The sequence below is a fragment of the Sturnus vulgaris genome, chromosome 24, assembly GCF_052056855.1.
Source record: "Sturnus vulgaris isolate bStuVul1 chromosome 24, bStuVul1.hap1, whole genome shotgun sequence".
Taxonomy (NCBI): Eukaryota; Metazoa; Chordata; class Aves; order Passeriformes; family Sturnidae; genus Sturnus; species Sturnus vulgaris.
In genome coordinates this window covers 1,941,644-2,013,148 of record NC_142266.1, presented here as the reverse complement: position 1 = coordinate 2,013,148, position 71,505 = coordinate 1,941,644, and the positions used below count along the sequence as shown (strand labels likewise).

The following is a 71,505-nucleotide window of genomic DNA, read 5'->3' as shown; positions in this document are numbered from 1 at the left end:
TATGAGAAAGACACCCAGAAAAGAAAAATTTTAAAAGGAACATTTTTTAATAAAAAAATCACATTAAAAGCGAATTTATGAATATGGACGAAAAACCTTTACTCTGAATTGGAAGTTTTCAGGGAATTGAGTTATTTTTTACTTTTACTGTTCTCTAGGAAATTTTCTGACCAAACTCATGGGATTTTATTGCTGCTCCCCTTTTCCATCCTGCTCCACCACCATCCTATTTTGTTGTTTTGTTTTTTGGGTTTTTTTTTTTTCTTTTTTACCCATTCTGGCTCTTTGTTCCAGGTTTATTTTATGGGAGGAACTTTCCTGGGAGCTGTTTTCCATGAAATCTTTGGAGCCAGGCTGGCAGCAGGAGCTGGAAGGGAGGAGGGATGGATCCTCCTGGGGCATGGATTGGTTTTTCCACCAGATATTTCCACAGGTACCACTCAGGTTTCTTGCTCTAAAAGTGATAAAATCTCGGAGGGACTTCAGAGCTTGGCAGGCCGAAGGAAAGCAATTCCCTCCCAAGGATCACTCACCTCCGAGGTTCTGAACAACAAATTCATTTATCCGGGGATTAAAACTCGGGAGCCCAGAACTCATTAACAGCTGCTCTGGGAATAACCCGAGGGAGGGATCCAACACCCGGCCTGGGAATCTGAACATGAAACTGCAAATTTCCCCTCCGTTTTCTGACTTCCCTTGCAAGTTCAAATGGTTAAAATCCTAAAATTCGGTTTCCTCGGAATGTCAGGGATCTGTGTCTGTGCCAGGAGAGGTTGGGAGGAGATGTTGCCATGGATGGAGATCCCAGCCCTGCTCCAGGTCAGCCCTTCCCAAGAACTGCCACATTTTCCCATCCATCCATGGATGTCCATCCATCCCCAGCATTGTGGACAGCAGGAAAAAGAGAATTCTGTCCCTCTGCCCAGTTCAGGTGATTCCTCCTCTGCAGAGCTTGGGCACCAACACCTGCAGCACCTGGAGCTGCTGGAGAGAATCCAGAGGAATCCATGGAGCTGCTGCAGGGCTGGAGCCCCTCTGGAGCCAGGCTGGGAGAGCTGGGGGTGCTCCCCTGGAGAGGAGAAGGCTCCAGGGAGAGCTCAGAGCCCCTGGCAGGGCCTGAAGGGGCTCCAGGAGAGCTGGAGAGGGACTGGGGACAAGGCATGGAGGGACAGCACACAGGGAATGGCTTCCAGTGCCAGAGGGCAGGGCTGGATGGGATCTGGGGAAGGAATTGTTCCCTGGCAGGGTGGGCAGGGGCTGCCATGGAATTGCCAGAGCAGCTGTGGCTGCCCCTGGATCCCTGGCAGTGCCCAAGGCCAGGCTGGACATTGGGGCTGGGAGCACCTGGGACAGTGGGAGGTGTCCAAAGGCAAGGAAGGAATGGGATGAGCTTTAAAGTCTCTTCAATCCCAAACCTTTTTATAATTCCGTGATTTTCACCTCCTGTTCACCTGGGTCTGTCCCAACACAGGAACAGAGCAGAGACCTTCAGCTTAATTCTGGATTTTAAGCACCACCTCAAATCCCTCCTGCTCCAGCATCAATTCCCATTTCCAGGGTGCTCCCAATACACAGAAATCCCATAGCACCAAAACCAGGAGTGGGACTGGAGGAAAATCCCAGCCCAGGCTGGTTCTGTGTGCCAGGAGCTGCAGTTTGGGTGAGAGGGAGCAGGAATTCCCAGGGTATAAATCCCATCCCAGAATCCAAATCCCATCCCAGAGTCCAAATCCCATCCCAGAATCCAAATCCCATCCCAGAATCCAGCAGGAATTCCCAGGATACAAGTCTCATCCTAAATTCCAGCAGCAGGGAAGTGCCTGAGCTCCTTTTCCCAGCTGAGGAATTCCAAGTGGAAATTTTTTCCTGATGGTTTTTCCTTTCAGCTTTGGGGGGATTTTATGTCCTGGAGAAAATATTCCAAGGGCTGCTGCTCCATCAGCTCCCAGAAAATGCCTCTGTGGGAACAACTCAGCCCTCCAAGGGAGTGAAACTCCTGATTTAATTTAGGAATAAAGCAAACTCTTCAAATCTCTGAGCTGAATTAATCCTGATTTTCCATCTCCAGTGAATGGAAGGATCAGATCCCACATGGACACTGGGAGAATGTGGAGTGAGGAGTGGGCAGAAATCCCCTCAGAGTCTGGACTCCTTTCCCCATTTATTCCCATTTTTAATGAGGTTTAATTAAGCCTCCACATTGAAGGTGGGATTTTCAAAGCTCTAAGAGTGATTTAGGAGAATCCAGACTGCACAGGGCAGCCCAGGCACTGAAAATCTTCACCTGGTGGAACAAAACCCAACTTTCCCTGCAAATCAGCTCTGGATTTATCCCAAATAACACAAAGTCTTCAGGAATTACAGATGATCCCGAGCTGAGCATGAGGGCAGGGTTAAGGTCACAAATTCGGATTTTCCTGCCATGTTTACAGTCAAACATCCAAAATGTAAACAAAAAATCCCAAAATTCCCGGATTTTCTGTCTCCCAGCCAGGAGTGGTTGGGCAGAGTCACCCAGTGGTGACACCAAAATCACCCAAATCAAATAATCAACCAAATCTGGCCAAATTCTCCCCTAAAGCTGCAGATCTGTTTAAGGTATTTAAGATAATCTAAGTCTTTCTATTGGCACAAGCTGTTTAAAATGATCTCAGGCTTTAGCTGGGTTTAAGCTGCTTATGCAGCTTTAAGGGTTTTAAAAGGGTTTAGCCTTGGAAAAACCCATTTCCCAAAAAGCAGAGTGGGGTTGTTGGGTGGGAGCTTGGCTCTGCCATTTCGTGGGATTTGGAATGGGGAAAAACATCCAGGAGTCAAATATGTGACTACAAGTCAGAGTTAGTCAGGATCAAGGTACAAATACTGAGTTTAGGGAAGGTTTGGGATGGCCTAAGTGGGAGAGGAGTGGCAGCACAAAGGTAAAACACCAAGAAAGGAATCCCATAAAAACAAAAGACTCAAAAACTTAATCCAACCATTCCACCTTGTTAAGAAAAAGAAGGCAAAATTGCAGTACATAAACCCAAGAAATTCCAAACAAATCCCATCCCAGAGCACAGCAGGAATCCCTTGGGGATAAATCCCATCCCAGAATCCAGCAGGAATTCCCCTGGGGTACAAATCCCAAAGAAATTCTGCTTTCCTCTCCTCCTCCCCAGTTTTTTTATCCCCAAAACAAAGCATCACTTCTCGTCCATTTATTAAGGATTCCAGCCCAAAGTGGGGATCTGAAACCCAAGGTGCTGCTGGAAAAGCTCAAACCAGACCCCGCTAAAAACACAGGCACTGCTTGGAACCAAACTTCCCTGTTCCAGGGGTTCCTGGAACAGAAGAGGTCCAGGAAGGCTCTTCCAGGATGGATTTTTTGCCAGGACCATGCACAAACTCCCTGCAGCATTCAGAGATCCAAGAGAATTTTGATTTTTTTTTTTTTTTTTTGAGCCTTTCCTGGCAGTTCCAAACACCCTCCAAGACACCAGGGCACGTTTTCCCAGGATTTCTGTGCTCTGGGTCCTGCTCCAGCCCTGTGAGACACAGAGAGAGGGATCAGACCCTGGAATGTTGGAGTGACACTGGAATGTTGGATGTGACACTGGAATGTTGGATGTGACACTGGAATGTTGGATGTGACACTGGAAGGGAGTTTGGAGTCCCCATCCCTGGAGGTGTCCAAGGAACACCAGTTTGTGGCTCTGGGCTGGTGACAAGGTGGGCACTGATGGTCCTGGGGGGGCTTTTCCAACCTCCATGATCCCAAAATTCCTTCCTAGGGAGCTGCCGGTGCAAAACCTGCTCCAGAGCTTGGGCTCAGCCCAAAGCTGTGATCCCAGCCCTCGTGTGGGACGGGACAAAGCTGGGCCTGCAGTCCCAAAGCAGGGGCAGAGTCACCTGAATTCCACCCCAAAACACCGGGAAATCAGGAAAACGTTCCTGGCTGTAGCTGCACCTTTTATGAACAGTGACAACACCACTTTTAATTCATTTTAGCTCCACAGAACACTAAAATTTCCAGCTGCCCTGGGGAGGGGATGGTCCCATCCCTCCCTCCCTGAGTTTCCTTCCCAAAACTCTGCAAAATCAGGGAAACGCTCCTGGCTGATGGTTCACTTCTTATCAATACATTTAATTCCTTTTAACTCTTAGAGCACCACAATTCTCAGTTTCCCTGTGAAGGGACGGCCCCATCTCTCCCTCCCTGAATTTCCTTCCCAAAACCCTGGAAAATCAGAGAAACGCTCATGGCTGATTGCTCACCTTTTACCAACACATTTAATTTCTTTTAGCCCTTAGAGCACCAAAATTCCCAGCTTCCCTGTGAAGGGAAGATCCCATCCCATCTCTCCCTCCCTGAATTTCTATCCCTCCCTCCGTCCCTGAATTTCCTTCCCAAAACCCGGGAAAATCAGAGAAACGCTCCTGGCTGATTGTTCACCTTTTACCAACACGTTTAATTCCCTTTAGCCCTTAGAGAATTGACATTTCCAGCTTCCCTGGGGAAGTGACAGTTCCATCCCATCCCATCCCATCCCATCCCATCCCTGAATTTCCTTCCCAAAACACTGCAAAAACAGAGAAACGCTCCTGGCTGATGGTTCACCTTTTATAAACACATTTAATTCCCTTGAGCCCTTAGAGCACTGACATTTCCAGCTTCCCTGGGGAAGGGATGGTCCCAATCCCTCCCTCCCTCCCACCCTGCAGCAAACGGATGCAAACTGGGACAAAGAACCTTTTTTCCCCCTTTTTTTTTTTTGGGGGCACTGAGCGCAGGCTCCGCTCTCATTTACACAAAGATAAAGGCAGCGCATCTGGCCGTGTGGCAGAAGTCTTTAATTACACGCCGGAGCTTATCTTAAATATCTATTTATTGCCACGAGATTGCAGCTTCGCCGATCAACAGCCCGCAGACAAAGGGAGGTTGTGATTGCACATTCAACCTCCAGCTCTTATTCCCACTCTGGAATGCTCCACTTTGCAACTTTCTGGGATATTCGCATCCTCTGCCCCCTCCTCCACCTTTGCTCCCCATTACCGAGTTCATTTTAGGGTTTTTCAGCCAGGACACTTGGTCCGTAATGAAGGTTTTTAATTTTTTTTAATGCTAAAATGTGGTTTTGAGCTGAGGCTGGGCTCCTGCAGGCAGCACCAGGTCCCGAGCAGTTTTCCAGTGGCAAAATCCAAACGGATTGGGAAAAAAAAATGGATAAACACGGACAGAAATAACAACAGCAGCAACAGGAACCTGTTACGGGCAGGGAGAAAATCACCCTTGGAATTCTCAATTTCGTTCAGAACAGGTGGCTCAGGGATGGGTTCAGGCCTTAAAATGCTCTCAGATCCCAAAAGAAAGCTCGGGATAACGCTGGATATGGGCCAGCTCTTCTTCCCACTCTGGAATGCTTCACTTCAAAACTTCCTGGGATATTCGCATCCCCCCACCCCCTCCACCTTTGCTCCCGACTACCGAGTTCATTTTAGGGTTTTTCAGCCAGGAAAGTTGGTCCATAATGAAGATTTTTAGCCTAAAATGCAGATTTGACCCAGGACTGGGCTCCTGCAGACAGCACCAGGCTCTGAGCAGCTTCTCCAAATGGATTGGGGGGAAAAAAAAATGGATAAACACGAACAGAAATAACAACAGGAACCTGTTATGGGCAGGGAGCTGGGGAAATCACCCTCGGAATTCTCAATTTTGTTCAGAACAGGCGGCTCAGGGATGGGTTCAGGCCTTAAAATGCTCTCAGGTCCCAAAAGAAAGCTCGGGATAACGCTGGGTACAGGATGATTGCAGCTTCCTCACATTCCTCCCGATCAAAATATTACCCTAAAATTTAGAAACCCTTCCCAAGGATCACATCCCACCAGGAGCCAGCGCTGGGAAATGCTCAGCCCTGGAGCTGATGGACTCAGGAGGGGACCAGGCATCCCAAAATTCCAAAAAGGAAAATCAGCCCTGCCAGGTGCAGGCCTCCCATCCCCAGAGCTTTTGGGCAGCTTTATCCCAACTGCTGAGCTGCAGCTGCATTCCCTATTCTGGGAATTCTGGTGCTCCCCAGGTGAGTTCTCCAGGAATCCTTTGGGCTCTGGGGTTATTCCCATGATCCTCAAGGGTTGTTATTCCTACCCTCCATCCTTGGGATGTTGGAATTTGAGTATGGAATTACAAGAGGAGGGAAAGGAGCTGTTCCTGCAGCCCCCATGAGCACAAACCCCCCAAAAGTGGCATTTCCTACCCTGGTCCCACATAAATCCCACACAAATGGCATTTCCTGCTCTAGACCCACACAAATCCCACAAAAGTAGCATTTTCAGCTCTGGGGTCACACAAACCCCACAGAAGTTGCATTGGAACCCTGGTGCCATACAAACCCCACAGAAACCCCATAGAAATGGCATTTGCAGCCCTGGTCCCACACAGACCCCACAGAAACCCCCCAAAAGTGGCATTTCCTACCCTGGTCCCACATAAATCCCACACAAATGGCATTTCCTGTTATAGACCCACACAAACCCCACAGAACTGGCATTTTCAGCTCTGGGGTCACACAAACCCCACAGGAACCCCACACAATCGGCATTTCCTGCTCTAGACCCACACAAATCCCATACAAACTCCATAAAAATGGTATTTCCTACCCTGGTCCCACACAAACCCCACAAGAGTGGCATTTGCAGCCTTGGGAGTCACACAAACCCCAAACAAATGAAATTTCTAGTTCTAGTCCCACACAAACCCCAAACAAGTGACATTTGCAGCTCTGGTCCCACAGAAACCCCACATAAACCCCACAAAAATGGAATTTTCAGCTCTGGAGTCACAGAAACTTCACACAAATGACATTTTCTGCTCTAGACCCACACAAATCCCACACAAATGACATTTCCAGTTCTAGTCCTACACAAACCCCACAGAAACCCCACACAAATAATATTTCCAGTTTTGGAGTTACACAGACCCCACACAAACCCCACAGTAACGACATTTCCAGTTCTGGAGTCACACAAACCCCACAGGAACCCTACACAGACCCCACAGAAATGGCATTTCCTACCCTGGTCCCACAAAAGTGGCATTTACAGCCTTGGGGGGGGGTCACACAAACCCCACACAAATGGCATTTTTAGTTCTGGATTCACAGAAACCCCACAGGAACCCCACAGGAACCCCACAGAAATAATATTTCCAGTTCTGGATTCACACAGACCCCACACAAACCCCACACAAATGACATTTCCAGTTCTGGATTCACACAAACCCCACAGAAACCCCACAGAAACCCCACAGGACAGCCCTGGCTGAGGTCCCAGGCAGGAACATCCAAGGGATGTTTTTGCCCCAAGGGCAGGACAGAACCCAACCCCCTTTGTTTGGGGTTTCCAAAATCTCCCCTGTCCTCACGTGCCAGTGAGCACAGAGCCCTCGGCAGCATCCCCTGGGAATTGTGGCCCTGGATTCCCTTCAGGGATGGGGGAACAAAAATAATTCTTCTTCTGCAATTTAGGAACAAAACTTCCCAGAGGATTTTTTGCTTCCAGGTCCTCCTGACTCCCCAAAGCCCAATTAAATCCCACTGATGGATCCAGCATAATTAGGAGTGAAATAATGTCATTTTTCAGCCCCAGCTGAGAAGCACCTTTTGCTCTCACCATCAACCAAAACAGGTTCAACACCCCAAAAATCCCAATTGATTTGGCTACAACAGCAATATCTTTATAAATACTGAATTTGTTTAAATCTGCAGTTCTTGCTCTCCTGACCCCACCATGCCCCTCAGAGCCCATTTGATCTGACCTCTAAATATTTCCCTTCCCCCCTCCTTCACTTGCCAGGTACCAGATTTTTGTTTTTTCCCTGCACATAATTCCTCTCCAATTAATTAATCCGAGTTATAATCAATCAAATATTACCACGTGGATTTAGGGACATTCCTGCTCCACAGGAGAATCCCTTTTTTTGCCCCAAATTCCCTGCAGCAAGTTTTTGGTTTGTTGTTTTTTTTTTTTTCAGGAAAAATCTGACCAAACTGCTTTGGAACAGCCCTTGAAAACAAAACAAGTTGTTTGTCTCGGCAATTTGCACTCTCCCATGAAATTCCCTCTGATGCCAGAAGCACAGGAAACAAAAAGAAAATTCAAAATATGAGCCCAAACTCCCAAAACTGGGGTAAAACGAATATCCCTGCAAATGCTGGGACTCTGAAAAGCAACAGAGAGGCAGGTAAAGGACAGGAGAAATGAGGGATGAGGATAAATTTATTTTCATGGATAAAAACACAAAGGGGAATACCTTTGGAAGCTGGGAGGATGGATGGGGGTTAGGGTTAAGGTTTGGTGCAGCTGAACCTTTCCCAAGAATCTGGTTTTTTTGCACATAAAATTCCATCTAAAATCCAATTTTGGTTATTCCAAACATCCTGGACCTTTTGTTTTCCAATCCATCCACCAGGAACAAATCAATGCAGGAGCACCCAGAGGGATTATAAAATCTGCTTTAGCTCTCCAGGCAGCCAAAAAAGCAGGAGAGAAGTTTTATTTGGACCTGAGGTTCTTCTCCAAGGCCCCTGAGCTCATCCCTGACATCACCACGAGCTTTTCCCATCCCTCCTTTACTCACTGATCAATTCTGGGCTCGCTGATCCCAGAGCAGCCCTGGTTACATCAGGGTTTGCTCACTGCTGGTTCCCAAATCCATCCCTGAGTCAGCAGCAGCCCCGGAGCCTTCCCCAGGGAGGCAGGAGATGATCCAGCCATCCACGGGCATCTCCCCCTGGATTTTATTGTCCCAGCTCCTTCAAAGTCCCACAGGAGCTGCCAGAATGGCAGAGGAGAAGCCAGGGAGAGAAGATTTTACAGCACTGAAATCTGGGCTGCTCCAGGGGTGGGAAATCCATTGGGAGGGCTGGAATCCCATGGGATCCTCCTGTGGGATCCTCCTGTGGCAGGAGATGATCCAGCCATCCACGGGCATCCCCCTCCCCTGGATTTTACTGTCCCAGCTCTGTCCCAAGATGCCAGAATGGCAGAGGAGAAGCCAGGGAGAGACAAGATTTTACAGCACTGACATCTGGGCTGCTCCAGGGGTGGGAATTCCACCGGGAGGGCTGGAATCCCATGGGATCCCCCTGTGGGATCCTCCTGTCCCAGCTGCAGGGAGTGGGGTCAGGCCCTGACCCAGCAGCACATCCAGGCTGGGAGCAGCTCCTGGGGACCATCCCAGCTGCAATTCCCAGGGCTCCCTGGGGATGCCAGCAGCAATTCCCAGAGCTCCCCAAGAGCCCAAAGTGTCCCAGCCTGGTTAAATGATGCCATTATTCAATTCCAGGTGTGACATTCCCCCTGGAACAGCCCCAACCCACCTGAGCACCCCCAGCCCTGGGGCTTCTCAAACCTCACCTGGCTCGTCAGCAAAATGTGCATTTTCCAGAGCCTGCCCAGCAAATAATGATCTAAACCAGAAAAACAACCCCAAAACCCCAGCGAGTGCTGCTGTCTGCAGTTGGGGCTTAGAGTCAGAACTTATTATTTGTATTTTCAATCTGGCAGGGACTCCCACTGAGAGCTCGGCCAGGAGGCTCCCCCTCCCTCCCTCCTGCCCGTTTCCCACACAGGAGGAAAAGTAAAGACGCAGAAAGGTTAAAAAGGAACAAAAAAGGAACAAAAAAGGCCACGTTGGTCCCCCCCTACAGCACCGAGAGCAAATCCCTGACTTAGGGAGCTGCAACGTTTCCATTCTTGGCATGAAAAAGTTTCAGAGCTTTTTAAAGAACTAAAAGGAGAGATGTGGACTGTGGATCTGGACAGCCTTCCCTGACAGGAAGGGCAGGAATGTGGTGAAAATGGGTGAATATGGGTCAGGAATATGGGGAAATATAGGTCAGGAATATGAGTAAAAGGGGGTAAATGGGGGTTAGGAATAGGGGTAAAAATGGGGACATATGCAAGAATGTGGGCAAATGTGGGTGAAGAATATGGGGAAAAATGGGTCTAAAATATGGGCCAGGAGTATGGGTCCAAAATATGGCTAAATATGGGTCCAAAATATGGGTAGCAAGCACCAGCCCTCTAAGATATTTTGGAAGATCCTCTTCAGGTATCACCACACACCTTTAAACAGGAAAGTAAACCAGGGAGCAGGGCTCACCATTCATTCCTGTGCTGTCCCACATTATTCCTGTGTTATTCCACATTATTCCCATACTATCCCACATTATCCATCTGCACAAACTGAGCCAGCCATGGAGAAAAGAGACCCCAAACCCCAAACTAATCCAGAGTTGTTCGTGCTCCCACCAGCACCAGGCAGATCCCCCCACTGCTGGCCCTGTTAAAAATGAGGGGTTTAGGTCAATGGGGAGCTCCTGCCCTCCTGGCATCCATCCCTTCCTCAACAGCTCTACATCCTGAGCAGAGAGAAAATTCTGGGAATTTTATCCAGGTAGAAATCCAGAAGTAAAGTGCACCTGAGGAGGAGGATAAGGGGGAAGAGGCCTTTCAGCTCTGACCCTGGCTCCTCCAGGGCTCCATAAAACTCCCTGGCCCATCAGCAGCTCTCTGAATTCCCAGCAACCTCCCCATTCCCATGGAACTGCCCCAGCCCTTCCCAGGAACAGCCAAGATGCTGGAGAGCCGTTTGGAGGCCCCAGCCTTGTGTGTTGTGTGTGTTTACAGGAGTTTTATGACTGTTTCAAGGAAAATAATGACCAGAATGCTTTCCAGTGCCAGATGAGCTGGGCTGCAGTGCCTGGGACAAAAACAGTTTTATTTCTCTTTCTCAAGGGAGGTGAAATGATAAAAATCACATGGATCCAGGGCCACAAATTCCCACTGGTCCCCAAGGTTCTGCAGAGGCCTCAGAGAAGCTGCAGGCAGGGCCCAGGTGCCACCACCTGTGCTGAGAACAGCCCTGGGACAAAACCAGTTTCATTTCCCTTTCTCAGGAGGGGTGAAATTATAAAAACCATAAAGATGCAGGGCCAGCAATTCTCACTGATCCTCAAGGTTTTACAGAGGCTTCAGAGCAGGTCCTGGCAGGGCTCAGGTGCCACCACCTGCACTGAGAAGAGCCCTGGGACAAAGGCCACTGTCCTGCCCACGTGGCTGGCTCAGGGTTTGGGTTGTGCAGTAAGATGTTTGTGGGCCCAGAGGGAGCACAGAAACCAAAACTCGATATAGGAGATGCTTTAATAGGAAAGACACCACCTTCTATAAAGAAAGCACCAACTTCCATAGGGGAACCACCAACTTCCATAGGGGAAATATCTCCATAGGGAAAACACCACCTTCTATAGGGGAATATCTCCATAGGGAAAACACCACCTTCTATAAGAGCAATGCCACCTTCCACAGGGGAAACATCTCCATAGGAGAAACACCACCCTCCATAGGAAAAACACTTTCCCATCCTCTGCCCCCTCTCTCAGCACTCTCTGGGGCTCTCTTGGCAGGTTTCTCATCCCAAACCCTGCCCTGAGCAGTGCTGGCCGTGGGGAGGAGCAGCACATGGCACTGCCGGGACAGATCCGAGCGCTCCGGCAGAGCCACGGGGGGGCGGGAATAAAGCCAGACCCCCCCCCCACCATGCTCTGTTACAGCTCAGAGGATTTGCAATCTCCAAAAGAAAAAAAAAATTTAAAAGTAGCACTGTTATTGGCACGGCGAGAAATGAATCCTGCAGGAGCAGCAGCTGCCTCGGCACATGGAACACGAGGGTTTGGGAAAAATCCACGTTCTTACATCCCAAAGCCCGAGGCTGGGGCTTTCCAGCAGCCACCAGCACCTGGATTTGTTTTTTAGAGCAGCAGGGTAGGGGACACGAGGTGCTGCCAGCCCTCACCCAGTGCAAACCAGGAGCAGAGGAATATTCCCATCCTGCTGCCTTCAGAACGCATTTTAATCCTATTTTCCTCCACACACCCCCCATATCAAATTCTTAATTAAAAATCATCTGCTTTTGGAATGAGGGAGGGATGGACAGACCAGGCTGCACACTGAGTTTTGGGTACTTTTCCTCTGCCAGGTCAGACATTCCCAAGTCCTCTCTGGAGGAAGCCTCCAGGGGCTGTTTATATAAAATAAATATTTTGTTTCACGTGCTGCCCACCCTCAGCTCGCACAACTCATCGGGGGAAACTTTTCTTGCAGATCCTTTCCTGAACGCTCAGGCAAAACCCCTCCAAATACCCTGCGTGCACAGCCAGAACAGAAATATGTAACACTTAAACACGCCGAAATATAAACACAAACTTCCAGACAAAGGGCTAATCCCTGCCCCCGGAGGCTCCCACAGCCAGAGGAGCTGGATCATCCCAAGGAGGGCTGGATTTGGCCCTTGGAGAGGCCACTGCAGTCCCTGCTGCAAGCCCGGGCTTGGGAACACGGCGCAAAACGCGGCCAGAGCCGCGGGCAGGTACCGCAAGGGGCTGCGGATGCCTCCACCTGCCTCCAACACCGGGAAAAACTCGGGCTTCCCAAAGGACAAACCTCGCAGGCTGATCCCCGAACGCCACAGCCAAATAAAACCAACCAGGAGGAGGGAAAAAAAAAAAAAAAAATAAAACACAAATACCCAACCCCAGCGCTTTGTGCGGGGATCCAGCCACCAGCAGGCACCTCGCTGCTGAAACCAGCCTGGCAATCTTATTTTATTATTTGAATTGGAGTGTTTCTCTCCGCGCTGTAGCATCAGGGAGCAGCCGCGGGCAGCAGGGAAGGGAAGGGATGGGATGGAAGAGGCGCAGGCCCCGGGCTCGGCTCGCTGGCCCCCGGGCTCGGCTCGCTGGCCCCCGGCAGCCCCGCTCCCAGCCCGGGTCCCTCCGCACGCCCCTGGCCGGCTGGCACGTCCCTGTCACACCCCGCGATCGCCTCCCACCGCCCCCAGCGCTGCCTCCCACCAGCCAGCGCCAATTCATCGCCTCCTCCTCCTCCTCCTCCTCCCCGCACGGTGGGAGAAAATGAAGTTGCTGTCAAGCGACGATAAATTCATGCGACAGCCAGGGCTAATTAAGCGGCAAAGTAGCTGCGAGCGTGGCGGGGCCGCGGCTCCGGGCTGGGCTCGGTGACAGCGCCGGGCTCGCCGCGGGCTCGGGGCGCTCGCCCAGCGCGGTGGCCGCGGCCACCCCCGGTGGGGACGCGGGGACACGGGCTGGGGACCCCAAGCTGGCACCTTTGGGGAGAAAAAAATGGGATCTGGTCGGGGCGGCTGGGCACCCGCAGCGAGCCAGGGGAGGGAGAGAAGGAAGGAAGGGCGAGAAAAAATCCCAAAGATCCACGCAGAGAACAACAGCAAAAAAAAAAAATATATATATATATATATAGCGACAAAAGCCCCCGTGCCTACCTTTGCCGGGGGCCAGCGGGCAGATCCCGGAGCGGTTCGGGTCGGTGGCTGTTCCCTTCTTTATGAAATGTTCGGCTCAGCCGGTGCTATTTGCATTCTTTCATTAGCACCTGTTTCAAGTAAGGAAGGAGAAAGCTCATTGCGAGATCAGCTTCCTCTCCGAATAAATTATTAAAAAATTAAAAAAAATAGAGAGAGATGCACGCTGTCAAATAATAATAACGCTAATAAAAATCAAAAAAATACCACATGGATATTAAAGCCCAAAGTAGGCAGTTTAATAATGGGAGGTCTTGCAGGTTGTGAGCATGCTCCAGCCGGAACAAATCCTTCCTCTGTTATTCCTCTGAATAAAAATAAACCACGATCAAGAAACCCAAACGGAAGCTTCCTCCTAGAATCCCTGCTGCTGAAAAATATGTAATAAATTCAGCCCGAAGACGCAGACTCTAATCAGCAGCTGTTTTCTGGATCCAAAGCCAGCCAAAGCCTCTCTTGTCTTTTCCCACTATGAGTCGAGGCCTTTTTGAAAAGGGTTTTAACCTTTTAAAGACACAGCGCACCAATTATCACTTCTGGAGGACTGTCACTCACGGCGCAGGGAAATTAATAAAGCGGCAGCGGTGGCACAGTCGGAGCACGGGGAGGTGTGGTTTGCCCTCCCAGGGTTGCCTCGGGAATATTATTGTATGATTATTATTTTTAATCGGACCCCCTCCCCTTCGGGGAAATAATAATAATAATAAAGTGCGAACTCGCCAGCCGGCTCTGGGATAAATGCAAAGTCATTATAAAACGGAGCAGCTGCTGGATGCCATTCCCGGAGTTCTGCCGTGGCTCCTTAGTGGGGTTAAATTTGTTGCGAGTGAATTTTTCGGGATTAACAGTTTCCAGCCCGGCCGGAGCTGGGAGAGGGTTAACGCCAGGCACAGAGCAGCTCTGTCAAGTGCTTCCCATCAAACTGAGGACCGGGCTGCGAAGTTTGAACCGAGCAGCTCTGGCACAGCAGCACCGCGTCCTTCCAGGGCTGACATTCCGGGTTTTTACCAAACCCGACCAAACCCCCCCCAGAGCAGCTCAGCCCTCCGCTAAGCAGCGCCGGTGGCCCCGCGTGTGGCACAGCTCGCCGGGGACAGCGCCGAGCCACCAGCAATGGGAGGGGACAGCACCGATCCCCCCCAAAGCTGCGCGTCCCCAGGCCCCAGGGCAGCGTTCCCCGGCCGTGGTGCCACCGTGCCCGGCCCACCTGGGTGGCGGTGCCATCCTCCCGCTCAGTGCTCGGGGCCATCCCGGGGTGCTGCGGCTCCTCCGGCCGCGCTCGCCTCCGGCCAGGCTGTGCGCAGCCCCCGGCATGCGAGCCGGCGGCTCTCCCGCCCTCTCCCCCTCCTCCTCCTCCTCCTCCTCCTCCTCCTCCTCCTCCTGCTGCTGCTGCTGAAAATCATCATATTTCATGTGTGCCTGCTCCAGCCCCGCCAATTGGCTGGGCACTCGCAGGCGGAAATGTCAGCAGCAGCCCAGCATCGCTGCGCGCCCGGGGCCGCCCCGTGCCCCCGGGACCACCGGGACCACCGGGACCATCGGGACCACCGGGACCACCGGGACCAGCGGCTCCCCGCGGCTGCCAGCCCCGCCGGGGACACGGGGCGCGGGGCCGGCCCTGAGAGTGCGGGGAGAAGGGATTTGGGTGCTCGCTGAGGGTTCTGTGCCCCTCCGGCTCGGCTCCGGGGGGATGGAGCTGGCAGCAGCCTGACCTTGAGCCGCGCGGGTGCGGTGGTTCCCGGCGAGGAGCGCTTCTCTCCGGCCGGGGGAGATCCGGAGCATCTGCTCGGCTCCGGGAGCCGCGGTACCGGCGCTGCTCGCAGGGATGAGCCCTGAGAAATGGAGCGTTCCTGGCCTTTCCACCCATTTTCAAGGCATTCGTTTGCAGCTTGCCCCTGACTTCCAGACCTTTCTAACAAGATCAGTATCAGTGTTTTCTTTATCTTTTTAATAGCTGGGGTTTGGAAATAGGGGCTTGGCTGAAGCTCCCCTGGAGGTGCTCAAGGCCAGGTTGGTCGGGGCTTGGAGCAGCAGCGTGGGACAGTGGAAGGTGTCCCTGCCCGAGGGATGGAACAGGATGGGGCTCTAAGGTCCCTCCCAACCCAAACCAGTGTGGGATTCTGTGATTCCATCCCCAGCTCAAGTGGGAAGACAGCCCAAGACTTCTCCTCATCTGATCATTTTCCTTCTCCAAGCAGGTGAGGAACAAAAAAGAATTCCAAAAATCCTTTGGAAGCGAAGCAATGGAATGGCAGAATGGAATAATCCTGAGGAAAACCTCCCCTGCAAACACCTGCAAATGGAAGGTGAACACATGCAGGGACAATGGAAAATGTTCTCCTAAGGAACAACGGAGCCACCTCTGCCTGCTGGGTTCTCCAGTAATGCAAGGAACAGGGGAAGCATGACAGCCAAAAGCCAACTTTTATTTCCTGGCTTCTTACACAAGAATTAAAAAAAAAAAAAAAAAAAAAAAAAAAAAAGGCATTGTCACAGAAACGAAAGAGGATTTGAGTGCAGCATTTGTGGCACAAATCAGCTTAGAGAACCTGCAGTTCCCTGCTGATTGGGAGAAAACTCCGTGGGAAGTGGGCAACAGATTGGATGGAAGAGTGAAAACTCCAAAGCTTCCTTATCCGGCCATGTGAGGAGCAGCCTGGAGCCCAACCCTCATCAGCAGGTGGATCCTGCTGCAAGGGGAGCCTGGGGGTCACCACTGCCACCATCTCCAGTGTCCCCCAGTGCTGTGGCACAGCAGAGCCCATCACCACTGTGTGTCACTGTAGGCATTGAAACCAGAGAGGAGAAATGAGAGAATCGGGCTGCTGAGCAAAAAACAACCCCACCAAGAAAAAAAAACAAAAAACCCACTGAGCAAAAAAAAAAACCCTCACAGAGCAAAAGAAAACCCCACTGAGCAAAAAAAACCCCACAGAGCTCTTCATGCTGCTCTTCCTCTCCCAGATTCCAAGAGGAATTCCAAAACCAGCCATTCCATCATCTACCCCAGCCTGGGCTTCACTGGTGATCCAAGGCACCATCCAGGAGAGCCCAGGGGACCTGGTGGAGATGTTGGGGTGGCTTCACCACATTGGCATTGGGCTCCCACCAGTGCCACCCATGGGAGCCCAGACCCCCAGGTGCCACCAGGCTGTGCCACCCAGGCTTTGGTGGCCTTCAGGGGCCTCGATTCCCACAGCCACAAGTGACCAAAAGAGCTGTGACAGTTTGTGAAAGTGTCACAAGGTGGCATCTAAACCCCTAAATGGCTACTGGGAAAGCAGAGTGACCATCAGCCATAACTGGGCAACCACAGTGACCATCACACATATCTGGGCAACCAGAGTGACCATCAGCCATAACTGGGCAACCACAGTGACCATCACACATATCTGGGCATCCAGAGTGACCATCACACATATCTGGGCATCCAGAGTGACCATCACACGTAACTGGGCAGCCAGAGTGACCATCACACATATCTGGGCAACCAGAATGACCATCAGCCATATCTGGGTATCCAGAGTGACAATCACCCAAAACTGGGCAGCCAGAGTGACCATCACTCATAACTGAGCAGCAAGGGCTTGTGTGAGCAGGAACACAATCTCCAACCTCCTGCCCAAAACAAATCCCAGCAGATCTGGACGAGGAGATCTCCTTTGGAGAGATGGATGATGAGAGTGGTGGATCTGTGCTTCACTGAGCCTCACCACCAGCCAGGAGCTCCTGGCATGGGGACCTTGTCCCTCCTAACTGAGCCAAGCCCAGATCTTGTTTATCCCCCGTGAAAATTCAGAGATAAGGCCCGAAATGGATGGGAGTTCAAAGAGCTCAGCTCTGCCTGATCTGCTCTTTGTTTTTCTCTCCAAGGCCATCACCATCCTGTCCTGCTCTACTACAGGGATGGATGGGATGTGTTCAACAATTCCTCTCCTTCCTTAGGGTCCTTGAAGCTCCCCTCTGACCCCACACAATTTTTAGGAGTTGCTTTCTGAAAAAAAAAAACCCCACAGAGTAGAAGTTGGGGCAAAGCCACAAGCACCTGATTCACCCCTGGAAAGAGAAATTGATAAATTCATCCCCAAATCAAGCAGCTAATTAGGGTTTAGTCCTGTTCCTAAGCACCATGTTGAGGTTACATCCATGCTGGAAAAAAGCATCCACAGAAGGTTTTTGCACTTTTTTCACCACTTTGGGGCTTTTTAGCAGCGATACAAATTCAGCTTTCCTCCAGTACTCTGAAACCTCCCCAGCGGTTCAAAAAATTGTTGTAAACCAACCTTAGCAGTGAGAAGAACCCTGTGGACAACCAGGGAAAGGCCTGAATTCCAAATTCCCCACATCCCCACACCCTGAGGGGCAGCATTCCCAGCCCCCTGTCAGAGGCACAGGCTGTGGCAGGACAGGGCTGTGCTCCCCTCTCTGCCACAGACGGTGGGTGCAGATGTGGAAGAGATAACTCGGGGTGAAAGGCCCAAAGGTGCCAGAAGGACTCAGCTAAGAATCAACATCTTAGTCTGGAGAGCAGATGTGGGAAGAGATAAAAGAAATATTTTTGACTGAGGGACACTGTTTTACAAACTGTGAAAGAGGCAGAAGCCTTCTACACACACACCCTGAAGGTGTGGGAGACTTCTCCCCAAACTTTGGAGGCAAATTCCGTGGTTACTGCCCTGGGGATTGAGGAAAAGGATCTCGATGTGTGCCCCACCAACACTGGTGGGTAAGATCCACTGAATTCCAAATTATATCATTTCTTCTCTAGCTGTAACATGAACAGGTACCTCTAACCTCGGGCTGTATTTACCTGCCAGGAGTCTCTTTTTATCTTTAGTCCTGTGGAGTATTCGTTCATGTCTGTTAGTTTTGTGTCTATTAAATAAATAATCCATTCTATAATAGACCAAATCAGCTATTATTAAAGAACTTGTAAATGAGAGTGGGTTTTGGGGTGCTGGCCACCCCAGTAAAGCTCCTGCCTGCTGCCAGGCCTGGGCAAAGGGCAGGCATTGATCTAAACCCCACATCCACATGTGGCACACACTCCACAAAGCCCACCTGGCAACTTCTGAGGGATGAAGAGTTGGGCTCCACACTGGAGCTGGGACTGCTGGGAACAAGGAAAACCCTCCTGCTGCATGGCCAGGGACAGGAGCTGGTTGGGATTGGTGAAAAGGAGGGACAGGAGGAGTGGAATGGACAAAAGCAAAGCCAAAGCTGTTGGTTTTCCCCTTGTTTCAGGCAGGATGTGCTGCTGGCACCCCCAGGTATGGGTTAGATTTCAGAGGTCAGAGATAATCCCTGCATAGCTCATTCCTCCTTCTTTTTCTCCCATGAAAATAAATAATCAGGTGAAAAATTCACAGCGTGAAGATTTTGAAACTTCCTTGTGGATCTTTTCCCGTGACAGCACCAGCTCTGGGGGGAAGGACATGGGTGGAGGGAGGAGTTTAGGACTTGTTTAAATCTCTGGAATATTTCCAACAGGCAGCCTTGCCCCTTTCCCCAGGATCCATCCCTAATGTGCAGAGCACAGCAGGATCAGGCTGATCCTTCCATGGGAATTCCCACTTTTAATGGGGTTTCTCCTGTGAGGAATGACAGGGAGCCATGGAAACACCCCTCAAACCCGCTCAGCAAGGAGCAGGGAGCTGCATTTCCTTTTAATTGTTGCTTCAGGAGTGCTCTTGGGACCAAAAAGGAGAGGGATGGGTTCATTCTGCTGCTTCTCTTCCTGCACTTTTTTCATCAGGAGTGGAGACACCAAGGCCAAGCCTGGCTTTGGGTTCAATTCCTCTGAAGCCTTCCTGGGACCTCACCCAGCCCCACAGCTCAGATTCCCAGTGCCACAGCTTTGGGATCACAGTGTGAGGCCTGGGAGGATGCAGAGGATGACACGAGAGGGAAAAGGAATGGGAAAATGTCTTGGGTGGCAATGCAGGATGTGAGCAGGGCTGTGGATTCCATCCCCAGCTGTTCACCCAGCTGTTGCAGTGTTCTTTATCTTGCCCACAGCCCATCCTCCCTCCAGGAGATCTCTCCTGTTCATGGCCATGCAGTCCCAGGGCAGGGCTGATCAAATTCCATCATCCCATGGGGAGATGCTCCAGCCAGGGCAGGAGCCGAGCATTTCCTACCCAGATCAAAGGGGAGATTTGGAACAGCAGAGCAGCCTTTTCCCACTGCATCCCAGAGGAAAACCAGAGCCTTGCACATCATCCCTGCAGCTTTGGAGGAAAACTGCACCTTGTGCAGGAGCCCTGCTCCAGCAGAACCACATCTGTCACTGCAGGAGGATGCAGCCACCATGGAATGGGACTGCACCAACCCTGACTGACTGACGGGGGCACCTTGGATTCTCCCTCTGCCCCTGCTCTGGGTTTGTTCTCTGCAATACTGCATTGCTATTGGAATTTTCCTAGTAAAGAACTGTTATTCCTATTCCCATAGCTTTGCCTGAGAGCCCCTGAATTTCAAAATTATAATAATATGGAGGGAGGGGTTTACATTCTCCATTTTAAAAAGTGGCTCCTGCCTTTCTTGGCAGACACCTGTCTTTCCAACCAAGACAGAAAAGCAGGGAACAGCCCACAGACAGGGCTGGGAGCACTCTCAGGGCCCTGAGAAGCTCTGCCCAAACCAGGGGCTGCTGGTCCCTCTCCTCCCAGTGCTGCTCACTGCAGCTGGAATGGGCTTGCACAGGAGCAGGGGGGGAGGGTCCAGAGGCTGAGGAGCTCCTGGGTGCTGCTCAGGGCTGGATTTTGGGGTTTGGGAGCTGCTGCCTCCTGAGCAGCCAGGTCCCAGATGGAAAAGTGGCATGTGCTGAGTCTTTCTTAAAATTAGAAAAGACCCCAAAACCTTGTTCAATGACAGAAATTGCCAGAGCTTGGTTGATGGAGTTTGGGGGTGGAGGGCTCTGTCTCCCATTGCCATCACTGATCCCCCAGCCTGTCCTGAGGGACGGCCCAGCATTACCAGGAGCCCTGAAAGGGCTGAGATGCTGCACAGGGGAACGTTTATCATGGAATCATGGAATGGGTTGGGCTGGAAGGGACCTTAAATCCCACCCAGTGTCACCCCAGGGACACCTCCCACTGTCCCAGGCTGCTCCAGCCCCAATGTCCAGCCTGGCCTGGGACACTGCCAGGGATCCAGGGGCAGCCACGTTTTCCCTGGACAGCTCAGCCTGGTTCGTTTTGTTTGAAGGAGGCCCAGTCCAACCAAGGGAAATAAAAATCACTGAGCAAAGCAGAGCCCACGTGGTACCAAACTCTCTTTTTTTATACAACTCTCTGCCCTTTTCCTTTTTCCTGCTATTCCTTCTGGGGATGGGCACTCTCTGTGACAGCAAACTGCATCCTACACGTGGGAATGGGATTCCCATTTTCCTGATTTTAAGCCATTTAAACCATTCCCTGATTTTAATCTGCAGATCCCTAAGCTCACCTGCACACCCAAACGAACATTTAGGAACTGATTGAAGAGCAAACCTCTGCAAATATTTGGATTATTAATTCTGTGCTCCAGAGTTACCATCTGATACCAAAAGATGGGCAAATCACAACAAATGCAAGTTTCAGATTAGACAGCTGGGAGTTTAGGAGAGTTTTTCCTGTTGAATTTTCCCTGAGCCCACAACCTTTTCAGCTCAGACACATTTTTGTCTGCTTAACCAAAACCTGATATAAAACCCCACAGTCTGCCCTTGTGAGATGCAGAATGTCACAGCAGAGCAAGGACAGCCAGAGAAGCTTTGCTGCAGTCCCTACACTGCAATATTTTGATATTTTGCCCCTCAGGTCAGGTGACACTCAGGGACAGAGCATTCAGTCCCCAGCCTCCCTGAGGCTCCCGGTGTTCATTGATCCCTGAGCTCCAGGGTGTTTGGTTATTGATCATCTCTAGGTGTTTGGTTATTGATCCCCCATCTCCAGGGTGTTTGGTTGTTGATCCCTCATCTCCAGGATGTTTGATTATTGGCCCCTCATCTCCAGGGGTTTGTTTATTGATCCCTCATCTCCTCTGTCTCCCCACCAATTCTGCTGTTGCTCAGGGCAGGTTCTGGGGCTCTCCAGCACTCCCAGTGGCACCGGGGGTTTGGTGATCTCAGGGAGGAGAGGAAGCAGCTCCTTCCCAAGGAATGACTTCTCCAGGTCTGACACCAATATTTGAAGTTTTGTGGATCCCACCACGATTCTGCTCCAGTCCCAGCCCCAGGATGAGCCTTGCTCATGGCTTGGTTTCCCCTCCCTTTATTGAAAGCCTTGTCCTCAGCCAGGGACTGCTGTAATTCCTGCCTTACCCCCCTGCAGCCTCCTCCCCATTAACCCAACCACAGACAACAACCTCAGACCATTCCGAGCAGGAAGCGGCGTAATCTGCCGTGCATTAAAGGTCTAAAAAAACCCTGCCTAATGTTCCAGGAGTCTCAAGCTGTTAAGCCACTGCTTAACTCCGGTAATTCACCAGGAAGCCTCTCTCGTGGCACAGCCTCTGAGTTGTTTTCATTTTCTAATAACGAGCACGTGACCCAGGCGTTTAATGAGTTCCCGAAATAACTCGACCAAAAGGCAAAATCCAAGAGGTTTGGCTTCCCAGGGTGGGGGAAAAAAATAATAATTAAAATAGTGAATGGGCAGGAGAATGAAATAAAGGCCGGGGGTGAGCATAAAATCATTTAGGTGGAGTAGGGAGTTGCTTTTCTTTCTCCAGGGAGTTGAGAGTGACAGGAGCCAGCCAGCCTTGCAGGAGCACCTGGGGCTCTCCAGCCCTCTTCCCACTGCTCATCAGGAATTCTGATCCCTCCTCTTGCATTCAACCCAGTGAGGATTTAAAAGAAGGACCAGGAAAATCACTGACTTTGTACTGATGCCTCATGGTGTTATTCCAGAATTGTCTCTTTACAAAGCACAAGTGGAGGGATCAGAATTCCTTAAATGGTGCAGGGAGAGAAGGAAAAGAGTCTGCAGGTTCTGTGAACTCCCTGCTGCGGGCACTGGGCTGGATAACCACGGTGCCCCTTCCCAATTCTCATCCTGCATCATCAGGAATTCTGATCCCTCACCTTGCATTCAACCCAGTGATGATTTAAAAGGAGAACCAGGAAAATCACTGACTTTGGAAGCACTTTCTCCTCTGTGAACATCAAAGTACATCCCAGAGGTGCCTCACAGTGTTATTCCAGAATTGTTCAAAAAGTCCACGTGGATGGATGGAGGGAATGAATGGTGTGGGGAGAGAAGGAAAAGAGCCTGCAGGTTCTGTGACCTCCCTGCTGCAGGGAGGGTGGATAACCCATGGTCCCACTTTTCATCAGGAATTCTGATCCCTCATCTTGGATTCAAACCAGTGAAGATTTAAAAGAAGGACCAGGAAAATCACTGACTTTGGGAGTACTTTTCCCTGTGGACATCACAGGACATCCCAGATGCTAATTGTGTTATTCCTCACTGTGTCATTCCAGAATTGTCTCTTTGCAAAGTGCAAGTGGAGGGATTGAGGGATCAGAATTCCTTAAATCATGTGCAGAGAGGAGGAAAAGGGTTTATAGGTTCTGTGAACTCCCTGCTGCAGGGAGGGTGGATAAACCCCAGTCCCATATTCCAGCTGGGTCTGGAATTACCATTGATCCCAAAGAACCACCACCAAGGCAGATCCAGTTTTAAAATTCTGGAAAAGCCTGAGTTTTAAATAGTTTGGGGGTTTATTTTAAATCCAAGCAGGGGTGGGAGTTTATCTTCTGTCCATCCTCCTCCCAGTCCAGCCTCTCATGTCCCACTGCAGGGAAAGCAGCAAAAAAAGGGACTGAAACTTCCTTTGGAGCACGAGAGAACCAGAACTGCTCTGGGGGTGTGGGTGGGAATTGCAGAGCTGGAACATTCCTGGCACAGCAGCAAAGAGGGGCTGTGCAGGATGGGGAACAGGATCCTCACCAGGACTGGGAACAGGATCCTCATCAGCCTGGGAACAGGATCCTCACCAGGACTGGGAACAGGATTGTCACCAGGGTTAGGAAGAAGATCCTCAGCAGAAAGGGAAGAGGATTGTCACCACGCTTGGGAACAGAACTGTTACCAGGACTGGGAACAGGATCCTTAAGAGGCTGGGAAGAGGACTGCCCCCAAAGTTGGGAAAAGGATTCTCACTAGCTTGGGAAGAAGCTCCTCATCATCTTGACAAAAGAATTGTGGACTGGGACTGTAACACTCCTGCCCTGGAGGGGCAGGGAATGAGAAACACCCCTCGAGGTCATGGTGAGAGGTGCCTCCCTCCCACAGGCCTTTGCAGCACATGCTAATCCCTTCAGTTCTATTGGTTTACACAGTTGCTGTCACCCCTGCCCAGCCCCTTTTTACCATATATTCACCTCCCCTGGAATGTTCTTCTCTCTGCTGATCCCCATTGGTCCTGCAGTGCTGCACCCCTGTCACCCCACGGGTTCCCCCAGTTGGCTGCCCCTCCTCTGCACCACTTTCACCTTCTCCCACTGGCCCTTGACTCTCAGATCCACCCCCCTGTCCCATATTTAATCCTGTGCCCTCAATCCCATCCTGGTTTTGTTCCTGGACCCTCTTTGAAACACTGAACTGTTCCTGGAGCTCCATACAAGACCATCCTTTGTTAGTCAGCCATTCAACGAGCGTGCTCTGGGTTCTGAGAGTGCTGCTCACACTGGTGAAGGCACTGCCCCAGAGGGTTCTGAGCATCTCGGGAAGAGGAGCCTCACCTGCCTTGGGAACAGGATTGTCACCTTGGTTGGGAAGAGGATCCTTACCCAGGGTTGGGAAAAAAATCCTCACCAGCCTTGGGAACAGGATTGTCACCATGGTTGGGAAGAGAATCCTCACCCAGGGTTGGGAAAAAAATCCTCACCAGCCTTGGGAACAGGATTGTCACCGGGGTTGGGAAGAGGATCCCTACCCAGGGTTGGGAAGAAAATCCTCATCAGCTTGGGAAGAGGATCCTCAGCAGGAAGAGAAGATCCTCACCAGGCTTAGGAACAGGATTGTCACCGAGGTTGGGAAGAGGATCCTCAGCAGGGTTGGGAACAGGATTCTGACCAGGCTTGGGAAGAGGATCCCACCAGGCTGGGGAAGAGGGTCCTCAGCAGGTTGGAAATCTGGGACACAGGAATGACCTCTGGCCCCAGGGAGGTTTGGGTGTATCCAGGTCCTCCACCAGGAAGGACATTTGGAAATTTTGGAGTCCCCCAGTAACCCCAAATGCAGAAGTCTGGGGAGCAGGGCAGCCCCAGCTGCAGGTCAGAATTCCACCCTGAGGATGAGCCCTGGCTCAGGGTTTGCTCTGACCCCAGCCCAGGCTGGGCCTGCAGGAATGGAGGAAATGAGCTCAGCCAGGAGTGAGTGGCAGCCATAGGTAGGAGCTCCAAGAACAGATTTTTAAAAAGTTGAATAAACACTGAGCTGGGAGATTTGACCAGAAATATTGATTATTTACACCAAAAAAAGAAAAAAAATCCATTTGACATTCCATGAACCAAACCCTGGGACAATTCCACAGAAGCTCCAGTGGCCATGGCAGCTCCAGAGCTGTACTGGGACCAGTACAGGCACTGGGCCCCATCTCCATCCCACTGATGGATTTGGGATCAACATCTGATCCCAGGACACCTTCCCTGCACAGCCAGGCCTGCCTTAAAACTCCTCCAAATTTCATTTCCATATTTAAATAATTCTACACATTTCAGTCATTGGGGATTTTTTTAGGGGTTGTTTGGGTTTTTTTTTGTTTGTTGGGGTTTTTATTGTTTTTTTTTGTTTTGTTTTGTTTGGTTTGGTTGGTTTATTTTTTGTTGCTTGGTTGGATTTTATTTGGGTTTTTTAACAGTAGAAAAGAAGAGCTAAGAGAACTTGTGGTTATTCTTTTTTTAGCTTAAAACCTGCCCAAAGATTTCATTTCAAATCAGGCTCGGGGAAAGTAAATTACATTTTGGCCAAAGGCCAAGTCTTGAATTTCTAATTAATTGAATCAAACTTTTTCATAGTAGAACCCTTGATAATTCCTATAACCAATTTCCCTGGAAAGGCAGTCAGGGAGAGCCCTGCACCAAATCAGACAGAAATGAGCAGGGAGTTCAAAGGATTTGTTCTCATTAACCCTGGAGAAAATGAGTTCAGCCAGGAGCTGAGTGGCAGCCGCAGGTAGGAGCTCCAAAAATGGATTTTAAAAGGTTGAATAAACACTGAGCTGGGAGATTAGACCAGAAATATTGATTATTTACACCCCAAATACGCATTTGATATTGATATCAAGCAGCGACCAGCACACAGGGGAATTCAAGAGTGGAAGAATTTGGATCTCTATTAAAATAACTGATTAAAACTGGAATTAATAACTCAGCTTGCCTAAAACCAGGCCTATTTTTATCAGTCTTGGCAGCTGGTCCAGTGAAAGACGTGGCCAGTCCTTAGGAACTCCTTTAATTCTTTGGGATGAGAGAACAAAACCCCAGGTCTCTGGTGCACACCAAGAATTGACATTTAGAATAAAGAACAGAAATCCCTGTTTATTCTTGATTTTATCAGGGAATAACTGTTTGATTCCCAGCTAAACAGCTCCTGGGGAAGCAGAAATTAAAGAAATTAATGGGAATATCCATTGCAGGAATAATTAATTGGTTGAAGAGCTCAAGAGCTTTGCACTCAGGGGACTTGGAGGTGCCTGGCTGGGTCCCTGAGGGGGAGAAATTCTCTGCCCTGTCCTGGAGAGGTCCCACTGCTCCTCCTGTTCCCAAAAAAATACCCCAGGGCACCCATTCCATCCAATTTTGGGGCAGATTTGGTTCTGTGGGATCCTCCAGCTGGAATCTGGCCCAGTGGTGCTGTTTTATCACAAATTATTTTGTTTTCTTTTATTCCCTTTTTCCTCATCGAGGGGCTGATCCTCGGAGATTCCTGGCAGGAATTTCCTCTCCCAGGAATTGCTGTCAGACCACAATTCCCAACTCCTGAAGGATGGGATGGAGAATCAGCCCCGTGAGGGGCCTGGGATGCACAGGGAGAGCAGGAAATTGGAAATCAGGGCCCCCACAGTTGCCCTCGGGCATTCCCAGTCCCAAGTGCCTCATGTCAATAATCAATTATTTTTATTTATCAACTAAATTAAGAATAAAACCAGAAAATGGTAAAATGCACCTATGGTTCAAGGGCAAATATTTTATTTTTAAAAAACCCAAGGTTTATCTAAACTTAAGGATGGGAACAGAGAGGTTAATTTCTTTAGTATTGGGTGTAAAATTCGCAGGAATTGGCATTTTGGAAAAAGAGGAGGTTGTGGAAAATGATTCAGGAAAGCTCCAGGTTAAGTGGATTAAATCTCTCTCAGAAGATGCAGGAAATAAGCAGAGAAAAAACAAAGAAAGGCAAAAATAAAGGATCCCAAAAGAAGTTAAAAGGAAAGAATCCCAAAGTAAGCTGGATCTCAAGGACTGGGGAACAGTGTTATAAAAATAACAAAGCCAAACTGGATCAGAGGCTGCAAAGGAAATTAAAACAAGTAGGGAAAAGGAACAAAGGAAAAGGGAAATGAAGAAAGGGAAAGGGGAAAAGGTAAAAGGAAAGGAAAACAGGGAAAGGAAAAGGGAAAAAGGGAAAAGAAAAAAAGGAAAAAGGAAAAGGCTTCAGAAACAGCATTGGGAATAAAGAGCTGAAGTCAGTCCTTCTTAAACCTATCCAGGAGAATTATGGATTATTCCTCCTAAAAATCGTGGAGGAAGCAAAAAATCCCAAAGATTTTGTCAGGAATAAACAACCCACCTCAGCATGGGAAACAATTGGGCTGTGAAAGCCAAAGTCAAGCCAAGCCTAAAGCAAAGCCAGACCTGCAGCTAGGACAGAGCAACTGCTCCTGAGCCCAGTTTTCCCTCGGGATGGGATTCAGGGAAAGGATTGCAGGTGTAAGGGAAGGACTGGAAGCAGATTTGGCACCGACCCTTCTCCTGCATGGCCAGAGATAAACAAAGGCCCTGCTCTGTTTGGTTTAGCAGGAACAGAACAACACAACTGTGAAATATCCCAGGTGAGATTTCACAGTTTCCTTTCTGTCCAGTGCTTGTTATTCCTGAGAACATCCTGCTTGCATCCAGAAAATATCCCAGTTAAATTCCAAACCGTGTCCAGCATCCCAGGATGGATCTTTGCACACGGTGGAGCTTGATGATATTCACTGGAGTTTCACCACGGGGAACATGGAGCCACCTGGAATTTTTTTATTTTCCCATTATCTCAGTTTCTAATGGATTTTTGCAGCTTCCAACTCGGAATTCATTGAAAAAATCACATTTAACTGATGCAGCAGGGACGGCTCTGATCTCTGCTCCCTGGGACAGGGACAGCAGCCAGGGAAGGGCTGGAGCTGGGCCAGGGCAGGCTCAGGCTGGAGATGAGGGAAAGGTTCTTCCCTCAGCCAGAGGGTGCTGGGCACTGCCCAGGCTCCCCAGGGAATGGGCACGGCCCCGAGGCTGCCAGAGCTCCAGGGATGGACAGGGGGGATTGCTGGGGGGTCTGGGGCTGGATCAGTGATTCCTGTGGAATATTCCAGCCCAGCACATTCCATGATTCCGTAATTCCAGGTGACCCCTTTAGCACCTCTCAGCTCTGCCCCCCTGTATTCCCTGTGCTGAGAGCAATAGGAAAGAAAACATTTCCTAAATTCAGCATTAATAGAAGAACAAAGGGAAGAGCTTTATTCCCAGTGCCATCCCAGCCCAGCCCCAGTGCTGAGGGTGAGGATGGGCACTGGGGCTGCAGGACACCTGTGCTGGGCTGGGACCTTTCCTGTCCCCTCCTGGAGATGAGAGCAGCAGCAGCAGAGCCAGAGCAGAGATTGTAGCCGTGGAAAGGGGTTTTAACCCTTTAAGTGCAGCAGAAATAAGATGCACAGCTACATGGTTGTCTTTCATGACAGGAAGAAAGAGCCAAGTTTATTCACAAACACACTTGGTTTTATAGCAGGACTGCAACTCCCAGAGTAGAGAAAAGGTGATTGGTTCAGAGAGAAGACACCCCATGGCCAGGGCCTGGGCACACACCACAACAGGGCTTCTATCTTGTTATTAATTCCTTTTTATTGTGACCAAATGATCACCCTGGGGGAAATTCTCCCTGGCCTTGAGCTGGACCAGCTCATGGGCTGGGAACAGAGCTGAGAAGCTCCAGCCTGGAATATTTTCCAGGCTGTAATTTTCTTACTTTCTCAAGATGTGTCCCACAGAGATCCCATGGATGTCACAGGGAAAAGGCAGCGCCTGCTGTGCTCTCAGGCAGTTCCTGGGTCTCCCTTTCCATCCCTGAATCCGTGGCACTGCCAGGACCCTGAAATGCAGCTGGATTGGGAACAGCAGGAAAAATTTATTCCCAGTGAGTGAGGCCTGAATAAAGAGCAGAGAGGGGCTGGAGTCTCCTCCCTGGGGATATTCCAGAGCCATTGGATGCAATCCTGTGCTCTGGGACCCTTCGTGTCACTGCACCCTGGAGATGGGGAGCCAGCAGCAGAGCCAGAGCAGGAATTACATGGAATTCACATGGAAGGAAACCTCCCAGTGTGGCCATCCAGGAGCACTTTGTCCATCACATCCCAGCACCGGGGACTGGCACTGCTGGGGCTGGATCCCCTTCCCAGTGTCCTGACAGGTCCCTCGTCACCCCCCACCCTCCCCAGATCCCTCCCAGCTTTCCCCTGGCAGAGCCCCAGGAGCCTCATTCCATAAATCCATTTATTGCCAGGGCAGTAACACAGGAACAAACAGCCCTGAGCTGGTGCCTCCAGGGAGGGACCCCAGAGCACCACCCTGCTTCCCCACACCCCCACAAATAACCCTCAAATCCCTCAGTCCCACTGCTGCAAGTCCTGGGATGTCCCTGGGTGTCCCTCAGCCAGCTGTGCCCTGGTCCCTTTGTCGTCCCCAGGGTTGGCAGCTCCTGGGATCCCACCCAGAGCTCAACCTGTGCCCCCCGAACTCCTCAACACTTTCTTTGAATTCTGAGTTCTGTATCTTCTCCAGGAAATCCCAGGGAAAATTCCCCAGGAAATGAAGATTTTTTTTTAGACCTCGCTCTTTCTCGTCAGTTCTTTCAAAGCACAGCAGCAGCAGTGATTCCATCAGTAGGATCACTGAATTATGTTTTCAATTAAAACAGATGTTGATCCTGCATCCCAGAGAAGCTCATCCCACCCCTGGCAGTGTCCCAGGCCAGGCTGGACGGGGCTTGGAGCACCCTGGGACATTGGAAGGGGGCCCTGCCCAAGGCAGGGGTGGCACTGGATGAGTTTTCCAACCCAAACCATTCCGATTCTGTGATTCCAACAGCATTTCTGAAATAATTCATTAACACACACTTAATTTGCATTAAGTCCTGAGAATCAGCAGAGAGGTCACAGTCACAGATGGGCCTCACAATAAAACAACCCCTCATAATCAATATCCCTGAATAAAAATAATGAGGATTAAATAGGGTGTTCCCATCTCCCAGTGCCACCACACCTTTCATTTCCCAGCACTGGCAATGTTTTGTTTTCCCTTTGAATTGCACAAACTTCTCCAGAGGATTCGTTATCCAGCAGGAAAACCAAACTGGCCCTGGTGACCTTCTGCAAAAAGGGAAAAATGCCTCAGGGCAGGGTTTCTTTCTGGGTTGTTTTTGTTATTTAAAGAGAAACTTTTAACCGTTCAATAAATCCAACAAGGGGAGGGGGTGGGTGCAGCCATTTGTCACTCACACAAGGGACAAGGAAATGTGGCAAAGGAAGGCAGGGGTTTCACAGGTACCTCAGGAATTTTATCGAGGGAAATTTGATCCAGAAATAGGAAAAATAGGGCTGGAAATAAACAGGGTTTCTACAAGGAAAAGCAACCAGGAGTGGGCAAAAGATGAGCTGGCAGCGTGGGCTCAAAATTCACATTTCACCAAATCTTTTCCAGCGCCCTGCCCCAGCTATTTGTGGTCTTTATTCAGGTGCTTTCCTCCCATTCCCAGCTCATTTCCCTGCAATTCCTCTGCTGGGAAACTGAAAATATGAACAGAGTGAAACTCTCGGGAGGGTCAGGATGGATTCTGGGGAAAGCTGGGCTGCAGCCAGAGCTCCCAGCACAGGAGCCATTCCATATCTCAGCAAGCCACGTTTCCATATTAACCAAATACTGGAGATTCCCATCCAAATATTGCCCCAACCAGGTTTAAACTCCAAGAGAAGAAAATTCTGGGGTGTCCAAGGATCCCCGAGGCTGCCAGAGCTCCTGGAGCATTGGACACCACTCAGGAATGCACAGGGGGATTGTTGGGGTCTGGATCATCCTGTGGGATCTTCCCACTCAGGATATTCCCTAATGTAGAATAATAAACTTTTCAACCCACTAAACTCACCAGAGCTCAGTGAGGAGCAAAAATCCCTCACCAAGGCACTTCAAAGCCTGACCCCAGCTCCAGAGGTTCTGGAAGCTCTCCCTGCACATTCCCACAGTAAATTATTCATTTTCCCCTTCTGTTCCTTTGAGTTTCATCCTTTTCAGGGCTCTGCCAGTGCTTTGCTGCTCTCCAGACACCAAATTGGGAAGTTCTAATTAGGCAGAAGCTCTGCTCCCCAAAAGATCCTGATTCTCCACGGAAATGCAGGAAAAACTTTGGGAAAGAGGAGGAACCAGAGACTGGCAGCCCAGGCTGGGGCAGCGCTGAAGAGTTCCCTTCTTTTTAAAATAATTGGATTTAAATTCCTCCTAATGCTGAAATGAATTGAATCTCTTTAAGCCCAGAGTGTTGTCACGTGTTGAAGGAGCTCAGCTCGCTGCTGCTCCCAGTAAAAATAGCAATTCCTGGCACTAAGAATAGCAGGAGCAGCAGCTGATCCCTGTCACCTGCCCGGGCTGTCCCAGCGTGTCCTGTCCTTCCAGCAGCAGGGACAGCTGGGCATGGGGAAAACCACCCGAAATTGCAGAGAAAACACCCAAAAAGGCAAGGAAATGACCCAAAAATGCAGAAAAATGGCCTAAACGTGCAGGGAAATAACCTCAAAGTGTAAGAAAATTACTCCAAAATGCAGGAAAATTACTCAAAAAATATGCAGGAAAACAACAACAACAACAAAAAAAAGCAGGAAAAGGAAAAGATGCAGGGAAATGGCTCAAAAATGCAGGAAAATTACCCAAAAATGCAGGGAAGCAACCCAAAAATGCAGGAAAATGGCCCAAAGAGATGCAGAAAAAAAGACCCAAAAATGCAGGAAAATTACCTTAAAATGCAGGAAAATGATCCCAAAATGCAGGAAAATTACTCCAAAATACAGGAAAATTACTCAAAAAAGATGCAAGAAAACGACCCAAAAAGATGCAGATGACCCAAAAAAGTTCAGGAAAACGAAGAAAAAAAGAAAAAAAAAAAGATGTGAGGAAATTACCCATAAGGGGATGCAGGAAAACAACCCAAAAAGATGCAGAAAAATGACCCAAAAATGCAGGAAAAGGGCCCAAAAATGCAGGAAACTCCAGGTTTGGTGGTGCTGGGAGCAGAGCCCAGCCCCATCCTCCCCCCCCCCCAGAGCTGGCAGGGATTCTCCATGAGGATGGGAAATTTGGGATCTCTTTGCTCATCTCTTCCTCATCCATGGAAGTGTCCAAAGTGGGGAAAAAAACCCCACAAAAAATCGGTGAAAAATGAACACTGTAAAGTCCTCCCATCATTTTTTACCGGGGGCAAGACCCAAAACTTTCTCGTGATGGGTGTTGGGGTGGGATGAGGAAAAAAAATCCTTGGAAGATGAAAGATTTGTGCTTCTCCCTGCAGCTAAAATCTGCATTTCCCCGAGTGTGCTCAGGGGGTGTCACCTACCCCTGGGCAAATCCTTTGAGCAGCTGAAAAAGAAAGAAAAAAAAAAAATTAAAGGAGGACCTGGCTGGATTTGGAAAGGATTTGGGGATTTTTGGAATCAGTTTGTCACAGAAATGAGAAGGAAATCGGGAGCCAGGCTCGTTTCTGTCAGCCCTGCTGGAGGCAGCAGATGGGGAGGGGCTGGAAATAGCAGGGCTGAGAGGATTTCAAATGGGAAGTTTGGCTTGGGGCAAAAAAAAAAAAACAGCCCTGGACAAGGGAAGAGGAATTTCTGCACTTAATTCTCAGGTTTTTGGGCTTGGGAAGGTGGATCTCCTAAAGGAGAGACTTGTTGGTATTGACATCCTATGGATCACACAGGGGGGGTTTAAAATGGTATAATGGAGTCAAGGAGCAGGGTAATTATAAATTATATTTGTTTATATTTCAACTTTTATATTCTTATTTATATTATATTCATATTTAAATTTGTATTTTTATTCTTATTTTTATTTGTATTTTTATGTAAATTTGTGTTTGTATGTGTTTATTTCTATTTCTATTTCTATTTCTATTTCTATTTCTATTTCTATCTATATCTATATCTATATCTATATCTATATCTATATCTATATCTATATCTATATCTATATCTATATCTATATCTATATCTATCATTTATATCTGTATCATTTATATCTGTATCATTTATATCTGTATCATTTATATCTGTATCATTTATATTTATATTTATATTTATATTTATATTTATATTTATATTTATATTTATATTTATATTTATATTTATATTTATATTTATATTTATATTTATATTTATTTCAAAGGAAATGTCAGCTATTTCCCAGCCTTTCCTGTTTTCTGCAGATAAATCAGCTTTGGTGGCACAGGCTGGGAAGGCACCTGGACACATAAACCCAGCTTGAAATTTAAACCAGAATGGCACCAAAATTGGGGGTTTTACTGGAAATCAGTCAAAAATCAACTTTCCTAAAACATTCCAAAGCCTGGTTTGCACCATCCTGTGGCAGATCAGGGTGAGGGGGTCGGACACCAAATTCCAAAAGGGTTGGAGCTCTCTGGGGAGGTTTCTGTGCTCTGCAGAAAGAGACCAGAACCTCAAAGGAGCCTGAGACTGCAAAACCTCCAATATTTAAATCTCAGCTATTTCCAAATAATTTCAAATTAATAATAACTTATATAAAGGATTATTAATTTTATTCCAGGGAGAGCTGGGGGTGCTCCCCTGGAGAGGAGAAGGCTCCAGGGAGAGCTCAGAGCCCCTGGCAGGGCCTGAAGGGGCTCCAGGAGAGCTGGAGAGGGACTGGGGACAAGGCATGGAGGGACAGCACACAGGGAATGGCTTCCAGTGCCAGAGGGCAGGGCTGGATGGGATCTGGGGAAGGAATTGTTCCCTGGCAGGGTGGGCAGGGGCTGCCATGGAATTGCCAGAGCAGCTGTGGCTGCCCCTGGATCCCTGGCAGTGCCCAAGGCCAGGCTGGACATTGGGGCTGGGAGCACCTGGGACAGTGGGAAGGGGGATGGGATGGGATGGGATGGGATGGGATGGGATGGGATGGGATGGGATGGGATGGGATGGGATGGGATGGGATGGGATGGGATGGAACTGTCACTTCCCCAGGGAAGCTGGAAATGTCAGTTCTCTAAGGGCTAAAGGGAATTAAACGTGTTGGCAAAAGGTGAACAATCAGCCAGGAGCGTTTCTCTGATTTCCCAGGGTTTTGGGAAGAAAATTCAGAGAGGGAGGGATGGAATTTTAGAAAGGAAGGGATGGAAATTCAGAGAGGGAGAGATGGGGCCGTCCCTTCACAGGGAAACTGAGAATTGTGGTGCTCTAAGAGTTAAAAGGAATTAAATGTATTGATGAAAAGTGAACCATCAGCCAGGAGCATTTCCCTGATTTTGCAGAGTTTTGGGATGGAAACTCAGGGAGGGAGGGATGGAATTTTAGAGAGGGAGGGATGGGATGGGATGGGATGGGATGGGATGGGATGGGATGGGATGGGATGGGATGGGATGGGATGGGATGGGATGGGATGGGATGGGATGGGATGGGATGGAATGGGCCTGAAATGTTACCTGGGCCCTGCCTGATTTTGCAGACAAGCCCCCAGCACGTGCAAAACAACCAAAACTTCAGGAAAATCGACATTTTAGACACATCCAAACAGCAAAATCCTGCTCTCCTCCCTTTCCTCCTTCTCCTGGGCCAGGTGTGGGAAACACCAGGGAAAAGCGATGGTTGTGTTTGTCTGGAGCAGGAAACAATGGGATTTGCAGGCAATTAAAATCCCAATTTGCTCTGAAAACACATCCAGCCAGCACTCATTGATTTCTGTCAGCAGCTGCCGAGGACAAGGCCGGGCCCGTTTCTCCTCCCTCCCCAGGGACCCTTGGCAGACACTGAGTGCAGAAGGAAAATCCTTCTCCAACTCATCCAAAAGCAACAATTTGGGCTTTTTTTTTTTTTAATATAATTTGAAGCATCAGCAGTGGTGGGAAAAATCACTCAGAGCCCCAGGGCTTTGTGCTGATTCCACAGAGGGACTGGCAGGGATCCCCCAGCACAGCCAGGGACGTATTTGCTGCAGAATTCCACACTGGAATTGCTCAAAAATTCTCATTTTTCCACAGTTTTGCACATCCAGGCCTGTGTGAGTATACAGAATGCATATGTGTGTGTGTGTATATTTATATATTTATATATTTATATATTTAGATATTTAGATATTTAGATATTTAGATATTTAGATATTTAGATATTTAGATATTTAGATATATAGATATATATCTGTACATGTATATGGATATGTATGTATTCTGATATGTTTTTATATTTTTATGTTTTCTATATTTGCATTTACTTTTAAATTTTTATTTTACCTTTTAAATTTTTATTTATTTATATCCATCTGGCAGGGATTCAGCAGGTGGCCACTTTACCTCACATGCCACGCCCCAAATTCATGAATTATTTTGGGTGCCAAATTCCCTTCCCTTTCCTCAGCCCCCCAGGCTCCTCACATTCCCATTTCCCAGGCTTTTTATGGCACAGAAATCTACATTTTTCGCAGCCACAAGCTGGGATCAGCTGGGAGTTTGTCACCTGATCAAGGGGCAGGATTGCAGCTCCCAGGGGCTGTAAATTGATTTTGTCTGGCAGGAGCAGCCTCGCTCTGTTTGATCTGAGTCCTCCTTTGGGGCAGCAGCAGCTTTGGAAGTGAGAGTGTCCTGGTTTGAAAGATAGATGTGGGTTAAGAAAGGCAGGAGCCTCTCTTGAAATGGGAAATGTAAACCCCCTCCCTCCAAATTATTATAATTTTGAAATTCAGGGGCTCTCAGGCAAAGATATGGGAATAGGAATAACAGTTCTTTACTAGGAAAATTCCAATAGCAATGCAGTATTGCAGAGAACAAACCCAGAGCAGGGGCAGAGGGAGAATCCAAGGTGCCCCCGTCAGTCAGTCAGGGTTGGTGCAGTCCCATTCCATGGTGGCTGCATCCTCCTGCAGTGACAGATGTGGTTCTGCTGGAGCAGGGCTCCTGCACAAGGTGCAGTTTTCCTCCAAAGCTGCAGGGATGATGTGCAAGGCTCTGGTTTTCCTCTGGGATGCAGTGGGAAAAGGCTGCTCTGCTGTTCCAAATCTCCCCTTTGATCTGGGTAGGAAATGCTCGGCTCCTGCCCTGGCTGGAGCATCTCCCAATGGGATGATGGAATTTGATCAGCCCTGCCCTGGGACTGCATGGCCATGAACAGGAGAGATCTCCTGGAGGGAGGATGGGCTGTGGGCAAGATAAAGAACCCTGCAACAGCTGGGTGAACAGCTGGGGATGGAATCCACAGCCCTGCTCACATCCTGCATTGCCACCCAGGACAGGGGGGAATAAGGATTTTCTGGTGGATCCAAGGCTTTGTGTGCCAGCATTGGCAGGGGTGGCCCTGCAGCTCAGGGACAGGAGGGACAGAGGAGATGAATTCCCTGTGAGCCAGGGAAAGGCTTCAATCCCAACAGGATTATGGAATTATGGGATTTCCAGTAACACTGGAGAGCAGATATGGGATCTGAAGGAGGCTCGAAACTCAATTTCCCACTGAACTTCCCCCCAACCTCTCCTTCACCACATGAATGCTCAAGTGTGACCTCAGGTGTTTCCAGAATCTCCTTTTTCCTCTTGGGATCCCTTGGCATACCTGGACACCCCCCAGTGTGAGAGGAAGGGGATGAGAACATCCCTGTGCTCCTTAAATCCCACTCTGCTCCCATCCTGGACCTCAGCACAGGCTCAGGATCTTCCAGCAAAGCTGCCCAAACCCCAGGGATCTGATTTCCAGTCAGGGATGGTGCCAGGGAATGTTACTGCAGATTCCAGAAGGTTTGGGGGGTTTTTTTTAGAGGCTGGGGGTGGTTTGGGGACCAAACTCTTCTTCAGTGCCTTTTATTCACATTTAAAGCCAGACTTCACCCATCTTGGTTTTCTGTTCAGCTCTGAGCATTTAATGAAATCCCAGAATCCTGGAGGCTGGAAAAGCCCTCTGAGCTCAGATCCAGCCATTCCCAGAGTCCCCAAGTGCCACATCCAGGCCTTTGGAACCCCTCCAGGGATGGGTCCTGTGCCAATCCTTGGGATGCTTTATGTGACCCTCATGCATTTAAGCTGAGTTTAATGATGTCCCTAAATCTGGGGCAGAAATCTGACCCTCAAATTGCAGAATTTGGGAAGGATTTAAGTCCTTCCCATGCCAGAAATCCCTTTTAATGGGAAACTCTCCTTCCTGGGGTGCTAATGAGCCTCCTTGAGACTCCTTCTTGGCCAAGGCTCCTCCCAGTTGAAGATTTTCTGCCAAAGCAGCTCCTAATTTAGAACTGCTCTGCCTTAACTCGAATTTCTGCTCAATTGACCTCCCGGGCTCCTTCCTCAGTCATTCTGTGGAAAATATGCTCCATGTGCAATTCCCAGCTTGGCTTTTTTGGGGGTTTATTTATTTATTTTGAACTTCTCACTGCTTGCAGACTCCAGTCTGGAACATGAAAATTATTCCTCGGCTGATTTTTTTTTTTTTTTTTGCTGCCTATTACCCAGGGTGTCATCACTGCCAGACTTGGCCAACTCAAATATCACTCAGAATTGGGATCAAAGTACAGGAAAAAAGGGAAGAAAAGCAGGAAAATGGAGCTGTTTGGCCTCCCACAGGTGCCCTGCAGTGACACCCCCCCAGAAAAAGAGAATTAACTGGGTTTTGTGCCTTTTAATGCAGATCTATTACAAATTAATACCTGATGTAATAAATTAATTACATTTTCAGCTTTGGCCCTGCCAAGGTGCCACAGAGCTGCAGCACCCTCCAACTTCAGCCTTGATTAAAATAATTAATAGAAATACTTATAATTTATAAATAATTAAATGTCTTTCCCTCAAAAAATGAAGAAGGGTCAAGGCTGGGGGATCTGTGGGGGGATTTCTCTGTCCAAAATATCTCAAAATTGGCTGAAAGAGAAACCCATGGGTCCTTGGGATCCCCCCTTTGGGTTTTGGGTCCCCTCCTTGGATCCCTCCTAGGGTTTGGGTTCCTTCTTTGGGATCCCCCATTGGGTTTGAGTTCCTTGGGATCCCCCCTTGGATTTGGGTTCCTTCTTTGGGATCCCCCATTGGGTTTGAGTTCCTTGGGATCCCCCCTTGGATTTGGGTTCCTTTCTCAGGATCCCCCATTGGGTTTGGGTTCCCTCTTTGGGATCCCCTCATGGGTTTGGTCTCTTTCTTCCTCTAAGTAAAAAGCTGAGCTGAAGCCAGGGCTGGAGTCTTTGGAAAGGGAATCCAAACTCTCCCCAGCCTGCAGGAATGATGAATTCCTGATGTTTTTTAGGAACTTTGAGGGAAATTTCTCCCAAGAATCTCTGAAGTCCAACACCATCAACCCTGGACTAACAAAGCTATTGCAGCTTTGTTAAAAATCCTCGGGATTTTTCAGTCTTCATCAGACTTTACCTCATTAAAACCCCATCTCTTTTAACCTACATTGTGTCCAATTTCCCAAATTTCCAACCATTTTTGGACAGAAAAACCAGGATCAGCTGCTCAGGGTGTTTTTCCTGCCCTCTTTTTGAACACAAACCTGTTTTTTTTCCCCCATGGAGAAACCTCCAGGTGGGAGAAGGGCCTTGGGACACAAAATCTGATGGTCCCACAGGGAGATTTGAACACCAGCAAAGATCCTGTTCCAAACTGTCCATCCTGGCAGGACAACCAGGAAATTTGGGGCATCAACTGGAATTTTTTTGGCATTTGGAAGATGCTCAGCTGGGAGAACCTGACACAGCAGGATGAAGTGGAGGCAATGGCCAAACATTAACAGAGGGATTAATAGAAATAATAGAATTAAAAGCAAACAGAATTTTAAAATTCCTTAATTCCTTTTAAAATACACGTGGAAACTGTTGGGTTTTATGTGGTTTGTCAGTGTGTGAGGACAAACTGAGGTTTCCCAGCTGTTCCTGAGGTGAGGAATGAGGCCACAGGCGTGGTTTGAACCTTATTCCCCAAATCCCACACCAGGATCTCCCAGGACAAGCTGGAACAAACCCAGGGAGGTGAAGATCAGCCTCCACCTCGCACTCCTTAAGAAAACCCAGAAATTCCCCATTTAGGAGAGAAATTTAATTAAACTGCTCCATTTTTGAATCTCACTGTTTAAATACAGGAATGAGAGGCTCTGTTTTTATGGATGTCAGGAGGAACATCAGTTCCAGGTTCTGTGCAAACCACAGAGGAAGTGTTTTCATTTCCAACCTGCAGCCTTTCTCCTCAGCTGAAATAACCATTTTTTAGCCTCTTTGTGCTCCCAGAAGCCCAGAAATCTGCAGGGCTCCCAGATTTTAATTTACCAGGAGGTGTGAGAGAAGAAACACAGAATTCCTTCTTTTCCTGCTGCATCCCTGAAAGTGGGAGCCTCTCCTCCAGGAATGGGGCCTTAATGATCCATCCCTTTTTTATTAATGAACTTTAGGGATGTTTCTTTATGCTGCTTTTTTTCCTTTTGTTGTTGTTGTTTTGGGGGTTTGTTTGTTTGTTTGTTTTTAAATTGGATTATTAAGCAATGCCAAGCACCAAAGTCTGGGTGGTGGGAGGTTCCCCATCCAATTAATTCCTCCAATTAATTGGAGCAGCCTGGGATAGTGGGAGGTGTCCCTGCCCATGGAAGGGGTGGAATGGGATGGGATTTAAAGCCTCTCCCAATCCAAACCGGAGTGGAAATCTGGAAAATCTTTGCTCATCGTCATTTAGCTGTTGGTAACACGTTATCCTGTCATCAGTTTAAGGTTTTTTGGGGGGAAAAAAAAAGATGGAATAATTATTGGACCTTGATTTGGTCAGCAGGGTTTGGAGACTTTCAGTGTCACCTTCCCAGGAGCCAGGATTGATCTGGAATCAACCCAAATTCCCATTTCCACTGGGAAAAGAAATGTCCCCGTGCCATGTAGGATTTTGGGGACACCACTTGTCTCTTCCACCAGGCCCAGGAGCTGGGGGACACAGCCAGAACTTGTCCAATCCCATTCCCCAGCACTTCCAATACTGAATTCCAGGCATTCACAGCTGTCCCAGCTCCTGCTGGATTATTTCTTCCCCTCCCTTCACCTTAATCATTATTCAAGTCTTAATTACACCCAGCAGCTCCTCACCACCAACCCAGCAAGAACAGAGCCTCAAAAATCCCAGAAACCCGGCTCTGCCTGCAAAAAAACAGGAACCCAAAGTGTCCTGTGCTGCCTGGGGATGATTCCAGGCTGGAGCTGCAGAGTCACTGCTGCTTTTCCACCTGGGCAAATCTCACTTTGATTCCCACTCCCAGCCCAGGCAGGATGGAATTGAGTTTCCCTCCAGTCCCCACTGGAATATTTCCCCCTCCTCCCTGCACTCCCTGGGAATACCATGGGGATGCTGAGGAATGTGGGATGGAAGGTGGGGATGCTGCAGCAGCTGTGGGGGTTATGAGGTGCAGCAGAACCAGCCCAGGGCTGTCCTGCCCGGGGCCTGGCACAATTCCAAGGGCTCCTGGCAGCTGGATTTGCTTTAATGGGAGCAGCTCCCCTGCACTGCATCCAGATTTCCCCAGGAAAAAAAAAAAAAAAAAAAAAAAAAAAAGATCCCAGCGTGCCCAGGAGCTCGTTTTCAAAGGGGTGCAGCGAGGAAATGTGGTTTTCCCTCCTTTGCTGAGCAAGAACAGGAAAAGGGCTAAGCCTGGTTTTAATTTAACCCCTTCCACCAAAACAGGGCCACATCTTCAGAAAATCGGGAAGATTTCACAGGAAAGAGAGGAGCCAGCTGCAGCTGCTGCCGGCCACACAAAGGAGCAGCAGGGACGGTTTTCCTGGGAAAAGGGAGAGGCAGAGGAAAATCCTGCTCCCAGCTGGGATGGAGCCGAGCTGGGAGCTCCCAGGGCAGGGACGGGGCGGAGACAGAACCCAGTGGGCTGGAGGAAGAGTCCCGACAAAACCGGGAATTTCGTGCCTGTGGCATCCCAGAAATTTCCTGTGAAATCTCCAAGCACCCGCTGGATCAGGAGGGGGAGAAGTGGGGCTGGGAAGAAATGCTGGGATGACCCATCGTGCTCCCAGGAATTCCAGGAGCATCTCCCATGGTCCTGCACTTTCTGAGAGGACCTATCGCGATTCCAGGAATTCCAGGAGCATCTCCACTTTGCTGCATTTTCTGGGATGACCCATCGTGCTCCCAGGAATTCCTGGACCATCCCCCCACCATCCTGCTCCCAGGAATTCCAGGAACATTTCCAACTATCCTGGATTTTCTGGGAGGACCCATCCTGCTCCTCCCAGGAATTCCTGGAGCATCTCCCACTGTGCTGCATTTTTTAGGAGCATCCACCCTGATTCCAGGAACTCCAGGAACATTTCCAACCATCCTGCATTTTCTGGGAGCACCCATCCTGCTCCTCCCAGGAATTCCAGGAGCATCTCCCACCCCACTGGCTCCTCTTGCTGCCTGGAAAGTTCCTTCAGGATTTTTTTCCCTGAGGTTTTCCATATGTCCACTGTGGATCTCACCTTCCCCACACCAGGATAATCCAAATTTCACCGAGGGATTGGAACCAAGGTGGAGAATGAGCTTTGTATCCCCCAGGACTCATCCCCAAAAATTCAGGGAAGAGGAAGAAAAGGCCAGGGTTGAACCCCAGGGGGCTGAACCCCAGAAATCTGACCCAGAGATCATTTTCTGATGAAATTCCATGAAGGATTTAATAAAATTGCAGCTTTAAATTGCTCCTGGATTATCACAAACACCCCTCCATGACAGATCCAAGGGGCCTTCAGTTATTTTCCAAAAAAATTGGGCTTTTACCAAATTATCTGACCAAAGTCTGCGTTTCTACCACATCACTCAAGCACAGGAACCTCACCTGAATTATGGAAAAATCAGGAATAAAAGCTCAGTTCTGGCTGGCAAAGGATTTCCAGCTTGGATCTCTCCTCTGATTCCAAAGCCCAGTCTCCTTGGAAGTGCAGGAAATCATTTCCTTCATGGTGAGCCCTAAATTGTGATTTTTTATTTACTTTTTTCTCTGTTTTTTGGGATTGTTGTGTTCTCTTAGCACAACCCCAGGATTTTATCCCCCAGAACTGAAACTTGGGCAGGAATTCCTTTCCCTGCCCTTTAATTTATCCCAAATTTGGAGCAGGAATTTAATTAACACCACGGTTCTGAGCAGAACAAAGAACCACAAGAAACTTTCATTTTAAAAATTGATTTTTATCTCCTTCCTGATGCTTCTTAACTGCTGGAGACCTGAGTATAAATTAATTTATGCTGAATTTGGGAGTTTTTGCTACCTAGAGAACACAAAATACTCTCCAAGTGTTGTCAGCTGTTATAACCCAGACTCTCTGAAGCCAGAAGTTCTATTTGAAACCCTTATTTATTTATTTTTCTGCTTTTGTTGTTCTAAAAAACACAGAACGGCTTCCATTTGCTATTTAATAATTTTTGAGAAGTTGTCTTCCAGCTGAAATTGGAATTTGGTTGGATTTATATTGAAAAAATGAGTTTTTTGCTTGTCATTTAACTAAAAAAACTCAAATATGCTGGAAAGACAAAAAGAGTGAATTATCAAAGCACATTTTGTGTATAAAAGCAAGCACCTCCACCACGAGGTGCAGTAAATGGAGTTTGTAAGCTGAAACTTCCAGTTCAACATCTGATTTTTCAGTACATTTACGTGCCTCGAGATGCCCGTAAAGCTCCTCACAGGAGTTCTAAAAATACCTCAGAAATTCAGATATCAAAGCACTGTGGAAATGAGGAGTTAAGGGCCCGATTCCACAGGAATTTTCAAAGATTTTTAGGTGAGAAAATGGCTTTGGGGGTTTAAATCCGAGGCCTGTGAGGTGGCAGAGTCCTTCCTTCCCTGAGTGTTTTCAATTTCTCCTGGCTTTGGAATTCCCCTCCCTGTGCTCAGCTTTGCATGGAGAAATTCAGATAAAACAAAAACCAAAAAACTAAACTACCCCAATATTCTATTGATAACAAGAGCCACAAAAGGTTTAGGGAACAGGCTTTGGGGGAAAAGAATTGGAAATAAAATCAGAGCTCTCCTCGTTTACTGGGACAAAGATTTAATCAGAGCTATCCAGATATCAGAGAATCGTGGAAAGGTTTGGGTTGGGAGGGACCTTAAATAGCATTTATTCCACCCCAGGGACACCTTCTGCCATCCCAGAATATTCCAACCTGGCCTTGGGCACTGCCAGGGATCCAGGGGCAGCCACAGCTGCTCTGGCAATTCCATGGCAGCCCCTGCCCACCCTGCCAGGGAACAATTCCTTCCCAAAATCCCACCTATCCCTGCTCTGCCCTGGTTTAAATTCAGTTTATTCCAGCAGCAGGCCCGAGCTGCTGCCAGTGCTGCAGATAATTCTTATTGCTTAAAAAAAAACCCCTTTTAAAATCCTTCTGCCTCAAACAGATCCTGTTCTCAGAGCCTCCCACAGCACTTATTAAAAAAAAAAAAAATATTCAAACCCTGACTTGAAAGAGAATTCCAGAATTTCCAATTAAACACCGGGCCCCCAGCAGTAATTTTTGCATTTAATTATTAATATTTTCGTATTTTTAAGTCTCACTGAAAGCCCCAAATATTTATGGGAATCTTCCAGCTTCACACATCGTTTGTGGCTCCCTTCAGCAGGGGTTTCTTGGCTGTTCCCATTCCCAATGGATGGCACAGGGATGGGAGAGGGGAAAAGCTGGAAATGTCCAGGAATGATTTGGGCAGGGTGGGGCTGGGAGAAGCAGCCCCAGGGAAATTCCAGCTGGGAAGAGAATCCAGGATATCCCAAAGGGCAGAGCCAAGGGGAACCTTCCTGAGGGGAAATTTGGGATGAGGGAATCATTTCCTGGCCTGGGGTTTCACCTCCCAGCCCAGGGATTTCTTGGCCGTTCCTCTTCCCAATGGTTGTCACAGGGATGGGATTCAGGAAAAGTTCCTAAGGGATGATTCCATTTCCATTTCTGGAAAAGTCCATTTCCATTCCATTTCCAATCCTGGAAAAGTCCAGGAATGATCTGGTCAGGGTGGGGCTGGGAGAGGCAGCCCCGTGGTAATCCCAGCCGGGAAGAGAATCCAGGACATCCTGAGAGGCAGAGCCAAGGGGAACCTCCCCGAGGGGAATCTGGGATGAAGGAATCATCCTGAGCCTGAGGTTTCACCTCCCACCCGGGAGCAGCAGCCTGGAGCCCTAAATCAGCAATTCCCCCTTGGCCCCGCATCCATGGGAGCCTCTTCCCGGCAAACGGAGCGGGAACGGAGGGAAGGAGCCCGGAGCTCTGGCTCACAGCCAGACTTGCCACTTTTCCCCTAACGAGACAGGCAGTGGACTCGGAATTGGCATAAAAATACCCAGATTTGCATAAATCCGGGGCAGGCCACGCTGGGCTCATTCCTTCCCTTCGGAAACCTCCTCCTGTGCGGGGCTGGGAATAAATCCCAGATAACCCCTGACATTCCAACGGGAGCCTCGACTTTCCAGGGGGAGAACAAAGAGGGAGGAAGGAGGAGGCCCCCCGAGCGCTATTTTTGGCCATTATTAACCAAGATCAAAAGCAGCAGCAGAAAATCTGACCCCAAATCGATGCTGGGAGCCCGGACGGGGCTGCTGGGATGAGGTCGCACTCCTGGATTCCCAATTTTCTGCTGGGAAAGCTCTGCGGGCTCCAGGACCTTGTGCAACAGCCTGGAAATTGGGTAGGGACAAAACAAGAAATTTGGTAGGGACAAAACAGGAACAGATGTCTAAGGAGAGGGAAGGGGAGGGGGAGGGATCTGTTCGGACTTGTGAGAGCAAAGAAAGCGAAGTTATGCAAATCACGGCTCCGTTCCAGACAAAAACTCCCTCCCGAGGTTTGGGCCGAGGGATGCAGGGAAACAAACAAAGAGTTCCTTGGGATTTGTGGATCAACCTGGAGGGGAGGCCAGCAGGAGCTTTGGGGTCACATGGGGCACACCTCGCTCCTCTCATCCCAGCCAGGAGATCTTTGGGATTTGGGCACGTCCTGGACAAGCCGGGCCTTGCAGAGCGTGATCCAAGTCTGGGTCAAGGAATAAACTCCCAGCTTTTGGCTAAATCGTCGTGGTGATTGCTCCATAAACACAGCAAAGGGTTTTGCACAGACAGGGAAACACAACATCCAGGAAAACCCAAAACACAGGAAAACCCAAAACCCAAGAAAGCCCATCAAGGAAAACCCAACATCCAGGAAAATCCAGCACCCAGGAAAATCCAAAATCCAGGAAAATCCAACACCCAAGAAAACCCAACATCCACAAAAACCCAAAACCCAGGAAAACTCAACATCTAGGAAACCCAAAATCCAGGAAAATCCAACACCCAGCAAAACCCAACCTACAGGAAAAGCCTGCACCCAGGAAACCCAAAACCCAAGAAAACCCAACATCCACAAAAACCCAACATCCAGGAAAACCCAGGAAAACCCAAAACCCAGGAAAACCCAAATCCCAGGAAAATCGAACATCCAGGAAAACCCAAAACCCAAGAAAACCCAAAACCCTGGAAAACCCAACATCCACAAAAACCCAAAACCCAAGAAAATCCAACATCTAGGAAACCCAAAATCCAGGAAAATCCAGCACACAGGGAAACCCAACATCCAAGAAAACCCAACACCCAGGAAAACCCAAAACCCAAGAAAACCCAAAACCCTGGAAAACCCAACAGCCACAAAAACCTAACACCCAGGAAAACTCAACATCTAGGAAACCCAAAACCCAGGAAAATCCAGCACCCAGTGGGGCCAGCTCAGGGCCAGATCCCTTCATGGCATTCCCAGAATTGTTTCCTTCAGGAAAATCCTGAATTCAGCAGAGAAGCAGCAATTTCCACCCACCATCACCACAGCAGGAGATTTACACTCCCTGTCCCATCCCTAGATGGGCACAAAGACAACAACAAAACAAGAGATTTAATACTGGAATGAATGTAAAAATGTTTAGATATGCATAAAGACATTAAAAAAATATTTAATATTCGAATTAATGTAAGTATGTTTAGAGGTGCATCAAGACAAAAAATGTATTTAATACTGGAATGAATGTAAAAATGTAAATTAATGTATTTAATGGGAAAATGGGATTAATGTAAAAATGTTTAGATGTGCACAAAGACATTTTTAAAAAGAGAGCTAATACTGGAATAAATGTGAAAATGTTTAGATGTGCACAAAGACATAAAAAAAGATTTAATACTGGAATTAATGTAAAAATGTTTAGAGATGCACAAAGACATTGAAAAAAATATATTTAATACAGGAATTAATGTAAAATATTTAGATGCGCGCAAAGACATTTTTTAGAAAGGTATTTAATGCTAGAATTAATATAAAAATAGGAAAAAATAAAAAAATAAAGATTTAAAAATTAATTTAAAAACAAAACCCATTCCTGTCACTGCCTGCTCCACACGCGGAGCGCTGAGCACGGCATTGGGAACCTCAAAGGCTCCAGGAATTCGGGAATTATTCGGGAATTCTTCGGGAATTATTCGGGAATGGTGGCGGTGTCATCCCAGGACACGCAGGATGCGCTGCGGACGCTCAGGGGTTAAAGGAACTCTCGGGTTCCGCCGCCATCTGATGTGTGCACATTCCAAGTGCTAATTATGCCTCACAAAGGCGCGGCACAAAAAAACCCTGCATGATACCGGCGAAGATTTCAGCGCTGCCAGCACAGCTTATTCTGAATTTTTAAAAATTTATTTTTCCTTTTTTTTTTTTTTTTTTTTTTTTTTTTGGGGGGGGGGGGGGGTGGGTTAAAATAGAGAAGAAATGTTCAAAGCATCCCGTATATTTGCAGGCAGCGCTCCTAAACTCATGGAAATCTGAATTAAAAGCAATTTTCAGAGAGATTTGGTGTTCTGGGCTTGCAGGGAAATTTAACCAAGAGTGGCTCACCTGGAAAAGGAGATGAGTGAAACTAAAGCCAAAAGTCAGGAGAGAAAAAAAGAAAAACAACAAAAAAAAAATCAGTTTTAAGGGATCAGAGGAAGGGGTTTTGTGACTGAACAGCAAAATTTCCCCCAGCAAAGGTGTGAGCCCTGCCAAAGCACGGCTGGGACAGCTCCTGCTCCTCCACATTAAAATTCCAGAGGTGGGGAAAGGGGAAATTTGGAGTTGAGGATGGCAAATGCTGAGGTGAGGAGAGCTGGGAGCAGCAGCTCTGGCACCGAGAGGGGCTGGAAAAGGCAAATTCCAGGATGGATGTGCCCAAATTTCTGTATTTAACTGAATGTGCCCAGATTTCTGTATTTACCTGGACGTGCCCAAATTTCTGTACTTACCTGAATACAGAAATGTGCCCAAAATTGTGTATTTACCTGTATTTACTCGAATGTGCCCAAATTTCTGTATTTACCTGCCCAATTCCAGCAGCTCACAGAGCCAAATCCAACCAGTGACCAAACATGGCTTAATTATAGAATTGTTGGCATTGGGTTGTTTTTTGTTTGTTTTTTTTTAATTTGTTTTTTGTTTTTTGTTTGTTTGTTTGTTTTGTTTTTTGTTTTGTTTTGGTGGGGGGTTTTTGTTACTTGTTTGGTTTTGTTTTGTTTTGTTTTTGTTTTTTGTTTTGGAGGTTTGTTTGGGTTTTTTTTGAGTCTGCATTTTCATATTTGTTCAAGGAATAAATATACCTGGATATCCAGGGGGAGAAGCTCCAAATCCCTGAGTTCCTTCTGGTTTTTGCTGCCTGGAATTGCAGGATTGGGGAGCCCAAGGCTCTGTCCTGTCCTGACATGTGGTGGGATCACAGGGGCTGGGAAGTGCCTCCAGCAGAGCTGAAAACAGAGATAAAAAGTGGTTTGTAAGAGGTGAGAACAGAGTTAAAATGTGGTTTGTAAAAGGTGAAAACCAGGGTTAAAGTGTGGTTTGTAAGAGGTGAAAACAGACTTAAATGTGGGTCTGTAAGAGGTGAAAATAGGGTTAAAATATGGGTTTATAAGAGGTGAAAAGCAGAGCTAAATTTGGGTTTATAAGAGGTGGAAAGCAGGGTTAAATGTGGATTTGTAAGAGGTGAAAAGCAGAGTTAAAATATGGGATTACAACAGGTGAAAGCAGATTTAAAATATGGGTTTGTAAGAGGTGAAAAGCAGAGTTAAATCTGAGTCTATAGGAGGTGAAAATCAGGGTTAAATGTGGATTTGTAAGAGGTGAAAGCAGAGTTAAAATATGGATCTTTAAGAGGTGAAAAGCAGAGGGAAAATATGGGATTATAAAATGAAAAGTAGAGTTAAAATATGGGATTATAAAATGAAAAACAGAGTTAAAATATGGGATAATAAGGTGAAAAGCAGGGTTAAATGTGGATTTGCATCTCTGGTGGTTTTCTGAACGTTGCTAATTAAGAAATCAGGATTTGCAGTCCCGGTTCTGCTCTTCCAGGTGGAACCGAACCCAAACCAGGTGTGCAAAGGCCAGGGAATTGTTTGTGCACGGAGCAGGGAAAAGCAGCGTTGGGGGAGCTGTGGGTGGGCAAACCCTGCCCCAAAAATCATCCCCAAAATATGGAAAAGGCCGGGAATGTGACGCCATCAGGGCTGGGTCCAGCCCTGAATTTTCCCTGAATTTTCCCTGAATTTTTCCTGATATTCTGGGAGAAAAGGGTGACCCCAAAATTTCCTCTCTCTGGAAAAACAACATTGCTAAAGCAGAAAATCCCTCCAGAGCAGAACCAGCTGAAAGGCAGAAATTCAAATTTTGGGATGAGGAAAAGAGAGGCAGAGCTTATTCACACTGTGCCTACAGACAGGAATAAAAATAATAATTCACTGTGATAATTATTTTATGTTGTTTGGACAACCAGGATTTTTCTGTTTGTATTTTAATATTGGTGTAAATTTTAAGTTTAATATTGGTGTAAATGGTGTAATTAAAATTGGTACAAATGGTATAATTACTATTATTACCAATATATGCAATATTGGTGGAAATGTTGTACTTCATTTTGGATAAAAATAGTATAATTAATAGATATAGTTAGTTATAGTTAGTATAGTTAAAATTTGTGTAATTGTTATAATTAATATTGGTGGAAATGATATCATTAATATTGGTGGGAATGTTATAATTAATATCAGTATAAATGTTTTATTTAATATTGATGCAAGCATCATGGCTGAACTTTAGGGCACAATAATTTCCCCACACTTTGCTGCTTATGTGAAAATCTCTCATTTTTTAATTCTCAAAACCAGAAAATCCTGGAATCATTAATTTGGGAAAGGCCTTTGATATCAGCAAGTCCCATCCTTCGTGTTACAGGAGATTTTTATTTCTAAAGCCATCAGAATATTTCTTTTTTAGCTTTACACCCTCAATTTTCCCCCTGCTCTGGAGTTTATCTTACACCACGCTCCACAATTCTGCCAGCACGACAAAATCAAGGTGTCCAAAGCTTGGGAATGCACAAACCAGGGATTTTCCTTGATTTTAATTGAAATTTGTTGCACATATAAATTGTCCTGTGTCCCTCTGAGGTGACTCCTTCCTGCCCAGGCTCTGAGGAGCAGCAGAGATCCAAGAGCAGAGCGAGGTTTGTGCTTTATTTCCCAAAATTATTTCAGCATCTGCTCTGAAAACAGGGATTTGTTTTGTTTGCTGTGGCACTTGGCACTGCAGGCTTTGACTGCTTGATAAAATATTCATGGATTCATATTCTGGGCTTTTCCTTCTGCTACTGGCTCTGGTTTCCAGGTGGGGAGTTCTGGCTGGCACATGGAATTATTGGGAAATTGGGAAATTTTAAATGGTTAAATTGTGATGTTGTTAAATTGTGGATATTGGGAAATGGTGAAATTGGGAAATCATGAAATAGTAAAATGTTTAAATTGTGAAGTTGTGAAATTGTTAAATGGTTAAATTGTGAAATGCTTAAATAGTTAAATTGGGAATTTTTTTAAGTGGTCAGTTGTTACATGGTTGAAGTGTGAGAATGTGAAATGGTTAAATGGTTAATTTGTGAGATTGTGGAATTGTTAAAGAGTTAAATTATGAAGTTGTGGATTTTTCCCTTGCCTTCTCTCTTTTCTATGCTATTTAAATACATCAAGAACTTCATCAACCCAAGGTAAATCAAAACAAAAACCCAACCTCATTTATCCAATCAATTCTCCGTTGTCCTTTCCCAATTCCAGTTTTTCCTCCTGCTGTTGCCCATTACCACAGGATATCCTGACTGGAATGGACCCACCAGGATCCCCCATTCCAATTCCAGGCCCTGCACAGACACCCCAAAATCCCAGCCTGTGCATCCCTGGGAGAGGTGTCCTAACATTTCTGGGATTAATTAATAATAATTAATTTATTATCAGTGATGGGCACTGGGCTGCAGCTGATCCTTTCAGCACTGGCATTCCCAGTCCTATCCTCAGGACAGGCCTAAATTAAGGGACAGATTAATTCAGACCTGCCCAAATATTCAGCTTGACCCCAAATGAGCCAGCTCAGATATTTTCCCCTTCCCAGAAACCAGTTCTGTCCCCTCAGGAACAGAACAAGAAAAGCTGAATTTTAAAAATGTGGGAATATGAAACTTCCAGTTGAAATCTTGACCCACTGGGGAGGAGAATCCCTGAGTTCATTCATCCCTGTGGTCCCTTCCAGCCTTTCAAGCTCAAAACCAGGCACAATTAAACTTTAAAAAAGGATCATCCCAGCCCCAATTCCTGCAGCTGCCGTGGGGAACAAAGCTCCTGATGATTCAGGAGCTGAGGCAGATCCAGCTCTTGGCTCAGGAGAGGGGAGGAATAAAAGCAAAATCAATTTGAAGCACTGGAATCAGAATTAAAAGCAGAACCAGTTTGAAGCACTGGAATCAGAATTAAAAGCAGAATCAATTTGAAGCACTGGAATCAGAATTAAAAGCAGAACCAGTTTGAGGCACTGGAATCAGAATTAAAAGCAGAACCAGTTTGAGGCACTGGAATCAGAATTAAAAGCAGAACCAGTTTGAGGCACTGGAATCAGAATTAAAAGCAGAACCAGTTTGAGGCACTGGAATCAGAATTAAAAGCAGAACCAGTTTGAGGCACTGGAATCAGCAGGGCCTGGCTCTCAGTGGTTTTGTTTGTTTTCAGCACAGATTTGGGAGCTGTGAATATCTCAGGGAGCTGCTGGCATCGGGGAATTTTGGGATAAGCTGGAGCTGGTTTTGCTTCCTGCCCTCAGTGGGGCTGAAAGCTCCGGGGTCCTGCAGCCCCTGCCAGGGGACAAGGCTGCTGTGCTGCCAGCCCCTGGCCATGGGGACAGCACAGACCTGTCCCTGTCCCTGTCCCATCCAAAGCCTGGCATGGTTTTCCCATGTCCAAAGTAGGATTTATTCCATGTTTTCCCGGATGTTTTATTCCATGTTTTCCTGGATGCTCCACAGGTCTGTCCCCATGGAGAGTTCTTCTCTGTCTTTGAGGGTTTTTTTGTGGCTTCCTTCCAATCCCCCTGGCTCAGCACCCACCCATTCCCAGAAACCCCATAAAAATCCCTGGAGTGCTGGATGGGGAAGAACAAGCCCACAAAACCCAGGAAATAAAAGGATGTCCCCTCCCAGCTGTGGGGATGCTCCAGGGGGCTGGAGAGGAGCTGGGATGGGAATTCCCAGTCCCTGCTCTGGGATTCCCAATCCCAAATCAGGAAATGCTTCGGGTTCTGGCTCCTCACAGGGTGGGTGTTAGAGGGAAAAAGAAATTCTCCTTTTCTCCAGGATGAATTCCCCACGTGCCTGGGGGAGCTGAGAACGTCTGGGAAAGCTGAGCAAAAAAATAATGTCAAGTTCTGGGATGTTTTCCATGGTGAGGATGAGGAAGAGGGAGCAGGAAGAGCAGGAAGGGCAGAGCAGGGGGTGGAACAGGAGCCTGCAGTGACCTCAGCCCAGAAATGAGCAGGACAGAGAAAAAACTGGCACAAAACTCTGCCCAAAACTCTGCCTAAAACTCTGCCCAAAGCCCTATCCAAAACTCTGCCCAAAACCCTGCCCAAAATTCTGCCCAAAACCCTGCCCAAAACTCTGCCCAAAACTCTGCCCAAAACCCTGCCCAAAACTCTGCCCAAAACTCTGCCCAAAACCCTGCCCAAAGCCCTGCCCAAAACTCTGCCCAAAACCCTGCCCTAAACCCTGCCCAAAACGCTGCCCAAAGCCCTGCCCAAAACCCTGCCCTAAACCCTGCCCAAAACTCTGCCCAAAACTCTGCCCAAAACTCTGCCCAAAATTCTGCCCAAAGCCCTGCCCAAAACTCTGCCCAAAACTCTGCCCAAAGCCCTGCCCAAAGCCCTGCCCAAAGCCCTGCCCTGGAATCCCCAGGCCAGGCCCAGCTCAGCAGTGGCCAGGGAGGGGCTGGAGCCTCCTCAGCCTGGGTATTCCAGGAAAAGTCTCCAAATTCAGGTGCACAGTCAGGTTTTCCCGCTGGTTTGAATTTTATTCTCCTTTGAGGGAGATGGAATCATGTTTTGATTGGTATTTATTTCTTTTTAATTACTGTTCTTTAAGACACTGCTGCTGCAAGGGAGTTCTTTTATATATACTTATATATTTTATATCTATATTTTTATATTCTGTATATTATATCTTATATATTTATATATAAGATATTTTATATATTTATTACATATTTATATTTATGTATTCATATATAAATATATTTAAATATATTTATATATTTTTATATAACATCGATATATATTATATGTATTATTATATGTATTTCTTATTTTTATACATTTCTATTTATAATTTAAATATTCTATATTTATTATGTTTTACACATATACATTTATTCTATATTTGTTATATTTTATTTTATATTTATATATATATTATGTTTTATATGCATAATTTTAATATGTCTTGTTATTTTATATATTTTTTTATATTTTATATATCTTTCTATGTTTTTTATATCCAGCCCTGCTCTGCTGTCAGGGCCTGGTCCTTGTCCAGCTCCCATCTGAAGCTTTTCCCTGATGTCCCCTCACTTCCCCATGTCCAAGATGGGACTTTATTCCATGTTTTCCTGGATGCTCTGTGGGTCTGTCCCCAGGGAGAGTTTTTCCCTGTTTTGGGGGTTTTTTTGTGGCTTTTTCTCCTCCCTTCTGTCCTGAAATGCCCGGGAGCCCCAGGTGCCAGCCCCTCCTGGTGGCCCCGGCAGTGTTTGTGTCCCCGAGGGTCTCTGACATCCCCGATCAGGAAAATAAAAAGGGTTTGGGGTGTCTGGGAGGCCTGGAATGATCAGAATTCCCATTTCCCAGCCCTTCCCCCCACGGGCCATCCCTGGGGGTCAGGACAGAGGTGTCGGTGGGATGAGCTCAGGGTGATCTTCCCTACAAATGAAACCCTCCCAGGTCCTGGGTGCTCATCTTCATTTATTGCCTTTTCTTCCCAAAATGCTTTGAAATGAGGAAGTGCTAATTAATATTTGGATTTCCCTTCTTCTGGCCATGCAGGCTCCCACTAAAACCCTCAAGGACTCTTCTCTTCTTCTCCTCTTCTCTTCTCTTCTCTTCTCTTCTCTTCTCCTCTTCTCTTCTCTTCTCTTCTCTTCTCTTCTCTTCTCTTCTCTTCTCTTCTCTTCTCTTCTCTTCTCTTCTCTTCTCTTCTCTTCTCTTCTCTTCTCTCTCTTCTCTTCCTTTCTCTTCTCTCTCTTCCCTTCCCTCTTTTTTCTCTTCTCAGAACTTCCCTTCCCATAAAATAATTTAAGTGTAAAATCCAGAAAATTTGGGCAAAACCTCCTCATTTTTGGATGCTGTGCCAGCCCCAGGTCGTGGGTAGAGATTTCAGCTTTTATGACAGCCCCAGCAGTGAATTCTGACCATTTTTGGGGATTTTTTCAGCTGCCCCAAATCCCACAGGAGAATCTTGGGAAAGGATTTTACAAGAGGCAAACCCCTCCAGATGTCTTTGGCCACATCCCTTCTGTTCACACCTTCACTGGAGGTCTGATGAATTTACAAATTAAATAGAAGATAATCAATATAATCTACATTAAATCAGATTCTGATTTCAGATAATGTGAGGCAATCCCAGCTCTGTGCAAATACAAATGAATTAAAGCCAGGTCTAATTTGAGCAGCTGAAAAATAAATTTTGTGTAGGAAATTTGACTTTTTGGGTTTGTTTTTTTTTAATATCATCGATGGGGATTTAGAGTGACCCTCTCACTGGAGCAGGGGAAGGGAAGAACTTGTGGCTGAAATTCGAGTTGTGGCAGCAAAATCCCAGAACTCAGCCCAGGAAAATCTCCTCAAATTTAGAATAAAACCTTAAAGTGAGGCTTTATTGGCAGTTTTACAGAAACAGTGAAAGGGTTGAACAAATCCTGAGTGATTTATTCCTCCTTGCACCATTTCCTTGCTGTTTGAATCAAAGAACAATTTTCCTGCTGCCCCATTAATAAATAATGGTAGGAAAAGTGAAGTGGCTGAATTATCAGGGAGAAAGGTCCTGATTAGAATATCCATGAGCAGAAATTGGGTTTTTATGGCGGCCCCACTGTGCTAAATCTGCAGCTGCATTAATCCCTTCCACCCTTTGGAGCCACTCAATGGAGTTACCTGGAGCATCTGTTGAATAAACTGCAGAACCTGGAGGGTTTGGCAATTATTGTGATTTATTTGGGGTGGTTTTAGCTGTTTCTTTGTGTCATTCTAAGCAAATCCAGCTTTTAAACACAGAGTGGTGGGAATTGGATGGTGGGAAAATTAAGGAAAATTAACTCGAGTTCCTCCTCCCTCCGTCTGCTCCCGTGCCAGATTTGCAGGTTTTGTGTTGATCCGAGAGATGGGAGATTTAAAATGGGGAAAAAAACCAAAACCAACATTTCCATGATGTCCCTGCTGGCAGGATGAGTTCATGCATTCCTGCTTTCACACGGGGTGAAAACCTCCCAAAAATCCTCCCCAGCTCCTGGGAAATGGGGATTTGCTCCTGCTGCTGGAAGGGCTGGGATCCCTCGGGAATCCCTCGGGAATTCTCAGGATCATGGAATGGGTCAGGCTGGAAGGGACCCCAAAGTGTCACTGGTGCCCCAGGACTGAGAGCTGAGAGCAGATCAGAGCTGGATGTGTAAAATAGAGAAATATATAGAAAATATATCAATAGATAGAAAATATCTCTTCTATAAATAATATATAAAATTATATATATAAGACACATACATGTAATAAAAATATAAAGATATACTACATAAGTTATACTAAATATATAACATATTTATATAGAATTGATAAACATATATCAATTTCTATAAAATGTATCAATATATTAAAAATGTAAAAATCTATAACTAGGAAATATATAAAATTATATATAAGATACATCAATGTATTAAAAATATAAATATATACTGTACAAAATATACAAACGATATTAAATATTTTTATAGAATCGATAAATAGATATCTAAAACATATCAGTGTATATAAAATAGAAAACTATATATAAATAGGTAAAATATAAAAGTATATATAAACATACATGAATGTATTTAAAATATAACTATATACTTATAAAATATACAAACTATATTACATATTCATATATAATCAATAAATATATAGTATATATTTAAGTATATAAATATATAGTATATATCTATATATAGAATATATCAATAGGTAATATATAAAATTATATAAAAGGTACATCAGTGTATTAAAAATAAAAATATATAAAGCATGCAAAATATATATAATCTATAAATAGATAGTATATAATATAAAATAAATAAAATATATAAATGTATTAAAATACAGATATATACTATATAAAATATACAATATACATTAATAATACATATTTATATATGAGATTAATAGAATATATATAATCTAGATATATATTATATAGAATATATCCTCTAGATATATATCATGTAGATATATATTATAATATAAAAATATATAATAAATATAAATATAAATATAAATATAAATACATAAAAGAACTCCCTTATAGGAGCAATGCTTTTAAAAATAGTGATTAAAAAATGACAAACACCTGTTAAAATAAAGCCCCATCCCCCTCAAAAGAGCATAAAATTCAAACCAGCACAAAAAACCTGACCCTGTGCTCTGAATTTGTTATTTCTCTTATTTATTCAGAGCTTGAATTCCTGGTTTTATTCCCTTCCCTCCCTGATGTTTTCCCCCCTCGTTTTCCTAAGCAAGGTTTGGTTTTCCTGGCACCTTCTCACCCCCCCGGGGAGTTTCTGGAAACCCCAAACACCGGGAGGGTTCATTTCGGATATTGGAGGTGTTTACTCAGCAAAAAATAGATCGTAAAAAACAGAGCTCACGTGGCTGCGGCAGGTGAGAGCAAAAAGAGGAATTTGTGCTGCAAGGAGTGCCCGGGTAAAACCTCGGGAGATGGACAGGGACAGGGATGGGACAGGGACAGGGACAGGGATGGGGACAGGGATGGGACAGGGACAGGGATGGGACAGGGATGGGGACAGGGATGGGACAGGGATGGGACAGGGATGGGACAGGGATGGGACAGGGACAGGGATGGGGACAGGGATGGGACAGGGACAGGGATGGGACAGGGATGGGGACAGGGATGGGACAGGGATGGGACAGGGACAGAGATGGGACAGGGACAGGGATGGGGACAGGGATGGGACAGGGACAGGGATGGGGACAGGGACAGGGATGGGACAGGGACAGGGATGGGACAGGGACAGGGATGGGACAGGGATGGGGACAGGGATGGGACAGGGATGGGACAGGGATGGGACAGGGACAGGGATGGGGACAGGGACAGGGATGGGACAGGGATGGGGACAGGGACAGGGATGGGACAGGGACAGGGATGGGACAGGGATGGGGATGGGGATGGGGATGGGGATGGGGACAGGGATGGGACAGGGATGGGGACAGGGACAGGGATGGGGACAGGGATGGGACAGGGATGGGGACAGGGATGGGACAGGGATGGGGACAGGGACAGGGATGGGGACAGGGATGGGACAGGGATGGGGACAGGGATGGGACAGGGACAGGGATGGGGACAGGGATGGGACAGGGACAGGGATGGGACAGGGATGGGGACAGGGACAGGGATGGGACAGGGACAGGGATGGGACAGGGATGGGGATGGGGATGGGGACAGGGATGGGACAGGGATGGGGACAGGGATGGGACAGGGATGGGGACAGGGATGGGACAGGGATGGGACAGGGACAGGGATGGGACAGGGATGGGACAGGGATGGGGACAGGGATGGGGACAGGGATGGGACAGGGATGGGACAGGGACAGGGACAGGGATGGGACAGGGACAGGGATGGGGACAGGGATGGGACAGGGATGGGACAGGGATGGGACAGGGACAGGGATGGGACAGGGATGGGGACAGGGATGGGACTGGGACAGGGATGGGACTGGGACAGGGATGGGACAGGGACAGGGATGGGGACAGGGACAGGGATGGGACAGGGATGGGGACAGGGACAGGGATGGGACAGGGATGGGACAGGGATGGGGACAGGGATGGGGACAGGGATGGGACTGGGACAGGGACAGGGACAGGGACAGGGACGGGAACAGGGACAGGGCTGGTGCTGAAATGATGCCCTAAAATCCAGATGAGCTCTCCCCATCAGTGCCCAGCTGGAACAGCCTGAGAGCTCCCCATCAGGTGCAGGAGGGTGGAAGCAGCACATCAGGCTGAGCCTTTCCTCTTATTAAGGGATTTTGTGTAATTAAATGTCCATAAAACCCTGCCTGAAGTGGCTGTGGGGACAAGAGGAGCTTTGCACCGAGCCCTGGGCTGCTCTCCCCTGCTGCTTTTCCTCTGAAAAGTCCCAAGGCAGAACCTCGGGTGCTCTCTGAGGGAGGACCCCTGGGTTAGGGGCAGGGACAGGGGCAGGGCTGGTGCTGAAATGGTGCCATAAAATCCAGATGAGCTCCCCCACAGCAGCCAGCACCAGCCCCCAGCTGGAACAGCCTCAGAGCAGCACATCAGGTGCAGGAGGCTGAGCCTTTCCTCTTATTAAGAGATTTTGTGTAATTAATTCTCCCCTAAAACACAGACTGAAGTGGCTGTGTACCAGCTTTGCACTGAGCCTTGGGCTGCTCTCCTCTGCTGCTTTTCCTCTGGAAAAGGCAAGGTATTTTTTTTTCCTTTCACAAAGCCCAGCCAAAAAGAAAAAAAAAAAAAAAAAAGAAAAAAAAAAAGAAAAAAAAAAGAAAAAAAAAAAAAAAAGCAAGAGAAAAGTGCTAAGAAGTTAAATAGGGACAGCAGCAGCCCACCAGTGGCTGCACTATTTCTTGCAACGTGTTATTTTCTTGTCTGGTTTGTCAGAGAGTTTCCTCTTCAATGCAGAAACATCAAATTTAAGTCTGGCTTCTGCCTCCCTTCCCAGGGAGAAGGGAGAAACGATGGGGAAATATCCAGCAGAGCCTGCACCAACCCTCATGGCCACCACCCCCCTTCCCTCCACACAAAAATTCCTTAAATCAGGAGAACCAGCCCCATCCTTAGAGAGATGATGGGAATAAAATAAAAGACATAAAAATCTCCAGGTTTCCCCAAAGGTTGGCAAGAGGCAGAGCAGGACTCAGGGATTTCCCCAACACAGCACAATTGTCTCGTTCTCACTTGTGAGAGTTCAAAAGGACACCAAAAATTAAATCACTTTTCTATCTGTGTTGACAGGAAACCATCGGAGCATGGATGACCCACACTGGGAATGTTCACCCCAGGAAATGAAGTCAGGACTCTCAGCGTTTCACTTTCCTCATCAAAACAACCACAGCAAATATTTCACGGTGTCTCCTCGTGGAGTTTTCCTCCCAGAGCAGAGCAGCACACCAGGAATTGGGGCCAGGGAGGGCTGGGATGGAGCAGGGCAGCAGCAATGCTTGAGGAGGAAGATTTTCAAATCCCCAATCCCTTGGGACAGGGATTATCCAGTAAAAGCTAACACGGGCGAGCAGCACACAAAGGAATTTGCAAACAGATTGGAGTGGATCGGTGCCGTTCCCATGGCCACGATAGACTCAGACCCCGAATTCTGCCCAAGGTTCAAGTGAGATTTTTCTATAATTTTTCTATAAATATGCATTTTTTTCCCACTCAAACACCGCCCTCTGCTGCAAGCCGGGCTCGATGCTCAGGAACAGATTCCCGAGCGTTGCCCGTGGCAACGCAGTTGTTGAAGGCGATAAAAATTCTGATGTCTCGGTGGTTTCGAAAATGCCAGAGCATCAAAATGCAAATGATGCAGCCTCCTGCAAAGGGCATCTGAGGTAAGGGATATGTTTAACTCCAGGAGGAGAATGGTGAGAACTGAGCACAGCTCCTCGTGACACCTCGGGCATCTGGTGTGTTGTCACCTCCTGCCCACTCCTGCAACACTTGGGAGCTCTTTTCTTCCAGAACCAGGGCAAATTCACCCCAAACCGGTATTTTTAATCCTTCTTTTCCCTGGAGCTGAGCGCTGCTCCTGCCCAGGAAAAGGCTGTTTATGATCAGATATAATTGCCCCAACCTGGCAGGGGAGAAGCAAAGCTGAGCCAGCTGCTGGAATTTGCATTTACCCCTCGCCACTCTCTCCTCCAGGCCAGAGCTGCTCAGGCTTGGCCCAAGAATTTCACAACCAGCTGCAAAAAATTCCTCCTGCCCACAGCAAAAATCCTGATTTCACCCTGCCAGCCTGGGGCTCCCAGCAAGTTCTGCCCACGCTTGAGCCACAGGGAAGCATTTTTATTTGGAACAGCCTCTTCCAAACCCTGATTAATGCAGGAGCAGCAATAATTTCCCTTGCCATTCCCTGCATAAACCTGGTGTCCCTGGAGTGGCCACTCCAGCTCAGCACAAGGCCCTGAAAATTCATGGAATTGGTCCTTTCAAATTCCTTGAGGGAAATAATTGATTTCTGCTTGACTGGTTTGCCTCAAAATGGATTGAGAGGAAAACACCTGAGCTGGACTAACATCAGGAATTTTTTGTTTTATAAGGGATGAGAAAAACACAGAGTGAGCTCCACAAAGAATGGGAGCAGACCCTGGGATCTCCACTTTTCAGTTGATCTCCCAAAAATGAATTCTCATGAACTCTGGAGCTGCTGCCGTGCTTTCCCTCAGGAATTCCAGGGGGTGCTGGATAAATCCAGGTCCTTCTCTGGGAGGGGGAATTTGGGGGAGCCTGAGGAATTTGGGGGAGCCTGAGCAGCAGCACCTTGCCAAGCTGTGGCTGCAGAGCCTTCCCAGCCAGAGAGCAGAGTCAATAAATTCAAAGCAAATCCAAAATTCCCTCCTAGGAGAGGAGCTAAGGAACATTTCAGCTCCAGGGTATCCAGACACAACAGATCCAGAGATTGAAAGTCATCACAGCAGGCAGGGGTTGAAATCTCACTAGAGAAAAATGGCCTGGTCAGGAAAATATTCCACATTTTCATTGCTGTTGCTCCCATTTCCTGGTAAGGACTGGAATTCTCCAGAGAGGAACAGCTCAGAGTTCCTGCTGCCCATGGCAGTGCAGCACTTCTGTATCCAGGAGTATCCATCCCACAAGAATATTGGAAAATAAGGAATCAGCCAGTTCAAATCTGAAATTCCCTCGGAAATGACCCTTTTGAGAAAAGAACCAAGTGGTCTTTAAAGTGAACAGATTGTTTTGTAAAAGTCCTGATTTTGGTTTATATCCCAACAGGAAAAATGGAAGCCCAGCACTTGGGCAACATTTATTCCTTGGAATGTATCCCTCAGCAATGGCTGGGGGCAAATACCTTTGTGTATTAAGGAAGAGGAACAATTTTGCAAAGACAAAATTCAGTCATTCATCATTTAAGCTTCCCAGCACCCCAGACTCCAGGCAGGCTCTGCAATCCCTTGGAGGAGGATGGGATAGAGGGGAAAACCAGGAGGAATCCATGGATGTCAACTGGTTTGACTTTACAAGAGACAAGCTGGAGTTGTGTTTAATCAGACTCGAGTACAGAGCAAAAACCAGGAGCAATGGCCTCGGAAAGTGGCTCTGATCTGATTACAGAGCACAGAAAAGAGGGACTTTTGGGACAAAGCTCAAAGGGGAAAAGGAAATTTCTTTTTGACGGCTATTTTGGTTATGTGAAAGGCCAGGAAAAGCCATTATATTTTTTACCCTTGACAGGTGTCTGCCAAGAAAGGCAGGAGCCTCTCTTCTTTTTAAAATGGAGAATGTAAACCCCCTCCCTCCAAATTATTATCATTTTGAAATTCAGGGGCTCTCAGGCAAAGAGATGGGAATAGGAATAACAGTTCTTTACTAGGAAAATTCCAATAGCAATGCAGTATTGCAGAGAACAAACCCAGAGCAGGGGCAGAGTGAGAATCCAAGGTGCCCCCGTCAGTCAGTCAGGGTTGGTGCAGTCCCATTCCATGGTGGCTGCATCCTCCTGCAGTGACAGATGTGGTTCTGCTGGAGCAGGGCTCCTGCACAAGGTGCAGTTTTCCTCCAAAGCTGCAGGGATGATGTGCAAGGCTCTGGTTTTCCTCTGGGATCCAGTGGGAAAAGGCTGCTCTGCTGTTCCAAATCTCCCCTTTGATCTGGGTAGGAAATGCTCGGCTCCTGCCCTGGCTGGAGCATCTCCCCATGGGATGATGGAATTTGATCAGCCCTGCCCTGGGACTGCATGGCCATGAACAGGAGAGATCTCCTGGAGGGAGGATGGGCTGTGGGCAAGATAAAGAACACTGCAACAGCTGGGTGAACAGATGGGCCATTAGCAGAGAATATCTCCACAGAGATAAGGATCACTGGCCCAGCTGTTATCAGTGGATGCTGATAGAATACAAACTTTTGGTCACATCCTGTTTTGCAACCCAAGACACAGGGGTTTAGGATGGGGTGGCACACAAAGGACGACATGAGGATAGGGAAGGGTCTGGAGGAGAAGGGGAGTGAGGAGGGGCTGAGAGTGCTTGGAATGTTCAGCTGGAACAGAGGAGCTGAGGGGAGACTCAGAGTTACAACTTTTTGTGAGGGGAAGAGCAGGGACAGGGACAGCAGCCAGGGAAGGGCTGGAGCTGGGCCAGGGCAGGCTCAGGCTGGAGATGAGGGAAAGGTTCTTCCCTCAGCCAGAGGGTGCTGGGCACTGCCCAGGCTCCCCAGGGAATGGGCACGGCCCCGAGGGATGGACAGGGGGGATTGTTGGGGGTCTGGGCAGGGACAGGGGTTGCAATCCATGATCCCTGTGGGTCCCTCCCAGCTCAGCTTTCTCTGTGATTCTGTGACCTTGCCAATCTCAGTTATAGAATCCCAGAATGGTTGGAGTTGGAAGTGACCTTAAATCCCATCCAGTACCACCCCTGCCATGGCAGGGACACCTCCCACTGTCCCAGGCTGCTCCAAGCCCAGTCTAACTGGATTTGAACACTTCCAGGGATTATCTCTCACCAGAGAGAACAGAAGTGGCCAAAGCTGCCCACAAGAGGAAATGCCCAGCTCTGAGTGATCCCAGCCCAATGCAGAATTTGTCCAAGCACTGAGCAGCCACTCCTGGGGACAGACCAAGTGATGTCCCCAGTGCTGGGGCTGACCCCACACCCGCAGGGACCACCCCAGCAGGGTGGGGATGCCAATGCCACACTCGTCCCTCTCACACCATTGGCATCAACTGCACAGAACAGCTCTTGGGATCATGGAATCCTGGAATCATGGAGTCCTGGAATCATGGAATCAGGAACCATTCAGGTTGGAAAAGATCTCTGAGGTCACCAATTCCAACTGATCTGTCACCAAATCATCTGCTGTGTCCCTAAATTCATCCTCCTGTATCCATGGACAGGGTGGAGCCTCTTTCCTCCAGGACCTTCAGCATGGATATTCAAAGTTTGCTCCTGTGCTTTCAGCAAAAAAAAAGCTCTTGGACCAGTGAGGAAGGGAACTCAGGAAGAAAATTGGGCCAAAATTTGGGGAAATTTGGCCAAACAAGACAAAAAGTATTGCAAGGAAGGAGAGCAAGCACCACAGCACAGTCCAGCAGCCCAAGAAGGGTCCAGATGATTCCCTCCACGTGAGAATCCCAGCCCTAAACAGGCAGAGAAATCCAGATCTCAGAGCCAGTCAAAATCCTCTCTGATTTGGGATTACCAGGATGAAGCAGCTCAGGGAGCTGCCAGGATCCAGGTTTTAACAATTCCATGACAGTTCCATTTTCACAGCAGTTTTAACGAGCAGGATGTAATAAATGCAATTAAAAAGTGTTAATGAATAATTAAAGTCACATCTTGGGACAGACATGAGTCAAAAAGGGTAGAAGTCCAAGGCTTGATTAACTTTAGGTGTTCCATACACCAATAACTCCTCATTTTTTTCTTGTCATGTTTGCATTTGAGGGAATATCCAGAGTTAATTACCTGGGCAGAGTTCTGTAAGATTTAAACATTAAAAACTAAAATTAAAAGATCAAGAGAGATTATCAGAAGTATTTAACGCTCCATCAGCTATCAAGGAATCTTTAACACCACAGGAAGCAGAATGGTTTCAGTTTTGTTTATACTGTTCAAAAACCTCCCTCTTTTTTTCTTTTTTTTTTTCACAAGACTTAAAATCTGCATCAGAGTCAAGTTTATGTTTTCTTCCCCTTGGACCCTCATGAAAAGCATCTGCACCACAATCTAAATATAAAATTTCCTCTTTTTTCCCCTTCTTTTGAAGAAGAGAAGGGGTTTGTTTGGCAAAACAAACACCATTTAAAGTGGTCTGTGCTGCACCTCCTCCTGCCTTGTTTATCAGACCATTTCTCAGGGAGAAATTCTGTTTATTTAATGGATTTGGCTGGCAGAAAACGCTTCCCTGACTCCCAAAATTCCACAGCAGCAAGAATTATCCCACCAACAGCCCCACAGCAGGAAATCTAGGGAGAACAACTTTCTGTTCGTTTTTTCCAGCACTGACCCCATGAGCCCAAAGCTCTGCTCCATGGGATGTGCCCAGCACAGAATCCTTGGAAATACATCCCAATTTATTCCAGCCCAGGGAAAATGGCTCTGAGAGCCACAGAGGGGAGAGGGAACAGGGAGAGATTTATTTTCTTGGAAAAAAGGTTGTGGAATGGCCGTGCACATTTTCCTCCTGAGCTCTCAGCTGGAGAGAGGCAGGATGGGCACAGAGCTCCCCCGTGGATGGGGAAGCTGCAAAGCTTTGCCTTGGGACCCCCAGCCCTTCCTGGCCACCCCAAATCCCAACAATCCCGAGGCTCCCAGGATGTGAACCAGGGCAGCTCCAGCGAGGGCTGGCAGAAAATGCTTCCCTGAGCTCCCAAAATTCCACAGCAACGGGAACTACCCTGAGGTCCCTTCAGCAGCAAGCCTGAGTCTCCCAGCAGCTCCACTGTGGACCAGGATGGCTTCAAAGAGGGCAGGAACCACCCCTGGGCACCTTCCCAGCTCCAAGGCTGGGTCACAATCCTGATTCCAACAATTTCTTGGAATCACTGGCCCTTCAAAGCTCAGAGGGTGAAGCAGAAGGGGCTGGAGGCAGAGCTTGTCCTCTTCCCTATCTAACGCTTTTCTCCAGGTTCTCCCTGTGTTTCCTCAATTCCTTTTATCTGAATAAAAATCAGAAGGGAAGAAGACCTCACAAGCCCTCAATCCATGGCTATAACATATTTGTGACAAAGTGATCAAATTCCTGATAAGAATTTGATAAGGATATCCCTGGCAAACCCTGCAAAGCAAAGATATTCCCCCTAAAGGAACAGTTCCAACACTCTCTTCCCTCACAGTGGTGAATTCCTGATTGTCCTTTACCCTCTGAGATTCCCTTCTCTCTCCACATTAATTTTTAACAGGAATTTCTGTAGGAATAATCTCACTGAATTCCAGTGTTTAGTCTGGGACTGGGGAAAAAATATTTCCCTCCCCAGCCCCTCTTCTTTAACACAGAGCATTTTTCCTTGGAATAACCAACCTATTTTGGGGAAGGGAGAGACAGAGCATATTTTGGCTGGAATTTTATCTTCAACTCCCTATTTAAACTGGCTAAAAAAGTGCCTCAAACTCTGACCAAGCTTTTTAAAAAGGAGAGAAAAAAAAAAAAACACAGAGCCCTGATAGCTGCCTGAGGCTCCAGCACAGCGAGATTTCAAATTCTTGTGGTCTGAAAGCTGTTCAAAGATGAAGATTCCGGACGGGTTTTACGATGTGAGGCTGCCCCATAAATTTGTGGTGGCTCTGCAAGTGTTCCAGGAACTTCTGGAGGCTGAATGGGAACAGAAGAGTGAGAAATTCCCTGTTTATTGTCAGGAAGTGGATGCAGGGATAGCTCAGCATCAGTGAAACAGCTGTGGGGGATGGAATAAGGAGAGGGTCCTTTTCCAGTAAAATTATCATGGAATGATTTGGGTTGGGAGGGATCTTAAATCCCACCCAGTGCCACCCCCAGGGACCCCTCCCGCTGTCCCAGGTGCTCCCAGCCCCAATGTCCAGCCTGGCCTTGGGCACTGCCAGGGATCCAGGGGCAGCCACAGCTGCTCTGGCAATTCCATGGCAGCCCCTGCCCACCCTGCCAGGGAACAATTCCTTCCCCAGATCCCATCCAGCCCTGCCCTCTGGCACTGGAAGCCATTCCCTGTGTGCTGTCCCTCCATGCCTTGTCCCCAGTCCCTCTCCAGCTCTCCTGGAGCCCCTTCAGGCCCTGCCAGGGGCTCTGAGCTCTCCCTGGAGCCTTCTCCTCTCCAGGTGTGTTGGTTTGAAAGTAAAACCAGTGCGAGACTCCAAGTCAGTAATACAATTTAATAGGAGAAAAGAGAAAAAATAAAATACATGCAATAATATAAAAGAAACAACCACTGACACAGTCAGAAATACAACCTGACACCCTGTCAGTCAGGGTGTTGGTAGCAGTCCCATTAAATGGTGGCTGCAGTCCTGGATGACAGATGTGGTTCAGTTGAAGCAGTGCTCCTGTAGAAGGTGCAGTTTTCCTCCAAAGATCCAGCCATGATGTGGAAAAGGTCCGACTTTCCTCTGGGATCCAGTGGAAAGGTCTGCCCTCGGGTCCCAAACCCCAGTTTTTTATCTAGGTAGGAAAGGCTTGGCTCCTGCCCCTGGTTGGGGCATCTCCCTTATCAGTCACACAATAGGACTTAATGGCCCATTAACAGAATATATCTTCTGGAGGAAGGATGGGTTGTGAATAGATAACGATGATCATCCCCCTTATCTTATCAGATGTCCCATCAGCAGAGGATATCTCCCACAGAGATAAGGATCACCACCCCTCCCACATTTCAACAGATGGTGATAGAATAATCATTTTTGCATTGTACCCCAGGACACCAGGGGAGCACCCCCAGCTCTCCCAGCCTGGCTCCAGAGGGGCTCCAGAGGGGCTCCAGCCCTGCAGCAGCTCCCTGCATTCCTCTGGACTCTCTAGGTGCTCCACATCCACTGGATGTTGGATCCCAGTTCTGCAGGTGGGGAATCACCTGAGCAGGGCAAATATCCTCAGGTGAAGGAATCAGGCATCACTCTTGGGACAGCACTTGCAGGAGTGGCCCCAAGAAATTGCTGCAAAAGTCCTTTTTGACAATAATGAAAATCAAAGAAAAGCTGCTGCGTTCTACAGTGACATTGGAATTTTATGGCCAGGGAAGGGAAAACACTTTCTGGAAGCAGCTGCAAAAGGAGTCACCAGGGCAGGATTGCCTCATTCTTGTGCTCAGCCCTGCAGCTGAAATAGGATTTTGCTCTGGGCTGCAGCCGGATTTCATCAGTTTGTGTTTGGGGTTTTGCACAACTCGAGCTCGCTGTGCTCCGAGGGCTGTGCCAAGATTTCCGGGAGCAGCCTGTGCCGGTTTATGGGATCCACAGAACCTTACAAAGGTTTATGGAGCGGCTGTCAGGGATAAGATCTGCTCAGCAGCGCACAGGGCAAAACCCCAAACTCATTACTCGGGCAGAAATCTGTGACAGCACGGAAACACCGATGGGGCCAGCAGGGAGGGGCTCCCCCTGCCCTGGCGGCTGTGGAGCAAATCCCTGGAGCCAGGGGGCAACCCCCAATGGCAGGGAGGAGCCTGGCAGTGCCTGGCACCCCTGGGCTGTCCTACACCCCTGTCCTGGTGCTGAGCTCTGTCCTGGGCTGTCCTGGCACCCCTGGGTGTCCTGGCACCCCTGGGTGTCCTGGCACTCCTGTCCCCGTGCAGAGCTCTGCTCCGGGCTGTGCAGGGGATTTGGGGCTGCCTGCAGTGAGGATAACCTCACCCATGGGAATGTTTGAGGATAAAACTCTGTTCCTCTCTCCCATGGGAATGCTGGGAGATCTGTGCTCTCCTGCTCCCCTGAGGAAAGCTCCCTCCAGGGCTGAACACACCGAGATCCTTGAGGGAAAGAGCTCTGGGTGCAGGGGAATTCCAAGCTGCTGGGAATTTTTTCTCCCCCATCTGCAGGTTGAGCAGCCCCTGGCCAGGCTGGTGCAGCCCCTTGGCTGCAGCTGGAGCTGTGGGGACAGCAGCAAGGAAATCACTCAGAGAATCCCAGAATATCCCCAAGGATCATCAATCCCAACCCCCACGTGGAGAAATTCCCTGTGGTTTCCTCCATGAAAGTTCTCAGCCCTCTCCAGTTTCAGCTAATATAAAAATCCCAGAGCAGCTCATCTGTGCTCACGTCATACATCAGGGTGAGGTGGGAAAGTACATGGATTTTAGGAAACTTAATAATTATACCACTTAATATTCAGTTTTATGAAGTCATTAATTGATTTTATTAGATGATAATTTCTGAAATATTAGTCCAGATTCCTCATTTCCAACCAAACAGGGCCCCGTTATCCTGGAACTCTACAAAAGGGTAAAAACCTGGCTAAGCACTCCAGCTTCATCTTCACTTTCCTTCTCTTCACTTCTGCAGCCAAAATCTTCTGCAGCTTCATTTCTGCAGCCAAATCCATCCTCAGCATTGTCCTGAAATCCCTGGGAACAGCCAGCACACAGCAAACCTCATTTCCTGTGGGGGAAAGCAGGGATGGCCCAGGATGAGGGATTGGGATGGAACCTCCCCACAGAGCAGCATCACTGCCAAAGCTGTCCCAGAGCCCAGGGCAGCTCTGCCCACACAAATCCTCAGGAATTGCACTGATCCTCCTGTGCCCATGGGAGCATTGAGCTGTGCTTCCTCCTCCTGGAGATGGGAACACCTAATCCGTGGATTGGTAAAGGTTGATGCTGGTACATTCAGATCCCACAAATCCTGGCTGTTGGACAATTCCAGGGTGGGGATGGATGGGACCAACATTTCACCTGGAATTCTCCTCTCTCCCACCATGCCAGAGTGCCTGTGCAGAGCCCCTGGAATGCAACCCTGGGAATGGCCCATCCTCACTGGCACTGCTGCATGGAAATCTCTTCCAGATCTGCAGGATGAATGGATAGTTTTATTTTCCAAGGCAATATTTATTTCCAATAACAGATATTTTTATTATTCCTTAGATCAGGGGAGGCTGAGCAAAGCACACACCCAGGAGCTGCAGCTCTTTGGATCTCATCCTGCAGTGAGTTCACCTTCCACACATCCCCCATCCATCCCCCATCCATCCCCCATCCATCCATGGATCCATCCATCCATCCATCCATCATCCATCCATCCATCCATCCATCCATCCATCATCCATCCATCCATCCATCCATCATCCATCCATCCATCCATCCATCATCCACCATCCATCATCCACCCATCATCCATCCATCATCCATCCCTTCATCATGCATCCATACATCCATCATCCATCCATCCATCCATCCATTCATCCATCCATGGATCCATCCATCTATCCATCCCTCCACCACCCATTCCCCTATCCCTCCCTCCATCCATACATCATCCATCATCCATCTACGCCTCCGTCCCTCCATGCATCCCTCTAGCCATCCCTCCATCCATCCCTCTATCCATAACTCCATCCTTCCATCCATCCCTCCCTCCATCCATCTCTCCATCCATTCCTCCATCCATCCCTCTATCACTCCCTCCATCCATTCCTCCATCCCTCCCTCCATCCATTCCTCCATCCATTCCTCCATCCATGCCTCCATCCATTCCTCCATCCATTCCTCCATCCATTCCTCCATCCATTCCTCCATCCATTCCTCCATCCATGCCTCCATCCATTCCTCCATCCATGCCTCCATCCATTCCTCCATCCATTCCTCCATCCATTCCTCCATCCATGCCTCCATCCATTCCTCCATCCCTCCCTCCATCCCTCCCTCCATCCGTGGATCCATCCCTCCCTCCATCCGTGGATCCATCCCTCCCTCTATCCATCCCTCCATCCCTGGATCCATCCTTCCCTCCATCCATCCCTCCATCCCTGGATCCATCCCTCCCTCTATCCATGGATCCATCCCTCTCTCCATCCCTCCCTCCATCCCTGGATCCATCCTTCCCTCCATCCCTGGATCCATCCTTCCCTCCATCCCTGGATCCATCCCTGGATCCATCCCTCCCTCTATCCATGGATCCATCCCTCCCTCTATCCATGGATCCATCCTTCCCTCCATCCCTGGATCCATCCTTCCCTCCATCCATCCCTCCATCTGTGGATCCATCCCTCCCTCCATCCATCCCTCCATCCCTGGATCCATCCTTCCCTCCATCCATCCCTCCATCCCTCCCTCTATCCATGGATCCATCCTTTCCTCCATCCATCCCTCCATCCGTGGATCCATCCCTCCCTCTATCCATGGATCCATCCCTCTCTCCATCCCTCCCTCCATCCCTGGATCCATCCTTCCCTCCATCCGTGGATCCATCCCTCCCTCTATCCATGGATCCCTCCCTCTCTCCATCCCTCCCTCCATCCCTGGATCCATCCCTCCCTCCATCCATCCCTCCATCCCTGGATCCATCCCTCCCTCCATCCATCCCTCCATCCCTGGATCCATCCCTCCCTCCATCCCTCCCTCTATCCATGGATCCATCCCTCCCTCTATCCATGGATCCATCCCTCTCTCTATCCATGGATCCATCCCTCTCTCCATCCCTCCCTCCATCCCTGGATCCATCCCTCCCTCCATCCCTCCCTCCATCCATCCCTCCATCCCTGGATCCATCCCTCCCTCCATCCCTCCCTCTATCCATGGATCCATCCCTCCCTCTATCCATGGATCCATCCCTCTCTCTATCCATGGATCCATCCCTCTCTCCATCCCTCCCTCCATCCCTGGATCCATCCCTCCCTCCATCCATCCCTCCATCCCTGGATCCATCCTTCCCTCCATCCATCCCTCCATCCGTGGATCCATCCCTCCCTCCATCCGTGGATCCATCCCTCCCTCTATCCATCCCTCCATCCCTCCCTCCATCCCTCCCTCTATCCATGGATCCATCCCTCCCTCCATCCCTGGATCCATCCTTTCCTCCATCCATCCCTCCATCCCTGGATCCATCCCTCCCTCCATCCATCCCTCCATCCCTGGATCCATCCTTCCCTCCATCCATCCCTCCATCCCTGGATCCATCCCTCCCTCCATCCCTGGATCCATCGACCCATCCATTGATCCATCCATAATTTTTGGGGATGGGACAGATTCTCTCTCTAGACTCAGAGGATGTCGAGGTCTTGGCCCAGGCGTTTTCTGTTGTGTAGCAGTTTTCCTCCGAAGGTCCAGTGATGATGTAGAAAGGTCCAATTTTCCTCTGGAATCCAGTGGGAAAAGGCTGCTCTGCTGTTCCAAATCTCAGATTTTACCCAGGTAGGAAATGCTTGGCTCCTCCCCCTGGCTGGAGCATCTCCCAATGGGATGATGGAATGTTATCAGTTATGCAATGGCCCATTAACAGGAGATATCTCCTGGAGGGAGGATTGGCTGTGGGAAAGATAAAGAACACTGCAACAGCTGGGTGAACAGATGGGCCATTAGCAGAGAATATCTCCCATGGAGATCAGGATCACTGCCCCAGCTGTTTCTAACAGCTGACCCATTATCAGAAAATATCTCCACAGAGATAAGGATCGCTGACCCATTATCAGAAAATATCTCCACAGAGATAAGGATCACTGCCCCGGCTGGTTTTTAACGGATGCTGATAAAATACACAGCCCTGGTCAAATTACAACCCAAGGCAGCTTCCAAAATTGAACAGTAGAATTTGAATCACTGGTGTGTAGTTGGAATAGAAGTTTGTGATGTCACATGGAAAAGGGTTTGGAATTTGGGGTTTTGGAATGTAGCAATATATAGAGAGCAAGATGGAGGTTTTAGGGCAGAGGTTTCTTTTTCACCCTCTTCTTTTGGGTCTAGGTGGTACTTTTGTAATTGGATAGAAAATGCTGCACTGTGGGTCACGGGTGTTTGGTCATTGGTTCAAAAATAAAAATAATTTAGGTGTTAGCTTTTAATTAGACAATTAAACCTTAAAAAACATTGTAACAAGAGAGATACATTGCCATTTCACCTTTTTTAGCCTGTTAGCTAGAAGTGCTGTAGCACTCACTGTAACATAGATAAGAATTAATAAACATCTGAGTCCGAACATGAAATTCCATCTCTTGTGCATTCAATCCCAACTCTGGCAGAAGAGAGAAAAGAAGATAAAATGCAATAATTCCCAGCAGCCCCCATCAAGAACAGGGATTCCAAACCGAAATCACGACTATATTCCACGACCCTACAAACCTCCTGGCCCCAAAACACGACCCCAGAGCGAGGGCAGGGCGCTGAGGATGCACATCCCAAATCTTTGGGGAGAAAATGGTTTGAGTGTGAGGAAACAG

General features: G+C 47.9%; 1 protein-coding gene and 2 long non-coding RNA genes across 7 annotated transcripts in view; all 3 read right to left on the bottom strand.

Annotated features, from left to right (window-relative positions):
* HIVEP3 (HIVEP zinc finger 3) overlaps positions 1-14,683 on the bottom strand; it is a 267,897-nt gene extending 253,214 nt beyond the window's left edge. For 4 of the 5 annotated variants that reach the window (XM_088178522.1, XM_088178523.1, XM_088178526.1 and 1 more), the window contains exon 1: positions 13,334-13,873. The gene's annotated coding sequence lies outside the window, so the exon portion shown is untranslated. Of the gene's footprint in view, positions 1-13,333; positions 13,874-14,579 lie in introns of those variants that run through there. The other variant, XM_088178525.1, reaches the window with a different exon arrangement.
* A 28,264-nt stretch (positions 14,684-42,947) lies between these two features.
* LOC148221283 (uncharacterized) lies at positions 42,948-45,325 on the bottom strand. Its single transcript, XR_015808310.1, has 3 exons — positions 44,749-45,325; positions 44,367-44,477; positions 42,948-43,788 (listed from the first exon to the last, which is right to left on the bottom strand). It is a non-coding gene; the product is annotated as an uncharacterized LOC148221283 (long non-coding RNA).
* Positions 45,326-54,384: 9,059 nt separating this feature from the next.
* LOC148221282 (uncharacterized) lies at positions 54,385-56,284 on the bottom strand. The gene is made up of 2 exons (XR_015808317.1): positions 56,094-56,284; positions 54,385-54,854 (listed from the first exon to the last, which is right to left on the bottom strand). It is a non-coding gene; the product is annotated as an uncharacterized LOC148221282 (long non-coding RNA).
* Between the last annotated feature and the right edge of the window lie 15,221 nt (positions 56,285-71,505).